The sequence below is a fragment of the Glycine max genome, chromosome 3 (assembly GCF_000004515.6).
Source record: "Glycine max cultivar Williams 82 chromosome 3, Glycine_max_v4.0, whole genome shotgun sequence".
Taxonomy (NCBI): domain Eukaryota; kingdom Viridiplantae; phylum Streptophyta; class Magnoliopsida; order Fabales; family Fabaceae; genus Glycine; species Glycine max.
In genome coordinates this window covers 24,552,353-24,624,441 of record NC_016090.4, presented here as the reverse complement: position 1 = coordinate 24,624,441, position 72,089 = coordinate 24,552,353, and the positions used below count along the sequence as shown (strand labels likewise).

General features: G+C 34.8%; 2 protein-coding genes, 1 long non-coding RNA gene and 2 pseudogenes across 3 annotated transcripts; 1 reads left to right on the top strand and 4 right to left on the bottom strand.

The window, feature by feature from the left end:
- Nucleotides 1-30,007: 30,007 nt before the first annotated feature.
- Nucleotides 30,008-32,334, bottom strand: LOC100785265 (agamous-like MADS-box protein FUL-L; annotated as a pseudogene).
- Nucleotides 32,335-32,626: 292 nt separating this feature from the next.
- On the bottom strand, nucleotides 32,627-33,573 carry LOC121172727 (uncharacterized). The gene is made up of 5 exons (XR_005890686.1): nucleotides 33,448-33,573; nucleotides 33,268-33,372; nucleotides 33,092-33,164; nucleotides 32,915-33,010; nucleotides 32,627-32,828 (listed from the first exon to the last, which is right to left on the bottom strand). It is a non-coding gene; the product is annotated as an uncharacterized lncRNA (long non-coding RNA).
- A 141-nt stretch (nucleotides 33,574-33,714) lies between these two features.
- LOC102664715 (uncharacterized) lies at nucleotides 33,715-36,057 on the bottom strand. Its single transcript, XM_014774190.2, has 5 exons — nucleotides 35,767-36,057; nucleotides 35,439-35,678; nucleotides 35,122-35,349; nucleotides 34,074-34,214; nucleotides 33,715-33,972 (listed from the first exon to the last, which is right to left on the bottom strand). Exons 1-5 carry the CDS (start codon nucleotides 36,055-36,057, stop codon nucleotides 33,715-33,717), a joined length of 1,158 nt encoding a protein of 385 aa, XP_014629676.2.
- A 101-nt stretch (nucleotides 36,058-36,158) lies between these two features.
- LOC100784728 (uncharacterized) lies at nucleotides 36,159-39,827 on the bottom strand. Its single transcript, XM_041013923.1, has 6 exons — nucleotides 38,735-39,827; nucleotides 38,532-38,625; nucleotides 38,321-38,440; nucleotides 36,897-38,053; nucleotides 36,563-36,739; nucleotides 36,159-36,331 (listed from the first exon to the last, which is right to left on the bottom strand). The coding sequence occupies exons 1-6, from the start codon at nucleotides 39,825-39,827 to the stop codon at nucleotides 36,159-36,161; spliced, it is 2,814 nt and encodes a 937-aa protein (XP_040869857.1).
- Nucleotides 39,828-50,766: 10,939 nt separating this feature from the next.
- Nucleotides 50,767-54,123, top strand: LOC100783665 (ABC transporter C family member 3-like; annotated as a pseudogene).
- Nucleotides 54,124-72,089: the final 17,966 nt, after the last annotated feature.

Below are 72,089 nucleotides of genomic sequence, written 5' to 3'. Positions count from 1 at the left end.
ACATTCAAGATCATGAATCCATGACCTAAGGAATGTATATATATATATATAGCCTTTGAATTCTTCTAATAGAACCCTGCATCCCTGAGCAATGATTTTTAAAACTATCTACTTTGTCACTCAGGATTTTCATGATATTTTATGTAGTATATTTCAATCTTGGTTTTATTATCATTTTGTATTTTGTTGTATTTTGACATCTTTTTTCTAATGTAGGACAATGTCAAGAGTATGGTTGAAAATTGTCTGGAATATACTATGAACAATTACCAATTTTGTACAAAACCAATGTCAATATTACAGGCTTTTCAACTATCTCTGGTTAGAATTTTGTTGCATTTTCTTCTTTTTCTTACTTATGTTTTTTCCCTTTTGTTTTCTTTGCCCAAGCCTTTTTTGCTTGCTGGAACAACTTGTTTAAACATTTTTATACATCACTATTGGTAAAATGAAAGTGCATCATTCTTACAACTTTAAGAAAAAAGAATAACATAGTAATCCTTAAACATCTTTCATTCTACATCATTCGGCCTTTATATTTGGTAAAGTCTAATACTTCATTGATGCCTATTGTCAGTCGATGAATACGACTAACTTTTGTGTATAAAACTTGTGTAAATTGTATCAAAACTCCTCCAATTTATAGTTATTTTGTAGTGTTGTAATCACTTTTTTGTTAAAGATAGGTAATAAATACTTAGTACTTCCATTTTGTGTGTTTTAATATCAATTCCTCTCAATTTCAGGTTAATTAGGCAAGTTTGTGAAGTGTTGCTTTTCATCCTCTCGCTAAGCCAATCTGCTGGCTTAGCGAGCCATCCGCTGAGCGTAACACTCCTCGGCTGAGTGCAAGGAAGAACCTGGAAGAAGGATGAGCTGTGCATGTTCGCTGAGTGAGGGTTCATCCCACTAAGCGCACCGCTTGAGTCCATCTGCTGAGTGAGAAGATGCGCGCTAAGCTGAAATTCACTAATGCACGCTAAGTGGTTCAGAGTTGCGCTAAGCGCGCAAGCACGAACAAAGCCACCTATTTAAGCCTGAAATCAGATTTTGGAAGAGTTTTTGGCCTTTTCTTGAAGCTTCTACATGTCTAGAGATTTCTAGAGAGAGAAAGGTCCAAGTTCCAGAGAGTTTTGAGATTTTGTTGTGCAAAGACCTGCAAAGAACCGAGCTTGAAGAGGAAGTCTTCCTGAGAGCATGAGATGAGTCTGTGAGTGATTGTGAGGTTCTAGAGGTGGAGGAGACATCCTCACCGCTTGTATTTCTTCAATCCTTCATTTTTCTCTTCTCTTTGTTGTAAAGGAAGCTTCCCAGTTATGGAGAGCTAAATGCTCTGTTGGTTCTTCCTTTAGGTAATTGATGTAAGTACCTATATATCTATTTAATGATGTTTTGTGTGTTCAGTGTGCTATCAGAACTTCATTCTAGCATGCCTTTGCCTTGATCACGTAGATGCATATGTTGTTAGGATCATTCAACAATGGAAACTGGTCTGATTCTTAGAACTTGATAGGACAGGGCTAGTTTATCATATTATCACGAGGAATCGGGGTACAGTAACCTAGTTGTTTGTATGTTTGTCTTAATTGTTGGATCGAGTGGCCTCAGAATAATTAAGAAGGGGGGGTTGAATTAATTATTCCTAAAACTTTACCAATTAAAAAATTACTCTTTTAAGGCTTTTACTTTTGTTGTTAAGAGAATATGGAGTAGAAGAGAAACTTAAGAGAAAGTAAAAGCGAAAATTAAATGCACAACGGAAAGTAAAAGAGTAGGGAAGAAGGAAACAAACACACAAGAGTTTTTATACTGGTTCGGCAACAACCCGTGCCTACCTCCAGTCCCCAAGCGACCTGCGGTCCTTGAGATTTCTTTCAACCTTGTAAAAATCCTTTTACAAGCAAAGATCCACAAGGGATGTACCCTCCCTTGTTCTCTTTGAAACCCTAGTGGATGTACCCTCCACTAGAACAGATCCACAAGAGATGTACCCTCTCTTGTTCTCAGTCAAACCCAAGTAGATGTACCCTCTACTTGTACCACAAAGGATGTACCCTCCAATGTGTTAAGACAAAGATCTCAAGCTGTTACACCTTTGATACTTTGTGAATGGGGATACAAAAGAATTCTCAGGCGATTAAACCTTTGAACGCTTTTGTATTAGGGAATGGGAAGAATCAAAAGAATTCTCAGACTGTGTCGTTTTGAATTCTTTGACAAGGGAGAAGGGAGACACAAAAGAATTCAGGCGGTTAGTCCCTTGTTCTTTTGGAAAAGAGAGAAGAGAGACACAAAAAGAATTCAGGCGGTTAGTCCTTGGCGAATTCTTTTTGGCAAAGGGAGAAGAGAATGAAAAGATGAATAGCACAAGTTTTCAAGGTTTAGAAATCCAGAAAACTTCAGAAAGCTTTTGGTACAAAAGAAGAAGAAGAAGAACTTCAAATAGATTTCAAGGCTTGTAAAGGATTGATTGGAAAAGCAAAAGTATTCAAGATTGTTGTTAGACAAGATTGATTAAGAATACAAAACAAAGCCTTGCTTTTATAGACTCTTCATGTCTATTCAAAAAGACCATTCAGAAGAGTTATAACTTTTTAGAAAAACTTAAAACCCATTTGAAAAATTCAAAACCTTTTTGAAGAGTTACATCTTTAGATTTTTCAGAAACAAACACTGGTAATCGATTACCAAATAAGTGTAATCGATTACACAAAGCTTTTGAGTGAAACAATGTGACTCTTCACTTTTAAATTTGAATTTCAACGTTCAAGGACACTGGTAATTGATTACCAAAACATTGTAATCGATTACAACCTTTTGAAAATATTTGGAACGTTGTAAATTCAGTTTGAAAAATTTTTCAAACTCATTTTACTACTGGTAATCGATTACAACAATATGGCAATCGATTACCAGAGGGTAAAAACTCTTTGGTAAAGGTTTTGTCAAAAGCTCATGTGCTATTCAAAGTTTTGAAAAAACTTTTTAATACTTATCTTGATTGAGTCTTTTCTTCATTCTTGAATCTTGAGTCTTGAATCTTGATCTTGATTCTTGAGATCTTGAGTCTTGATTCTTGATTCTAGGATTTCTTCTTGAGTCTTGAATTCTCCTTGATTCTTGAACTCTTGACTTGTTCTTGATTTACTTGAGATGTTCTTTGATTCACTTGAGCTTTTTGTTCATCACCTTTGTCATCATCTTTTGTTGTCATCATTGTTATCATCAAAACACCTTTGAATCATTGTTGATTCATCATGAAGCTTTGCTTCCACATTAATGCGGTTCTAGTTGAGTTTAGTCTAACAAGAGGAATCTGAGTACGATGCTTGATTGAGATTAGACTAAACTATCATGAGGAATCGGGGTTTAGCATTTTAGGAGACACCATAGAACACATGAGCATTGTTAGGTAGAGAATATGCTCTTAACATCAGGCACCTATTAGGAAGACCAACGTGTTGTCTACTTGTCTTTACGCATCATTACTCACGTGATTTTCCTTTTAATAGTTAGTTTACATACCTGTGCATAATCCACACATCTCTTTTCATACTAGACACCTATTCACTGAAGTAGCTTTACCAAGTAACACAAGTTCCCCGAGAGTTTGATACTCGGTTCTTACCGTTTTATATTACTTGCGCGATCTGATGCACTTGTCGCGACCGAACACCTATTATTTTTTATCCATTGATATTTGTTTGTTGCTACAACCTAGTGGGCAAACAATTTTTACTCTATACTTGATCTAATCGGTCAACTTCAAACCTATTTCTTATGTTGAATGCCATAATATTTTGTACAAGTTGAGATTCTGATCTCTAGGGAGCTCAGTTAGCTGATCAAATGAGGCTAGGTTCTAGCCTCAATATGCATGCCTGACACAATTCTCATGGTCAAATAATCTTGACTTGAAGTAACTTTGTAAAAGTTCTTTTCCTGATCTTAATTTTGTTGAATGTTTATTCTTTCCACTCATTCCATGTAATGAAATTTCAAACTTTCTGCATAAAGTGAACTTCCTTTCTTGCAGGTAACTTTGTATGGTCTTATCAACATCGATGGGGCTTAATGTGTGTATGATGTATTCAAATTCAGTCTAGTTAGCTTTTTTCCTTCTGCTTTTAAGATAGCTACCTAAGGAAAAAAATGATATGACGTGGCATAAATTTATAGTTGCCTGATAACAATTGACAAGGGAAACATGTGGCCTGTGGTTATTCAAAATCAAAATTACCTGATAACATCTAACAACGAGATGGGATGCACATTGAAGAATGCAAGACAAATTGTGGATGTCGGTTGGAGAAGTAAGCATGTAAGTAGTCGTGTGGGATTTTCATTTATGTTATGTATAAATGATGAGAAGTGGGATTGGAATAAATCACCTAGTGTGGTGATTTTTTATCTTTGGGTTAAGGAGTCGAAGGCAAGGCTTCAAGCTTGTATTTTGTTCTTGAACCACTACTAAGTACCTATGATTGAAAAATCCCATGTAGACGAATAAATACAATCCTAGTGAGAAGAGTTATTGAGGAGTCAATCCTCAAAGATTAGGTGACCACACAGAGTGGTACCTGGGGGATGGATAATTGACTTATTGTTTCTTGGGGGTATGACATCGAGCTTGTGGTCTCATTTCCAAAGTGCTGACTTGGGAACCTTGACAACAATGAGCCATAACCATGTTGGTGAGAACCTCGTCATTGTATCATGACAAAGGGTGTACTCCTTATAGTCATTCAACTTAAAAGTGTAATACTGTTGAATTCTAGAGGTTCCAGTGGCAGTAGGCCTAAGATACAATAAAATAAGAATTATTAGACATGAGTGAAGTGATGAGTGAGAACATGAGAGGACCACCTTGCGGTTGTTATTATGTATGTGTTTGTGATTGAAAGGTCATTTGTTTGTGGCATTAGAGGAGATGTGTGACTCACTTCGTACATCCTTTATTTTCAACTGATGATGGCATCACGACATTGATTAGGATACCTTCTTTGGTGATGTTACACTTTCCTTTTTTTCCTTTTGGTGCATCGCTCAACGTATCACCTATTGAAGTGCCACTATTTCTTACTCCTCACTGGTGCCCATGCTCCCGGGATATGTGTATATTACTCCTAGTTCTCCTGCACCATCTTTTGATTCCCTAACATCTTTGGATCCTATCTGTCTTGGTACCGACACTAAGGTGATGCCCTCTTATGCTGATGTCCATTAGGCGGCATTGCCCACCTTTAGTCTTGGTTGCACAACATTTGGCTTTAGCTTCCCAGAGGCAAGGAGAAAGGTCCCACATGTGATTGTGATTGATGATGACATGAATGATGCTATGGAGGAGAATCCCGAAGAGGATCCGGATGAGGGATCCTGTGTGGAATCATCTCAGGGATCTTCTTATGGGACTTCTTTGGGTAGGTTTAGTAGTGGTCTCCACTTTTGTAATCAAGTTATAGGGATAGTTAACTGCTCTATCTAGGTTTTGTTTTTCTTGAGGGTAGCTTAGATATAATATATGTATTTATGGTTATCTATTTTGCCTTTTGAAATACTTATACTTTATATCCCCAGTTTATAGGTGGTAACTTCATGATATTTCGAACACTATACTTTTAGCACCAATACTTATGGTATTGTGATGTTTAATTAGAAAACAACATGTATGGTTTTTATTATTGTAATTGATTAAACACACATTATGTTTTCTAGGATGAAGTTGTTTATGAGTAAAACAAAAAAGAGAAAGGAAAGAAAGATCACTTTCGTGTATATAGTTTCAACCTTTATTTTGAACTACGTTCTCCTTATTAAATAAATTAAATGTTTTGAAAAAATAAAGTTTATGCCAAATTGTAGTATTTGAAATCAAACTTAAATAGTATTTTTGCAAATAAAATAATTTTTTTATTTTATTACTTGAAAAACAAAGTTTAGGAGAAAGGACATTACAATTTTGTCGTAATAGACGAGCGTGAGTATTAGCTGAGCTCGGTTCGACCCCGACCTAAAAAGGAATTCTCCCACCCATGTATTCTAAAAGCCCATTCCCATTAGCCCCACAATTCCTCTAGCACTGACCTAAGGGTCCCATATGGCAACCTCTTAACCTACGTGCCTGCCTATATGTCTTTGCACCCACTATGCACCACCAGATGTCTTCGTCATCTCAATGGCTTGACTTAAAAGTCCAAATACATCTCAACAATTCACAATCATGACACAAATATCCATCCCATACATCCTAAAAGAGTCACTAAACCTCTTGGGAAGCAATTTTCAACACTTCAACACATCATTTGGAGTCAAAACATAAGGGTGACGCTTAAAAGGATATCCACCTAGGCAAGACCTTCAGATTGCTTTAGTGGATCAAAATTCTAGCATGAAACTCACCCTTCCAAGTATACCATTTTTTTCTTCAATAAAAACTTTCCCAAAGGACATAATTACTTTTAACATATAGGAATGGTTCAAACATAAAACTTACATTCACATCATCATCTCCTCAAGAACATAAACATCTCAACAAGCATACAATATTGTCATACCCTAATTTCATCTAAGGATGATCATTTGCTAATGTTTTGATTCTTGCTAGCTGAATTCAGCTGCTTGACACCAGCTGCTGCGCAATCCGAAAGGTCTTTTGACGTTTCGGAAAAGAACATGGAAAATACCCAAAAGGGAGGGCAAAAAGGTCATTTGGAAGCTTTTTCTAACCCCTGGGCCACCAAATAACTTCATAGTGAAGTAACAGCTCGCCTGGGCGAGCTACCTTCATCCCAAATGCCTTGTTTTGCTATAAATAGGCATGAAGGGAGGCTGAGGAAGAGGTTTTGAGGTCCAAAGGTGAAGGATTGGAGAGAAAGAAGAGAAAGGAAGAAGGAAGAAGAAAAAAGAAGCTAAATCGCTTTCGAATCGCATCTGTGATCGATTCCTACACCGTTTGTCGTTCATTCTTCATTCGTTCTTCGTTCTTCATCCGGTTAGTGTTTGTCTTTAAGGATTTGATCATGATTCATGGACCCTTAGGGGTCTTCTTTATTGTTTTTGTGCATCTTCATCCCCTTCTCCTATCATCGATAATCATTTTTCTTTTGTAAAATAAGTTTTAACCGATCATTAGTACCACAAGTTATCTTAAAAAAGGGATTGAAGATTAATAAGCAAAACCAAAATAAAACCAATTCATAAACTTCTTCATTTCATCAAACATCGCTTGAGATCGTTTAAAGGTCCAACGCCTTAAATGACTTTTGTTCGCAATTAAAATCAATCTTTCAAAAAACATAAAAATCAATTTAACAAACAAACTTTTAGACTTAAAGAAGTATGTAGGTCTGAATTCCTCATCGCACCTGAGGATACATAGGAGCAAGGGCAACACCCTTGTCGACTCCAAAAAAATAATAAACATAAAAAGGGAAAATACATAATTTTGAAGTCATGTTTTGCATTCTCGATTAAAGGTTGTCATCCCTTGTGGATCAGTTCTAATGGAGGGTACATCCACTAGGGTTTCAAAGAGAACAAGGGAGGGTACATCCCTTGTGGATCTTTACTTGTAAAAGGATTTTTACAATGTTGAAAGAAATCTCAAGGACCGCAGGTCGCTTAGGGACTGGATGTAGGCACGGGTTGTGGCCGAACCAGTATAAAAACTCTTGTGTGTTTGTCTCCATCTTCCCTACTCTTTTACTTTCCGCTGTGCATTTAATTTCCGCTTTTACTTTCTGTTAAGTTTCTCTTCTACTCCTCATTCTCTTAACAATTTAGTAAAAGCCTTAGAAGAGTAATTTTTAAATTATCTTTAACAAATCTGAATGTTTGATAATGCCTATGATCTATATCCTTCAATCCTTGTATAATTCTTGTTTGATATGTTTGAATTACTTGATTATTATATTGTATTTCAAATAAAATTATTTTGATATGATAAAACATTCTATGATAATAAAAACTCATCTTGGTAAGTGTTGATAGTCAATTAGCACTTAGTCTTAGAAAAAAGGTGACTGTGTTTTAAAAATTTGTAGATACTAAAAACCAACTTGCAGACATCTTTACAAAACCACTAACCAAAGACTCTTTCTACACCATTAGAAGAGAATTAGGACTTCTAGATGCAAGTAACTTAGACAAATGATTTATGTTTTGATGACTTATGACTTATTTGTTATTTATGCACATATGCTTCTATTATAATGTGAGGATAATTTATTATCTTGCTTGATTTCTATAAGCTTCTCTCTTTTATTTTTTAATTAATATATTTTGTTTTTAAGCCTTGTATTCGGCTATGTTTTTAGGACATTTGAATACTTAGTACTTCTTTTAATACTTGCTTAGTATGACTGAATATGATGATTATATTGACTTGCTCTTGGTTGTTTATGATTATGTGTTTTAAACTTAATTACTTTAATGATATATGACTAGAGGTATGCACTTTTATTTGGTTATTATGAATGAATTTATGGATTATATGACATTCTATGAAGTATTATCTTTCTAAGATTGATGAATGGTTAAGATATCTTGTTTGATTGTTTTTCTATTCATGTGTATGTCATTTATGTGGTTTTTATATATATATTTGATCTATTCATGTTTCTTGCTTCATGATTGGTTTATATTCTTCCATGATTGTCTTGTGAATGATTAGTAGTATATGTATGTTTCATACTTGTTACGCACTTTGGCTTTTTGTTGATGCTAAAGGGGGAGAGAAATAGGGATTAAATCAAGAACTCACATGAGTAATCAACTTAATTTTAAGATAAGCATAAATTCAAAATCAAAGGGGGAGAATGGAAATTTATGTGAGTGATCGACTAGGAAAAAGTGTGTGTGTGTTTCTTGATTTCAGAAGTTGTCATCATAAAAAAGGGGGAGATTGTAGAAGCAAAGCTTTATGGTGAATCAAAGGTGATTCAAAGGTATTTTGATGATAACAAAGATGATAACAAAAGATGATGACAAAGGTGATGACAAAAAGCTCAAAGGTCAATCAAAGAATGAGTTCAAGATGTTCAAGATAGAATCAAGAACACTTCAAGATTCAAGAGGAAAGTTGAATTCAAGAATCAAGAATCAAGAAAAGGCTATTCAAGAATAAAGAAAAAGCTTAATCAAGATAAGTATGAAAAGGTTTTTTCAAAAACTGAGTAGCACATGGATTTTTCTCAAAACATGTTTACCAAAGAGTTTTTACTCTCTCGTAATCGATTACCAGATTGTTATAATCGATTACGAGTAGCAAAATTGTTTTGAAAAAGTTTTCAAATTGAATTTACAACATTCCAATTATTTTCAAAAAGCTGTAATCGATTGCAATGTTTTGGTAATCGATTACCAGAGACTTTGAACGTTGAAATTCAAATTTAAATGTGAAGAGTCACATCCTTTCACATAAAAGCCTTGTGTAATCGATTACACGATTTGGTAATCGATTACTAGTGACTGTTTCTGAATAAATCAAAAGATCTAACTCTTCAAAAGGTTTTTGACTTTTTCAAATTGGTTTTAAGTTTTTCTAAAAGTTATAACTCTTCTAAAAGGTCTTCTTGACCAGACATGAAGAGTCTATAAAAGCAAGGCTTTGTTTTGCATTTTCATTCATTCATTCAATCAATCTTTTACAAGCCCTGAATCTCTTTGAACTTCTTCTTCTTCTTTGTGCCAAAGGCTTTCCAAAGTTTTCTGGTTTTCTAAACCTTGAAAACTTGTGCTATTCATCTTTTCATTCTCTTCTCCCTTTGCCAAAAAGAATTCGCCAAGGACTAACCGCCTGAATTCTTTTTGTGTCTCTCTTCTCCCTTTTCCAAAAGAACAAAGGACTAACCACCTGAATTCTTGTGTGTCTCCCTTCTCCCTTGTCAAAGAATTCAAAACGACACAGTCTAAGAATTCTTTTGATTCTTCCCTTTCCCTAATACAAAAGTGTTCAAAGGACTAACCGCCTAAGAATTCTTTTGTATCCCCATTCACAAAGTATCAAAGGTTTAACCGCCTGAGATCTTTGTCTTAACACATTGGAGGGTACATCCTTTGTGGTACAAGTAGAGGGTACATCTACTTGGGTTTGACTAAGAACAAGAAAGGGTACATCTCTTGTGGATCAGTTCTAGTGGAGGGTACATCCACTAGGGTTTCAAAGAGAACAAGGGAGGGTACATCCCTTGTGGATCTTTGCTTGCAAAAGGATTTTTACAAGGTTGAAAGAAATCTCAAGGACCGCAGGTCGCTTGAGGACTGGATGTAGGCACGGGTTGTTGTCGAACCAGTATAAAAACTCTTGTGTGTTTGTCTCCTTCTTCCCTACTCTTTTAATTTCCGCTGTGCATTTAATTTCCGCTTTTACTTTCTGTTAAGTTTCTCTTCTACTCCTCGTTCTCTTAACAATTTAATAAAAGCCTTAGAAGAGTAATTTTTAATTAGTAAAGGTTTAGGAATAATTAATTCAACCCCCCCTTCTTAATTATTCTGAGGCCACTCGATCCAACATAAACAACTCCTGAACCCTTATTTTCAAAATCCGCATACCTCTTTTTGGTTTTTCTAGTGTTTTCCTCGAATAAACGTTGGTGGCGACTCCGCTCGTTTTCTCCCTTGGAGAGAAACACCTTGGCCCATCAATTTTGGCCTTTTCGCACCCTCGTCGAAGGGTAGGTTGCAATAGTTGGCGACTCCACTGGAGAATTGTTTGAGAGTTAGGCCATTCAGTCGGTGTGCAATGTTTTTATCATGACTTCTTCTTTATTTATGTTCCCTTTTCCCTTTTATCTTTTGTTTTGTCCATATTTGTATATAAACTTTGCTATGTTGTTGTATTGGTGTGTGTTTGTTCATCAATTACATTCATAGTTAGAAATATTTTTTCTACGCACACATGGCACCTACACCTCGCACATACATTGAGATATTAGGCCCTATACCCGGGTCTATGGAGCCATAAGAAGCGGAGGTCGATTTGTTGTCATGTTGGGTCTCCGACTCATTTGATAACAATGAAGCCTCATCTAGAGTTTTCCTCTTTTCATGATGCATTGTTGCTAATAGTCCCTATTGCCATAATGTATTACCTAAGAGGATGATACCTCTAGAAGTCAGTAAAGGTACATGAAACCACCCTTGGGATTTATCACTAGAAGTGGACTTTTGGATCCTTTCCATTTGGTTCTTGAATTAGGGGGCACATAGTAAACTCACTCTGGCTTGTTCCTTGATTGCATCATGCATCTCTTCATGGCATCGTAATGGACATATCATTCATGCATTTATCATTTGTCATATCCATGTATTGCATTTGCATAAGTCATCGCATTCTCATACACCTTCATTTAGCATGCTTTTGTTCCGCCAACTGCATGCATTCTATTTCCACAGTTCACATGCATGATCCTTGCATTTTCCTCTTCAAAAAAAAAAACAAAACAAAGCAAAAAAAAAAAACAAAAAAAAGTCACACCACATTCTTAGTTACATGTGTTGGTACCATGATGATGGATATAAACCAACCATGTTGGGATTATACACTCATTTCTCTTAAAAAATGATTGAAAATCATGTGAACATGGTACCTAATATGTGGTTAACTAGGAAAATGATGGTTCTTCTGGCATCTCATGTCGATCTCATAAATACATTTTCCATGCTTAAGTATGCCCTAGTCATTCATCTCTATGATATGTTGTCGGAGTATTGGCGATCAAAATTGTTATTCCTTGGATTATGGGGTTGAACTAGAACATGTTTTTAAGGGAAGGTTCATCAAGTCAAGGTCAAGTATGGAAGTAACCAGCTTGCAAAAGTTGGGGCAGAAGATGGATCGAGTTACATCGCTTCTTTGTCCACTGCCAATACATGATTGAGCTAAATGATTTACAAAAATTAAGGACTGTTGACGTCCATGTTTTATTTCCAGATTCACTTTGACAATATGTGATGAACCATGTTATTTTATTGAAAATCTAAATTGATTCGACCCTATGTCCTGTGTAAAATTTGCAATACTTCAACAATGCACCATTCACATACATCCATGCTTATTTTTCTTTTCACATTGGTGGCATTGCTCATTGCATTCTTTCCTTGAAATTAGAACTATAATCATTTTAATCAAAAGGAAAGAACGGGCTTTACGACGCCCTTACCAAACTCGTGCCAGAGCTAGAGCAATGAGTGAAGTAGAGGAGGTGCAAGAGTAGTGAAGGCTGACTTGGAGGTCATGAAAGACCAAATGGCCGCCATGATGGAGTCCTGTTGAGCATGAAAAAAATAATGGAGGGCAACGCGGCTGCGGTCACCACTACGAATGCCGCTATTGAGGTAGACCCGACTCACCCATCGGGCCTCAATCAAGTAAATCCTCCAGTCTCAGATATGGTAGGGTAGGGAAGCAAAGCATTAGGAAGTACGGGCGACCCCCATTTTGTGCAAGTTCAAAATAAGCATTCCTTCCCACAATACAGCTTGCCTCCCAACTATACACCACCCAATGTGGCACACACTTCCGATAATAATGTCAATAACTCCACTCTCATACTCATTAAGAGCCAACAACCCCAATCTGATCATGCACATGTCTCTCAACGCATGGGGGAGACACATGAAGCGCCTCGAGACCACACTCTAGCCAACTCCAAGCCTTACCCCGGATATGCTACTGAGGGGCAAGCATTTGGTGCCATACCCATGCTAAACACTTTGGAGGGCCCTCAGTTTTGCCCACAACCTCAACCCTTGCATTTTGCAGTGGGAAGAGTCCATCTTGCCATGGTGGAAAGGGAAAAATTCAATCATATAGAGGAAAGGCTGAGGGCCATTGAAGGAGGCGAAGATCATGCTTTTGTTGACATGCCAGAACTGTGTCTAGTGCCTGACATGGTGATTCCTCTAAAGTTCAAGGTGCCGAACTTTGATAAGTACAAGGAGACTACTTGCCCTAAGAATCACCTGAAAATGTACAACAGGAAAATGGGAGCATACTCAAAATATGAAAAATTATTGATGCATTTCTTCCAGGAAAGTCTTACTGGGGCAGCCATCACCTGGTATACTAATCTGGAACCTTCCCGAGTCCATTCTTGGAAGGAACTAATGTTTGCCTTCATTAGGCAGTATTAGTACAATTCTAATGTCTCCGGATAGAATGCAACTACAGAACATATGCAAGAAGGAGCATGAATCCTTCAAAGAATACGCCCAAAGGTGGAGGGATTTGGCAGCTCAAGTAGCGCCTCCAATGACGGAGAAGGATATTATAACAATGATAGTAGACACATTACCAGTGTTCTACTATGAGAAAATGGTGGGTTACATGCCTTCAAGCTTTGCCGATTTAGTTTTCGCTGGAAAAAGGATCGAAGCGGGTCTGAGAAGAGGAAAATTTAATTATCTTGCTTTGATGAATGGGAAGCCTGGGGTAAATGGAGAGAATTAGAAGGAGGGAGGAACCCATGTTGTGACTGTCATTCCTACATGGCCAAATTTCCCACCAACTCAACAATGTCAATACTTATCCAATATCAACCCTTCTCATTACCTACCACCCTATCAACCAAGAACGCTCAATCATCCACAAAGGCCACCCCTAAATCAGCCACAAAGCCTGCCTGTCGCACATCTGATTCCAAACACCACCTTTAACACAAATCAAAACACCAACCAGGGAAGGAATTTTCCAGAAAATAAGCCTGCAGAATTCACCCCAATTCCAATGCCATATGCTGACTTACTCCCCTATCTGCTCGATAATGCAATGGCAATCATAAGCCCAGCAAAGACTCCTCAACCTCCATTTCCCAGACGATACAACCCCGACGTGACATGTGCTTATCATGGGGGAGTTCCGGGGCATTCCATCGAGCATTATAGGACCCTGAAACATAAGGTGCAAAGTCTAATTGATGAGGGCTGGCTAAAATTTTAGGAGGAGAATCGCTCATGAATTTTGATGTTGTCAAACAATACCATGCATGATGCTTGAGGCAATGCGAATGTTGTTTTTAAATGTCTCCAATGACTCATTAGGATTTTTAAGTTTATGTCATTACTATAAACAACAGTCACAATGCTAATAATATGGATAAATTTGATGTCTCTCATTCTCTCAATTACATCTTTGCTTATTTAACTTTCACTGGAATATGAATGTAAGCCGATGGTTTGTTTGCCCAAGTGACTTGCACTCCTGAGTTTGACTTCCAAGCTGTTCAATCAGAAATTGCTCGTTCTACACGTTGGTGAGGGTGCCGTAAATGACGAGTAAAAAATTCAAAAAAAATGTTTGATTGACTGTGTTTCAAATAAGAAGTACAGACATTCATGTGACCTCATTCATAAAAGTTGTCTTTTTGAGAGAAAAGTGAGTTATCACAAACGAGAGTCATTCGACTTAATCTGTCAGTTGAAAATCCTTTAAGAGGCACTGTGCATGAGCCTCAAGCAAACCTTGGGGCAACAATAGATACCTCAGAGCCCTACACTGGAGCAATAAGAGGCACTGTGCATGAGCCTCAAGCAAACCTTGGGGTAGATAAGAAGTTCTTACCCGGTAGGTCGAAAACCCAAAAGGGCAGCCTAAGCAAATATTAGGGTTGAAAAAAATGAAAATAAAAAAAGAAAAAAAAAAACAATCAGAGGTGTGATATTAAGGTTTGGTCCCAGAATCCGAACTACAAAAGGATCTAAGTCAAGATTAGAAATGACACATGGCCATGTTTCAACATCCCAAACACTTGATTATCCCTTGCTACCCCCTTCGAGCCAAAACATAGTTGTTTTCCAAAAACAACACAAAAAAAATAGAAAAGGAACCCTGAGTAGGAACCACCGCTAAACTGGCGGGAAGGGCAATGCAAATAACCCATGCATGAAGTTGGGCAACAATGAAAAGAAAAGAAAGAAAAAAAAATCCGCCAAAGGCGAGTGAAGAAAAAAAAGAGAGACAAAGATCTCCAAATTTTACAAGAAAGGCACGAAAGTGCAAAGAAAGATTAGTGTACAAGACAAAAGGAGTAAAGCCCAACCCAAGAGTTGAAAGGAACAAAAGTACGAGCAACACTCTCAAGGTTCTTACTCAATATAACCCTCAAACACTCTTTGAGCCTCTTGAATCCTTTTTTTCATAGCCCTCTTACCCCTGACCAAGTTACAAGCCCAATAAAGCCCACGTGGATCAAGGAATAACTAATTTTGCTTTTCAGTTGGGATTCTGGAATGAAACCCACACACGCTTGTGATTGTTAAAAAATATATATCTTAAACAAAAAAAGGGAGAATCCTTGAGGTTTCACACTTGCACATTTAAGAATAAAGCTCATTCGACCAGGAGCTCGTGGAAAATACCCAAAGACAATTATGATAGTGGGATACACCTGATATTAATTGTTCATGCAAAATTCCTTAGGATTCCTTTTGAATCCAAGGGTAGCCTTCGCTATATAAAATTTTTCAGGATCAGCCCATGTCATTGAGTTTCAGTGGGATCGACTAACCCTTAGCATCGCTCTATGACCTTAAATCAGGAAAGTTTCACTTGGTCATATACCAAAGTGTAAAGGTCCATTGCCATCCTTCAACGGTGCATGCGATCAGTCCCAAAGCCATATATTTTCTTGTTGTGCAGAATAATCAAAGTTTTTAAAAAGAAAGGAGAAAACCCTAGGATCAATATTTCGGTTGATTGATTAAATGTCAAACAGCTCCATTGTCGTCACTCCAAAATTGTCAAGTGACTAAATCAAACAAAACATACACTCTAAGGGAGCCCCGAAGAGATTTGCAAAAAAATAGGATGAGGTTTTATGAGTTATCACATCTTTCAAGAAAGAGACAGTCAATCTATGTTTTCCCCAAAAGGAAGAAAAAAAATCAAATCAAAATCAAAATCACAAAAATATGAAAGAATGTCATGAGAATTACATAAATGTCATGATTCAAAACCTTTTGCAAAGCCTACATTTACTGCATTTCATAGTGAAGGTTGCATGCATCTGCATCCCAAAAATCATGTTCATAAGTGCATAGACTTCTCTGTATATACCAATTTCTCAAAGAGTTAACCTTTAGGATGAAAGACACTCTCAAAGAGTCAACCTCTTACATTCTCATAAGGTTGAGCCCCCTTGGTACTAGTACCTATTGGCTTGTTTCATAGGACTCAAAGTCCTCACTTTTACCTTTCACAGGACTCAAAATCCTCCCATTTATCTTTCATAGGACTCAAAGTCCTTGCCTTTATCTTTTAGAGGACTCAAAGTCCTCGCTTTATCTTTCACAGGACTCAAAGTACTCGCCTTTATCAATCATAGGACTCAAAGTCCTCGCTTTATCTTTCATAGGACTCAAAGTCCTCACTTTTATCTTTCATTGGACTCAAAGTCCTTGCTTTTATCTTTCATAGGACTCAAAGTCCTCACCTTTATCTTTCATGGGACTCAAAGTTCTCACCTTTATCTTTCATAGGACTCAAAGTCCTCACTTTTGTCTTTCGTAAGACTCAAAGTCCTTTGTCTTTATGCTTTCTTAGGACTCAAGGTCCTCTGTCTTTATGCTATCTCCATGAAGGTGAGCCGCTTGCTTTCTGACAAGGCTCACAAGTGCTACAGATTCTCCATGCATCCTTGAAGATGATAGGCCAATAGAAACCGTAGTCAAGCACCTTCTGAGCTGTCCTTTGTATGCCAAGATGGCCACTTGGCGCGGAAGAATGAAAGAATTGTAGGACTGAGTCAATCTCATGGTCTGGAATGCATCTCCTAATAACCTGGTCACTGCACAACTTCCACAAATAGGGGTCATCCCAAATATAATGCTTAGCATCGCCCTTAATTTTATCATTTTGAGCTTTAGATGCTAAGGGAGGAAAAACAGAAGCAACCAAATAATTCACAATATTAGCAAACCAGGGAGTGGGGAAGGAATCAGAAATACTATACAAAATGTACAAATGTTCATCTGGAAAATCATCTCGAATGGGTGAGTCCTCAAATGCACGCTCAATCCTACTCAGGTGGTCAGCCACGAGGTTCTGTGCACCACTCCGATCATGGATCTCCAAATCAAACTCTTGGAGCCAAAGCATCCACCTGATCAATCTAGGCTTTGATTCAGCCTTCTTCAATAGGTACTTCAGAGCTGCATGGTCAGTATAAACAATAACACAACTACCGAGCAAATATGAACGAAATTTTTCAAGAGCAAAAACTATCGCTAATAGCTCCTTCTCTGTGGTAGTGTAATTTGCTTGAGCAGCATCCAAAGTTCTGGAAGCATAGTAGATCACCCGAGGCAGCGTATCAATCTTTTGAGCAAGGACAGCCCCCAATGCGTAATTGGATGCATCGCACATTAACTCAAATGGGGTTGTCCAATCAGGTGCCTGAATGATAGGGGTGGTAGTCACCGCACGCTTGAGGCAATCAAAAGCCTCTTTGCATCGGTCATCAAAATCAAACTCCACCTCCCTTTGCAGGAGATTGGATAGTGGAAGGGTGACTTTGCTAAAATCCTTGATAAAGCACCTATAAAACCCTGCATGACCAAGAAAAGAATGAACCTCTCGCACGCAAGAGGGGTAAGGCAATTATGAAATAACATATATTTTTGTAGGGTCTACCTCTATGCCCCTACAGGAAATGATATGCCCTAAAACTATACCTTGTTCTACCATGAAGTGACATTTTTCAAAATTCAGCACAAGGTTAGTTTCAATGCATCTACTAAGAACTCTATCCAGACTATCCATACATGTATCAAAAGAGGATCCATAAACACCTCTATGAACTCTCTAAAAAGTCACTGATAAATGCTAAGCATACACCACTGGAAGGTACCAGGGGCGTTGCATAGGCCAAAGGGCATCCTCCTATAGGCAAAAGTGCCAAAGGGACAGGTGAATGTGGTCTTTTCTTGATCCTCAAGAGCAATATGAATTTGTAAATAACCAGAAAAACCATCAAGAAAATAGTAATGAGACTTACCTGCCAAGCGCTCAAGCATTTGATCAATGAATGGCAAGGGAAAATGATCTTTTCTGGTTACCTGGTTCAGTCTCCAATAATCAATGCAGACTCGCCAGCTATTCTGCACTCTTGTGGGAATAAGCTCATCCTTTTCATTCTTAATCACTATGAGGCCTGTCTTCTTAGGAACCACTTGGACTGGACTCACCCACTGGCTGTCAGAAATGGGGTAGATGATTCCAGCTTTCAAGAGCTTGGTCACTTCCTTTTTCACCACATCTAGAATGACGGGGTTTAGTCGCCACTGTGGCTGCCTCACTGGCTTAGCTCCATCCTATAAAAGTATCCTATGCATGCAGGTAGATGGGCTAATACCAGGAATGTCTACTAAAGTCCATCCAATGGATTTCTTGAGCTTCTTGAGAATTAGCAACAACTTCTCCTCTTGCTCAACAGCAAGGGAGGCAGAGATGATCACTGAAAATTTATCCTTGTCCTCCAAGTAAGCATATTTAAGGTTTGCTGGTAAGGGCTTCAACTCTGGTGTGGGTGGTGGCTGAACAGTGGGAGGAACCATGGTACGAGAAGAAGAAGGTTCCTCAGCCTGTACCTCATAAAGCAAGTCAGAAGTATATGTACTTCCTGCAACATAGTTAGTGCATTCTGACTCTAAAAAATCAACATCAAGAGGTACAACACCAGACTTAACTTCAAATTCACTCTCAGTATAAAAGTCAGACACATGATCAAATTCAAACTCAGATTCAGGTTCAATGCATAAGGAATGACAAGTATGCAAATCAGATAAAAATGGATGTTTCCTACCATGAAGAACATAATCAAAATCAAACATATAATCATCAACAATCTGATCAATTATCTTAGCACGAAAGACAGAATGATCCTCAAATGGATGTTTCATGGCATTAAGAATGTTAAAATGAACAACAATATCACCAAATTACATAGACAATGTGCCAGCATAAACATCTATCTTGGTTCGGGTTGTTTTCATAAATGGCCCGCCTAAAATAATTGGAACTGTACCATGGGAAAATCCCTCTTCCATATTAAGAACATAAAAATCAACAGGAATAATAAGTTCACCAACTTAAACCAGCACATCTTCTATGAAACCTGCGGGGTAAGAAACACTTCTATTTGCCAAATGAATCACCACATCTGTAGATTGCAAAGGTCCAAGAGATAAGGAATTGAAAATGGACAGAGGCATGACACTAACTGATGCTCCTAGATCTTGCATGGTATTCTCAAATTTATTGTTCCCAATAATGCAAGATATACAGAAAGTACTTGGGTCCTTACATTTCTCAGGAATGTGAGGAACATATTTACCTATCAATGCTGACACATTTCTGCCCATGCTAATCCTTTCATTGCCTTTGAGCTTCCTTTTATGGGTGCACAGCTCCTTTAGAAACTTGGCATATCTTGGAATCTGCTTGATGGCATCTAGCAGAGGTATGTTCACCTCTACTTTCCTGAAGGTCTCGAAGATCTCCTTTTCTACTTCTTCCATCTTTTTGTTTGGAATTGCTCTAGGTGGGAATGGAAGAGGGATAGGAGGCTGCTGTAAGTCAGAATTACTAGAAGAAGGTCCACCTGCATGAAAATTTTTGTTAGGAATCTTTCTCTTTTGTGCAACTATCTCATCCTCTTTTTCAGGTGTAAAATGAAGCTTGACGGGTTCATGTGCAGGTGCTGCTACTGTTGGAGGCACTTGAATTTGGTTGCCAAACCTTAAGGTGATGGCACTCACATTTTTCAGATTCTGCACAGCCTGTGAAGGCAATTTGTTAGAATTTTGTGACTGAGCTTGGTTCAACTGAGTAGCCATCTGCCCCATCTGATTTGTCAAACTCTGAATGAAGGCTCTTGTCTCTTGCTGAAATTGCATATTCTGGATGGTCATTTGCCTTACTAACTCCTCTAAGGAAGGTTGAGGAGGAGCCTCAGTTGCTTGTTGTCTTTGTTGTTGTTGGTGTTGTTGTTGCTGCATTGGAGGATGAACATATGGCTTGCTTGGGCCAGCAGTATTCTGGAAAGTAGGGACAGACTGTTGTTGTTGTGGAGGACTTGCCCATCTCAGATTTGGATGATTCCTCCAACCTGGATTGTATCTGTTGCTTGAAAGATCAAAATTATTTTGTTGGTTTTGCTGCTGAGGGGGTCTATTATAAATGTTTGCAGCATAAGCTTCATGTTGCTCATTGACTCCAGATTGCTGCAAAGAAGGACATAGATTTGTATGGTGATCTGCAGAAGAACATAGACCACAGACTCTTGCAACAGGTGCAGATGCACCCTTTTAAGGTCATCCCAGCTGAAAATAGACCTGGGAGCAAGGTAGCATAGCCAATCTTTTGCCACTCCCTCCAGAGAATGAGGAAAAGCCTTTAGAAAGATATGATCTTCTTGGACATCAGGGGGCTTCATGGTGGAACAAACAATATGGAACTCCTTAAGATGCTTATGAGGATCTTCACCTGCAAGACCATGAAACTTGGGCAGCAAATGTATTAGTTCAGTCTTGAGAACATATGGAACACCCTCATCAGGATATTGAATGCACAATGCTCAAAATCAGAATATTCAGAATCACCCTCAACAAAATGCTATGAATGCTCAAAATGCACAGAATGACCAGGATGCTCACTATGCCTAACTAATCTTTGAAAGGTTCTATCTATTTCAGGATCAAAGGGTTGTAAATCATCTGGATTGCCCCTAGTCATGCACTATATGCAGCAACTAATGTGTTTCTCCACAAGCACCTAACAAGGGGGTAAAACTACAGCTATACTCAAACGATATCAAAATGAGCTGAAATTTTGTGAGGAACACCCTAATATAATAAAAAGATAGCACAAAAATTTTCAAACAAAAATTCAAAGTCTAACTATGAAAACTACCTAAGAAAAGTTTAGAAAAATAGGACAATAATACTTGAAAAAAAAAGCTTAGTAAACGGCTGATTTTGGGAGTTTGGGAGACCCCAACCGGCTTCAGCAAGTTGCCAAGGTATGGGAAATTTTTTTCTACCCCAAATGCATATATAATAATAGTTATTATGATACCCGGAGCAAAAGTTATGGCCGTTTTAAGTTTTGCTAAAAACAAGTTCCCAAAATTTTTGTCTCTCTCAAATACTGCCACACCAAGTGCTCCTGGTATTTTTCACACAAAATATGGATCAAAAGAAGCTACTACACAAGAAATCAGCCAAAAATAACAACTCTAACTATCAAAACAAAAATCTCTAATTAAATTGCAAAATCAATCGCTAATCATTGTTCATCACTGTTGATAGCAAAACACAAGACTGAATCAGTTGCTGAAACAGCCACTAAAAATAGTCGCTAAACAAGGGACGCAACTGAATTGAAAAACATAACGCTACACAAAATAAGATAACTAAACACTTGATGCAATCCTCCCTAGGAAGGGACCAGTCACAAGAGCCATGAGCAAGATGCTCCAAGAGGATTGGGCTAGAGCTGCTGAAGAAGGCTCTAGGGTTCTCATGAACCTCAGGGTAGATTTCCGAGCCCATGGGCAAACATTGGGTCCAATTATCTTTGTACATATTAGACTAGGATGCCATTATATTTGGTCCTTATATTTAGGGCTCTATAATGTAGGTAGGGTACCCTAGAAATATAGGATTTTTCAGCCATTGTATTTTAGGGCACCTAGACTAGTTTTTGTATTAGGGGTAGTTTTGTAATTTCACATGCACTAAGTGAATATTTCATGTGTGTCGTTGGAAATAAATTTAATTGAATTGGTTGAAGCCCAATCCAATTAAATTTTAGAGGGGGAGGTGAGCATTTGCTTAGTACACCCCATTGCCACATCATATAGTCACACTTTGTGCATGTCCTTTTCATGCTTTACATGCCTCATGAAACTTAAGCACACTTAGTGGAGAATCTTGGAATTGATCCTGGATTAGTGGGCTGAACCATAACTAAAATTCACAAATCATAATTAGTGAAACTTTGGCTCCACAAATTCAATTTCAAATTCAAGTGAAATTTGAATTGAAATTTAAATTTTCCTCCAATTTTGTGTGACACTAAGACTATAAATAGAGGTCATGTGTGTGCATTTTTTTCAAATTTGATCATTTGAATATTAAAATTCAGATTTCTGAGCTCATTTAGAGCACAAAATTTCGTGCTCTTCTCTCCTTCTCCCTTCATTCATCTCCTTCTACAATTGTGTGATTGCACAGTTCATAGTTCACAACTTAATACACATGTATTTCATCATCCGTCATATGTTCAATTTATCGCATACTCACAGTTTGAATCATCATTTCATAACCTCAACATAACAATTTATACAAAAGATTTTATCACAACATGGAATGTAAAACCTCTGAAATAGTTTCTCACAATTGTATCAAAATCAATTAATCAAAATCATGGGTTAACACAAAGACATCAAGAGCACTCAAGTTTATCAATCAATTCTCATCATGACATCAATTGGTACATAGAACACAATAATATTGTATTCATAATCATAAAGAAAAATTATAATTCAATAAACATCCCAAAATAAACCCAAATTTAGTTCTCGAAGGATCCCTACACATGTTCTTTCTAACCCCAATTGCGATAAACTCATCCCTTATCTCTGAGCGGACTCACGTGTCTTCAGCCAGCGATAGTAACATCTCTAGCGGTTTCCTGAGATTCCTTCAATTATTCCTCCGACTGCTCCGATAGAATTCTCAATCGTCAGAGAGACGAAGAAGAGATTGAAACCTCCACTTGTACTATCTTCATGTGATTGCTTTTTCTACCTCAAAGAATATTATCTCGAAAATCCCAACGGTGAAAGTGTGCACAACTGAATTTCGAACAACATATCCAAATTTCATGAAAATCCAACGGTTAACGAAACTGGGATCGTAGTTTTACCGATATTGTTTTGGGTTTCTGCGGGAAATTAAAATGCTACAATGCGAAGGGTTTTCCTCTAAACTCAGATATGATTTTAAAATTCCCAACGGTGAGAATGTTCAAAATTGGGTTGCGAAAGTGGTACTCAAATTTCACAATGATCCAACGGTGAACGAGTCCGAGATTGTTGTTTTTCTGAGACAGGTTTGATGTGTTGCGGGAAAAAGAAAGAGTTTTGAGAGGAGAAGGGAAAAAACGAAAATGAGGTCAAAAAAAGGCACCTGACTTAACATAACTATTTACATCTAGGGTACTCAGCCTATTATTTACTCTATATTTATTTATTTATTTATTTTATAAAAACAAACTCTATTTTATTTTCTATCAAACAAATAAATGAAATACCCTTTTTATTTTCTCTCAAATCATTATTTTAATTAATAATTATATCTCCTTATTTATTTATTTATAAAATCTCATCATTTTTCTAAAATTCTATTTATTTATAAATAACAATCATTTTTAATCTAGTTTATGAAAATTGGGATGTTACAAAGACAACTAAGCAAATCAAGCTCGAGTACTACAAGAGAGAAGACCAAGTTCCAGACACTTTTACGAAGGCAGTACCAAGAATCAAGTTGAACCTATCTTTGGAGTTACCAAAATTTGTATCAAGAAAGAGTGTTAAAATATGATACAAATTTCTATAATAGAAAAGAAGGTCCTAGAAGCTCATGATTTATCTAGAAGTTAAATATACTAGAAAAGTATAAGAGTATTATTTATAACAATATAAAAAGATTTAGGACCTAAATAGATGATAATATTCTAGACTATTGTATAAAGTCTAGAAAAATCTATCTCTAGAAGTATGATGCCACCAACCTTATTTTCCTATAAATAGGCTTACAACTCCTCAATATAATGAATTTTGAGAAATCAATGTAAACTCTTCCTTCCATTGTCTTAAGAGTTAGACGGCCACTAAATCATCTACTACTTCTAATTAATATTTCTAACTACACCTCCATCCTAACCCAACTATCAATCACCATCCAACAACTAACTATCTTTCTATTCGCCTAAAATACTAACAGTCACCGTTACCAACATGGGGCCTTAGAGAATTTTTAAACCAACCATCCTGAACATCTAGTTGCCAAATGTCCCGTTCCATGAGTATGAATTTCTATGTCAAGACAAGTCAAAGGAGGTAGGGTCAATCTTTTTGCCATATCTGTAAAAGAAAACCTCATACCAGATTGCTTTGGCTATTATTTAAAAAATGCCAGCGTCACTTTGACAAAAGATTCATGTTGAAAGCTTCACGTCTAAGCCACCTTTATTCTTAGGCAAACAAAATTGTAGAGCAGTTGGTCTATCGAATTTGGTCAGAATCCCCTGTCGCATTCCATAAAATCTCCTCTGTAGCTTTGTCAATTCACACACATGCACACGCATGTGTGTGAAATGGCATTAAATAAAAAACAAAGTTATAGTTTAGTTTTTATATGGCGTGGGAACCTTCTTTCATTTAACAGTTTGGGATTTCTGATCAAATTCCATATTTTTTTTATTTATCACTTCAACTACACGTGATTTTACTAATATTATCTTTTTTTTAATGCAATTTTACTAATATTAGTTGGAGATAGAAATTATAAAAAAAAACTTAAAAAATGATAAAGCATTGAGTATGTATTAGGAAATTGAAAGCATTTTTCATCATTCAAGGTCATCCCAAAAAGTATAAGATAATATAAGTTGATCATTTTAGGTTTTTATGTTTATTATAAATATATTTTAAAAGTAAAAAGTCAGTAATTATTTAATCAATGACATTAATTTATTAAGCTTAAATAAATACATTTATCTTAAAAATATCTTTCATCTTATTATGATTTTTTCTCTCTTCATAAAATTATAAGGGTAGTTTGGAAGTTTTTCAAAGAAATCTAGACAAATACAAAAGAAAATACCCAAATATATATATATTTAATATTGTATCTTATATTCTAAGTATAAAATAAAGGTTCTACGATTTTTCACAATTCTATTTTTCTTGAAAATAGAATCTTTGTTAGTTTGATGATATTAGGGACATTTTGGTAATCTTTTAGGCTCTACTCTAGAAAAATATTTTAAAATCATACTTGGATAGTACTAGATAATAGGAAGCCAATAATGTATTTCAGAACTATTGAAGGCTCTTTAGATTTTTAATTTTTAATTTTTGAATAATTTCAAAATAAAGATTGACGAAAATCAAGAAGTACACTTGATGCTTGAGAAGTTTTACTTTTTAGCAATAATTCAAAGTAGCTGAGTGACTAGTTTTTCTTGTATGCAATATTATGTTCTAAATAATTTAGTTTCTTAAACTTTTAATAAATTATAATACTCAATTACAAGTATTTAATTAAGTAACTTATTTTATCTAAAAAATAGTTTTGTTCAATAAAACATGATCTATCAAGTCATATAGTTTTCTGATTCATTACTTTGAAATTTGACAATCTATAGTTCGTTACTGTGGAGGAAATAATTGAAGTGGCATTCACACACACCTGTAATGCTATGAAGTGTTAATTGTGTTTAAATTTGAATTTTAGTCCTCCTTGGATAAAAGTTTAATTTTAAAAGGTCAAAATCTTTAATTTTTCTTTCATCACAACTTATAATCTCTGTTGATGGATTGTGCCACTAAGTGATATGATGTTTAATTCTAATATCCCGTTTTTCCGGACAAAATTATTAAAAGGGTTTTTTATTAAAATAAAAGAGTTTTTATTTAAATAAAAATAGAGGTTTGAAATAAATAATGAATATGAGTTTTTAGAAAATAAAAAGAAAGTTTTAGAAAATGAGAGACATGTTTGTTTATCTATTTTTTATTTATTTAATATAGATAAAAGAGTGTTTTTATAATTAATAAAATAAACTAGAAAAATTAGGAATGAGAATTAAGTCATCAGATTCCTCACTATATAAAAGAGCTTTTAACCCTTAGATCAGTCTTACAATTATAAATCATTTTCTACATTCTGTGTTTCTTTTTCTTTGACACTCAAGAATTCTAATAGAGTAACAGGAGGAGGAGCTCCAGCGAGTTTCGAAAATGCCACCATTGCTAGCAGAAAATGCTTGAGTGACTAGATCGAGGTAAGAGGTGAGTTACTCACGCTTAGACATTAGAATGAACATATGTAAGGATTCTTAGAAGATTAATTTTGGACTGTTTTATGAAATTCAATTATGTTCTTTTGCTTTTATTCCCGAATTGATTGTGTTTGATTGATCAATTGATGTCCCAATGTGAAATTATTGTCAAATTAATATGTTTTTGTATTGAGTGTAAGTCCTAGAAATTGAGACTTTTTCTAATTAGTGTGAATTGATGAAAGTAAGTAAGGGAAAAAGGGGTTTTCTCTTTCCTTATCTTATATTTAAATTGAATCAAATAAATTATTAAATTATTTTTTTACGCGCATATGTGTTGCTGTTATTGATATTGAATTTCAATTCATGAACCCCTTTCTATTTGAAAATTCCTTACGTTAATTTGAGTTTATTATCTACCACCGTAAACATTTTGTATTGGTAATCGTATTATGTTTTCATGGCTTGTAATCTGAATTTTAGGTACAGCTGATATATATATATATATATATATTAAAAATATTACAAATAATAAAAGTAATAAAAAATAACAAATTAAATAAAGTTATATAGAAATTATTGCTTAATAATTAATTTTGTTATACTTCAATTTAATTGTTGTAGAGACTTTTTTTAATTGAAAACAATATAGTTTGATTTAATATGTATGTGTTTTGTTCCATGTAAATATTACTACTGTGTGGTGTGTATATGATTCATGAGACGTGATAAATTGTTACATTGAAATCATGAAATTGTGATTGAGATTGTGTATAAATGATAAATTGAATATGTGATGAATTTTGAAATATGTGTATTAAGATGTTGTATGTATTGAGTTATGAGCTATGAATGGTGCAATCACACAACTGTAAGACCCTTTAAGGGTAACGAGTTAATGCGCGATAAGTTTGTGATGGGCTCTACTCCGAGAACCTAACGAGTTTAATCACTTAAGGAACGACGAGTTGAAATGATTTTGAAAATAATTGATATTTTGAAAATAATTGAGTAGTTGTGTGTATTGCATAATTCATAGGTAGAGTTTATGTGTTAAAATGTTTTCTGGGTTGAATGCAACACCAAAACAAAATGATATTAAGCATTGCCTTAACAAACACAGATTATACAATATACAATCAATCCGAATTATTTTAACACAATTTATACAATCTTAAAATTAGAGTAATGAAGTGTCTAACTATACTAGTTAGGTAACAAAACTTACCTTAAACATAATAACACTAGCCACAATGGTAAATGCTGTGAACATAACATAATATATGGGAGATACCACTGCCGTATTAAAAGTATCCAGTGCCTGATTGCAGAAATAAAAAAAATATTATCACATGAAGTATAAAGCAGAAAATACTATTCATCAAGGTTGAACTTTGTTTTCTCCCAATAAGAAATCATAAATATCACACCATAACAAGGTAGATTCTCCCAATAAAGAACTCATTTTAATATATTTGGGGGGTAGATGTTACCCGAAGCCATAGATGGATACAAATGCTTGTTTTATATCTCTACATCAGATCTAACGAGGGGCTGAATCTACCTTAAAAATGGTAGCATGTGGCAACTTTGATTTCTTACAAGGTTGAACACTTGTGCACAAATTACATCTTTGCAAGGGCTTCTCAATGATTTACAGATTAAAAGGTAATAAGAAAATGTGAAGTCATATAGGTACTAGATAGCATTGTTTAACCAAATTTGAAGCTTTGGCATAAATGCATTTGTGAAAATGACCTGTGTTGGAGTACAAATGATATCCACTGGTACATCATGGATTAACAGCTTTTCAACTAGAATATCGTCCACCAATTGGCAGTCATGCACTGCAAGGGTAGTTCTCAATATGTTATATACCAACAGAAGACAAATTGCAAATTTTACACATGGCAAGAATAAGCAGATAATGAATATGACTGCACATTACAAAATGGTATGGAGGGACTGCCTAGGGCATATACTACATTAAATACAGTTAGCATATCAATAATAGTGCACGGAAATTATTTTACTTTCAGGTGCTTACCCTGCCCCGCTATCACTTTCTAAAACCAACCAAAGGATCATTTTGCAACTGAGATAATGTTCAACCCAATTAAACCTTTATATAATAATATAGAGGCTAGATAATCATGTGAAAAAAGAAATAATATCAGGCATCCAGTATTTTTTTTAAAGAATTATTTTTTTAATAAATAAAAAACGAGGTTCCATCAACAAGTTGTGTCATACCAATGTTTGAAAATTGAAACATGAAATAAGTATGTATATACATGAACTTACTCTAGCTGTTGGAATTGTGTTTCCAAAATGTTCAAGAGAAACTTTTAAAGGAATGTTTGTAAAAAAATTGGTAAAGGCAGGTTAGGAACCAAAACTACCAGAGGTAACAACCTCAGCATTCCATATTCAAGTTCTGCAATTCCCTACACTTCAATCCTCTTAGTTGAAGGAAAATTCAAGTTCAAAGTCCATTTATAGATTTAAAATTCAAGAAAAAATTAAACTAATGCAACCAGTGTGAATAATTAATTGCCTTTCCATATAAAGGCTAAACTTGCAAGCCAAAGTCACTACCCACATCACATTAAAAAGTGCAAATATTGTAAAGCAGAATTACTCCACTACCCATATGAAATCACAGACCTTCCTCTAACTTGATCGACAATTTCTGCTGCTTTAGCACCATAACCATTCTCGGCACCATCCTGCAGACAGATACGCCAATACAAATTTATTGGAGAATGCAACAAGGACAAAATTTACAGCATCAAATGCATTAAAAAAGAAATGGTGAAAAACTAAAAATTTATCACACCTTTGTCTAATAAGAGTTATCCTGAAGCCTCTCATCAACAAATTGTATCTTGTCAACTTGTACTCACTGAAATGCTGCATTACCTGATTTTTTCTGCAATTACATTTGTCACAAACATGAATTCCACTATGAATCTTAGCTTCATTAGTGACATAGGAATTTTAGATTCATATCACCATAAAACCAACATTGTAGAATAATAATCACAGATAAAGAATGAGAAAAGACATAAAATTAAGCAGCAGTCCAAACATCCAAAAAAGGACAAACCAATGGTAGATATGGGAGAAGTAACAAACTATGGACATTGGGCCAAACATTAGGAATGTATGATGTTAAACTTTCATTAAAAGGTACACCCGAAACACTATAACCTGGAACAATACCATTGTTTTAGACTCAAATCAAGTATTTGTAGCATTGGCTGATGCTATAGTTCATTATTAACAACATATATATACTCAAAAGTAATGATAAAGGCTAACAAACTCAAACCAATACAATGGCAGGGACCAGTGTGCAAAAAAAAATTTTATTGAGAAAAATAAGCATGAAACACATCTAGCTCCCTCATCTGCCAAAACCCACATAAAACAATTCAACTAACCTGTTTCAAATCCAGAGTGAATATATTGTTACTTTTTTTTTTTTACTTCATGCGCTTCCTTAGCACTGCTAAATTCTATCTCATTCATTTCCTGTTACACTATTTTAAACAATCTCTTTATAATAACAACATACGGTAAAAGTTACATTTCATTTCAATCTTTTTCATTCATCTTTATCCAAACTAGGTTTAATAAATGAAGCCTAACCCGGAGGAAAAAAAGTGTGAGCTTTGTAGGGAAAAACTCTTTTGGTAGGGGTGGTACACATCACGTAGTGTCTTTTTTGTGGGCTAAATGTTTTCTTTGATGACTTCCAATTTAACTAGCACCATCCATCACGTGCCATTTGTCAAATAACTGCTTAATACCATTGATTTCAAAGTGAAGGGCACAGTTCATGCGAGAAGTTTGAGTAGTTATTAAGCTCGGCATATAATTGGCTATTCTAAGTTATAACATATATATATAAAGTTGAGCCTTGCTCATAATATCACATGTCACATACTTGGCAGAATCATGCCAGCCTAACTAGTCAGATATGAAGCATCCATGGTGGGATGAGAGAATTGCCACTAGGGACTGTTTGAGCCTTTCCCGTTTCTTCCACCAATGCTCTTCCTTGGAATGTCTCACTGCATCATTTAGACACTTTTATCATCTCAAACAATAATGTACTTAATGAAATCAATTTGGCTAATATTTTTTCAAGAAAAACTTGTTCGGGATACGATCAGAAACCAAATATACTTAATGAATCAAATTAACTAATATGATATATTGTATGCATTTTTTTCCATGATAATTTATTAAATTTGTTACTGAAAAACCATTTTCGAAGCTTATGACAACATGGAAGATATTTAGGTATTAGAAAATTAGGAATCTATAATTGACATTTGGACCATAAAATATCATAAAATAAAACTTGTTTATTATATTGTCATTTTAACTTGGTACTTGTATAAAGTTTAAACTTACATGCATACTTGCAATACTAATATTTGCCCAAAGGTATTATGCCTGTGAAAAAAAATAAAAAAAAGTTCCCCTGCCAATAAACTGCAGTTTTAAACGGTTTTTATTGTTTAGTTTGGTATTCCTACCCTTGTAGCTAGAATATAAAACATAAGGTTTGACAATGAAAGATGCTCCTTCGCTATAGTATCTTCTTAGAAGAGAGAGGCAAGAAAAGTACCAGAGAGTTAGAGAAGGAACCAGTCTTTGTGGTGGTGGTGGTAGCTGTGGAGAAGTTAAGTTAAGGGTCGATGAATTTGGGCCTAGAGTTTCTGGGCTAGTATGTGGACCTTCAGTCACTGTTTTCGCTTTCTCCTTCATCTAGTCATAAAATGTAATGAAAAAATTAATTACTTTTTCTTTGTACTTTTTGTCTAGAAGCTTTAGATTGAAATGTTACAAGAGTAATATATGGCTTCTAGCAACCTTTGCTAGCTTGCTGTTTTGCTCTTGTAATGTCCTTGCCTATCATGTCATATGCACAACAAAAACTTATCTTTATAAATCCCAAATGTTTTTATGTACAAACCTTCTAGTAGTCGGTAGAAAACTAATTAATTTCCCTTCAGAAGCAGAAAATTAATTTAACACAATCTACCAATCATAAAGTCAAAGAAGAAACCAAGTAAAAACATTTACATTACTTTCGGTAATGTCATTTAATAAGAGAAATATAATTTCAAAAAAATCTACTAACAATTATATCTAAGATTACTTCGGGTAGCTTCATACTAGCCATATGCTTCCTTCTTGGGGCACAATTCAAATTATAGTAAATTGTTTATGAATTTTCTTTATCATGTCCTTGTTTCTGCTCATGAAATTCAGTTACAAACATGTAAATCATTAGACATTCTGTTATTAGAGATTTTTTCTTTGATATATTCAATGTCCCTAAGAACATATCATTTTACAAGCCATGCAGTCTAGCCAATATTCAATATATCACCCTTAAGGCCTTAACCAACACAGACATCTTACCTTTTTATGCAGGTCTGAGATGGATTCATTCATAACTTGATTATGCAAAAATCAAATTGATCAGTCAGTTCAAAATTGGAAGAAAAAAAACAAGAGTGATCATATGTTTTTGGGTTAATTCTTTAATTTTAAGATTAAATTTATTCTCTTCTGTTGTTTCAATCTTCTTAATTATTTCTTGTAAACTAATGAAGAAGCTAGCACACTTCACCTTTCTTGTTCGGATGCGCTTCAGAGCTGTGTCAAACTGTTGCTCCAAACTCTAAAGGTATTTCAAACTCAAGGGATCCAGATCATTTCCCAAGAAATTCCTATATTGAAGATTATATAAACTACATCATTCTTTTCCAGTATATTGTTAATTTTGAAGCATATAATCACGTAACGTTACTAGGCTTGTCAAGTGTCTGACCCAACAGTTTATGAAATCTCTATTTAGTAAATAGATCTGGGCTTTGAGAGAAGTGATATGTACACACTATTTTTACTTCATGCGCTTCCTTAGCACTGCTAAATCAAATCAAATTCTATCTCATTCATTTCATTGAATGAAAAAGATTGAAATAAAATTAGTTATTATAAAGAGTATAAAGTCTATGTTGTGTACCTCAGAGGCTGAAATGGCTACTACACTCTTTGCATGTGACCCTGCAGAACATGATTACATTGACATGGAAGTCAACTCAGCTGACTGCAAACATTCCAAAGAGTTAAAATAATTTGTTAACATACCTATTGGGATATTGCTTTTTCTCCGGCTTCAGTTGCCATAGCCTTTGCAACCATTGTTTTTCCTGTGCTAGACGGTCAAACAACAACATTCGCTTGCAAGGCTATACCCAAAGTAGAAATTATGTGCTACACGCAGGGCATTATCTACTTACCACTTCAGGCCTTACGGTAATGGGAAGAAAAATAATACAAGTGCTATCACAAGTAACTACGTGTTGTTAAGTTGATGGAAGGTGCAACTGTGCAGTACATACATAGTAGGAGAACAATTTCTAAGAAAATTGCACTCATCCTATCAAAATATATATTTTCTAATACGAGACTACAACAAACCAAAACAATTTCAGAATACATAAACTCCTTACTAAACCATTACGTAGGTTTTTAAAAAACATTAATGTGACATGAAACAATTCATTAAAATATACCACTAAAGGGTGTCATTAAAGGAAAATGTAGTCATTCATAATAATGTACATCATATTTAGCATATGTTATTTCTAGTAGCTAAAAAGTAAGTTGTCCAATTCTTTCGAATTATTGTCATGGCCTCCACGTCTAATGCTGATCCATCCGAGAACCACTACAAAATTAACAACGGAAGACATTATTAATAATTAAACAAATATCAACTAACGTGAAAATTGAAATTAGACTTTGTATATATACCCTGTTCCAGTCATCCTTCAAACGACCACTAACGATGCACCACATCCAATGCATCACATAGTATCCACACTCGTACCCTCCACTTTGAACATGACTCTATATTTATTAGTGAAAATAACTATTATACCTTGTACCCTTTAAAAATTACATAGGGGTTCATCTAAACGACCATCTAACCTTGGGTTCAATCCACCGAGGTGGACCTTGCTGAGACATGCCTTCCAAAGAACTACTTATTGTCTTCATTGCACTAGTAAACGAAATTATATACGATGTTACTTATAACAAACATTTACGCTGCATATTCAACAACAATGACAGCTCGACTATCTTTAAGTACATTACACTCGTACCTATTTATTACGGCTTTTATGTTAACATCAGGCTTCTTTCGCTACGAACAAAACCAAACAACCATGTTTTCCCTAGGACAGAGAACAAATAGTTGCCAATGTGACCTGAAGTTGACAATTATAATTAGCAAGTTTAGAAATCATAACATTTGTTAAATGCCACAAAAAAATTTAACTTACTGATGCAAGTATGCTCCTAAGTACAAGCATCGTTGTGATTCCTTCACCCATGTCTCAATATAAAGTTGACATTGTTGACAGTCCTCCTTACCAATGTGTATTGATTGAGGCTCAAGGAAGCCATACACTGAGCCATCACCTCTGCTTGTAGCACACTCATCCAAATACCTATTTGAAAGACAATACAATCATTATACCACAAATGTATTACATTTACAATTTGTTGCTTATGATAACATTTAGGGTTAAAGGTTGTAATTAAATGACTTACATCATCCATAGTTGTAGTATAGAAATTTTTAAACACTTGTGACCTGATATTATTTCAGCCATATCAGCATGTGTGATGTAAAATTTGGCATCTATATTTGGAATTCCAAATCGGCTAGCCTCCCAAGGGAGTTCCACTGGATTCATATACACTTCATAAAGTATTTTCATGATTTCTCCAAGTGGATCCTTTGCAACACCTGCATTTGACCGATCAATATGTCCTTTTGGATTCCTTACATCTTGATTGGAATCCTATATAGTTTTATAAAATAAATATTAAATTTAATTGAGCAACCATTATTGGAATATGCCATTTAATTTAGGGGAACCACAAGGAAAATCATTTTACTTACAGCGGAGAAAGGTTTGACAAGATTAGTTGGCCAGCCAATGAATGTGTTCATGGCCTCCCTGACATATTCAATCTCAGGTGTGGGAATTGGGACCCTTGCATCACCATCATAAACAGTAACCACAGAAACCCTTGATGGAAGCTTGCTTGTGGGGCTTCTATGGAGGCTGGATCTTTGAGCTTCAATGGGGTCCTTTAATGGTGATTTTCCACCATGGAGATGCAGCGGAAGACAAAGGAAAAGAGGTGAGAGGAGGCGCCATCCATTATGGAATAAGCCATGGAGGAAGGAGCTTCACCACCAAGATGAGCCTTGGATAAGAAGCTTGGAAGGATGCTTCAATGAAGGAAAAGAAAGAGGGAGGGAAAGAAAGAGGGGGGAGCACGAAATTGAAGGAATAAAAGAGGGAGAGAAGTGGAACTTTGAAGTATGTCTCACAAGACTCTCATTCATCAAAGTTACAACAAGTGTTACACATGCTTCTATTTATAGACTAGGTAGCTTCCTTGAGAAGCTTTCTTGAGAAAACTTCCTTGAGAAGCTTCTTTGAGAAAACTTCCTTGAGAAGCTAGAGCTTAGCTACACACACCCCTCTCATAACTAAGCTCACCTCCTTGAGAAGCTTCCTTAAGAAGATTCCTTAAGAAGCTAGAGCTTAGCTACACATACCTCTATAATAGCTAAGCTCACCTCCTTGAGATGAGAAGCTAGAGCTTAGCTACACACCCCCTATAATAGCTAAGCTCACCCCCATGACAAAAAACATGAAAATAACAAAAAAAAGTCCTTATTACAAAGACAACTCAAAATGCCCCGAAATACAAGGCTAAAACCCTATACTACTAGAATGGCCAAAATACAAGGCCTAGACGAAGGAATAACCTATTCTAATATTTACAAAGATAAGCGGGCTCATACTTAGCCCATGGGCTCGAAATCTACCCTAAGGCTCATGAGAACCCTAGGGCCTTTCCTTGGATCTCTAGCCCAATCTACTTGGAGTCTTCTAGCCAATGCCCTTGCGGGGTAGGATTGCGTCAACCCTCACGACTTCATCTGCGTAAGGAACATTGTGTATCATGCCGCCAACATGATACACCTTTCCTAAGGCCACCAATTGTTTACTGTCGCCACAAACAACATACAACCCCATGGTATTCTCCTCAACCGCAGATGGGTCCCCAGCAACAACATTTGCAACAACTTCTGCACAACTTTCTTTGGTGCTAACACGTGCAAGCAACACATTAGGGTTAGCCGGTTGTACAAGGGCTGACTGTTGAGTTTGCATTTGGGACAACTCAGTCTTGATTGCATCCAACTCCTTTTGCAGCATGTCCATTTTATTTTGCTTGCATCTTCTACCTCTTTTGTCCACTCTTGCTTGAGATTACCTATGATTTGAACCAACTGATCCGGGTTTATCATAGCCGCAGAACTATTAGAGGCACTTGAACGTTGTCCAAAGTAACTACTAATGGTGACACCATGTCCAGCAGCAAGGACACGACCAGGATGCTCTTCACGGCCAAGCGCAGTGTTCAATATGTCGTTCCGGCCATGCGGCACAAACGTACCTTGTGTGCTTTGTTCTTCTAATTCATCCTGTCATAAATAGCCAAAAATCAGTGAAAAGTTGAATGATATACCATCTACCTATTAAAATTGCCACGAAGGCTTTAATTGCACTTACAATTTTGTTAGAGATTTGTTGAGCTGCTGCAGATGTCATTTTGCCATATTTGTTTGTTCTAGCCATCTTCCACTTAACATGTCTTGCAATTGGGGATGGAGGGTCTACGACCATCGGTGTATTTTCTGTACACTCAGCTTGCCTTTGTCTTGTCTTCATTTTCTCTTCCATCAATTTTTTTTCCATAAGTTCATATCCTCCACGAGACAATAAATGGGGGGAGTCATTGAATTTTTGGATCTCCTGTGCTTTTTTCCGAATTCCATATTCGAAGTAACGAAAACAATGCATTGTGTTATAATGTTAACAAAATTTAAGTAACAAAACTTGTGAAATATCAATTCAATTCAAACCTGCCAAGTTGGGGTCTGTCGACTCTTTGCAAATTGCTCTCATATTTGTTGCTCCATACCATACTTAGAAGCTGCATCAGGGTTATTTTCACCATGTTTCTCAGCATATATATATCTACTAGTTAGGGAGGACTTAAATTGCCTCCATCTAATCGCAACAGTAGACATGACCTTCTTCTTGGCAGCAGTTCCTTCCGGGATGTCAAATTTTCCTTGAAATAACAAATAGTTTGTCATACACTAATGATAAAAATGACAATTTGGCCTAAAGGAGACACAAATGAAATCAAAGTTTTAATTTAAGTGTGCTTACCAAAATGTCATTCCATACAATATTTTTAAGTGATTATGGGACAACTTTCCAAGATGAATGCACAATAGGGATTTTCTCCCGTGCCACTACCCCAAGTAACTGTGAAATTTATCTTTTTCCGGACCAGAACCTCGACCAGTAATGGGGTTGACATTGACAATTGGTCGTGGTTGATCCAAGGTTCTTGCAGTCAATTTCCTCAACCTGGTTGCTTGTCGAGTCTTCGATTTTGAGATTGCGCTTGGTGAATCAGCAGGTGGAGAGGATGTAGGAGGTGGAGGGGATGTCGGGGGTGTTGCCATGGGTCCTGCAATAATATTAAGAAACCAAATGTTAGATTATAACAACATGTAAGTATGAAAGTGTAATGAAAGAGAAGAAACATTAAATAGAAAATGACTATTGACAAGTTTTACATTATTGTCTTATTTACCGCATTTAAGTTGCCATATTTTCCCATAAACCTTCATCATGATCGATGCGATTTGCATACACATCATCGTCGTCGTTTTCAGCATTTATCGAAGGCATTTGTTGTGCAAACGTAGGGATTTCGTTAACATCAAGGGTTGCCTGGTCAGTATCGGCAGGGATACCACTTGTTTTCCCTTGAAGTACAACTGACCATGTTGAGTCACTAGGATCTTCAACATAAAACACTTGTCTTGCTTGTACTGCCATGATGAAAGGCTCGTCCTTGTAACCAATCCTTTGAAGGTCAACCAAAGTAAAACCCAATTTGTCTTGACGGACTCCGACATTTCCATTAACCCATTGGCACTTGAAAACAGGCACTCTAAATTCACCATAGTCTAGCTCCCAGATATCGGTTATGACTCCATAATAAGCCATGGAAGCTCGAATAGGATTGTTATCCGATGCACGACTAAAGTGGTCTGAATGAGCATCAATCATGAGCCCACTATTTCGCACGGTACTTTTATCATCTTGTGACTTTGTGTAGAAGGAATAATTGTTGATGTCATAACCCTTCCAAGTAAGGACATTAAGATTCAGCCCAATAGCTAGTAATGATAATGTCTTAGAAGCACTGTCGCTAGCAAATATTGTATTTCTAAACCAATTAATGAAACTTCTATTGTGTTCCTGCAACACCCTCATCATATTCATGTTTGGGTGAGAAGCTGCCACATATTCTTTGTGAGCATCTATGTATGGTATTACCTCAGCTGTGTTGTTTAGTACATACAAATGCGCTTGTGATAGTTTCTGGAGATCCATGGTTACAACATTGAATCCTTGCGTGCCCCTACCTTGTCGTGTAGCTTCATGACGACTTTCAGGAATACCAACAGGTGATGCATCTTCGACGTAAGCAGAGCAAAACTCAATAGCTTCTTCTGCCACGTACCTTTCAACAATGCTTGCTTCTGGCCTATATTGATTCTTCGTGTAACTTTTCAACACCTTCATGTATCGCTCAACCGGATACATCCACCGTAAATATACAGGCCCGCACAAACGTATTTCTCGAACAAGATGAACAAGTAAGTGAATCATTATGTCAAAAAAAGTTGGGGGAAAGTACATCTCCAATTGACAAATGATAATGGCAGCCTCATTTTCCAAATCATCCAACTGTTTAGGGTCAATCACTTTGCTACAGATTGCATTAAAGAAAAAACACAATCGAGTTATTGCAACCCTAACTTTGTCAGACAATATTCCACGAATGGCAACAGACAATAATTGTTGCATCAAAACGTGACACTCATGGGACTTCAACCCCACCAATTTCATTTCATCCACTGATACAAGGCTCTTGATATTTGAAGAGTATCCTTGTGGGACTTTGACATTTTTCAAACAATGACAAAAACTTTTTTTCTCATGCGTTGACATCGTATGACATGCGGGCGGCAAATACGTTCGAAGACCTTTTGACACAGGATGCAACTGGTGTCGTACTCCCATTTCCACTAAATCTTGACGACATTTCAAACCATCTTTTGTCTTCCCTTTAATGTTAAGCAGTGTGCCAACCAAACTGTCACAGACATTTTTTTTCAACATGCATCACATCTAAACAATGTCTCACATCTAAGTTGCACCAGTATGGAAGATCAAAGAAGATGGACCTTTTCTTCCAAATGTTTTTGGGAGCGCCATCTTTCTTTTGTGTCTTCCCATATATATTGCAAATGTTCTTCACACGATCAAAAACTTCAACACCTGACAAAGGAATTGGTGCACTGTCAATCTCAGATGTCCCATCAAACGCTTTCTTCAGTCACCAGTATGGGTGAAAAGGTTGTAAAAATCTACGGTGTCTTGTATATACAGTTTTTTTTGCCATGCTTTAATTGGATGTAAGTTGTGTCTTTCTCACAAATGGGACAAGCAAGGTGGCCTTTCACACTATATCCACGCAAATTCCCATATGCTGGAAAGTCATTAATGGTGCAGAAAATCATAGCTCGCAACCTGAAGGACTCATGAGCATTCCCATCATACACATCAACCCCTTCTACCCACAATTTTGTCAGGTCTTCAATCAAGGGAGCAAGATACACATCAATGTCATTTCCTGGTTGTCTTGGACTGGCTATCATCATAGACATCATTATGTACTTCCGCTTGATGCACAACCAAGGAGGCAGGATGTAAATGATCAGCAAAACAGGCCACGAACTATGATTGCAACTTAAGCTTCGAAATGGATTCATTCCATCCGATGCGAGACCAACCCTTAGGTTTTTGGGATCTTCGACAAACACTGGATACAACTGATCAACTTTCTTCCACTGAGGAGAATCAGCAGGATGACGGAGCAATCCATCTTTGGTCCTACCATCAGCATGCCATGTTAGGTTCTTCGCATCTTCTGCATTAGCAAACAATCGCTTAAACCTTGGTATTACTGGAAGATACCAACACACTTTTGCTGGCCGATCAATGTATGTGGATCCAGCTTCACTGGAAGCGCCAGAACCCACTTTGTAGCGTGACACCCCACATGTAGGGCAGTTGCGCAATTCAGCAAACTCATGTCTATACAAAATGCAATCATTACGGCAAGCATGTATTTTTTGGTATTCCATTCCAACAAGACATAATATCTTCTTTGCCTCGTAATGAGTCTTTGGTAACGTGTTATCTCCTGGAAGCATATTCTTCAATAACAATAGTAATTCATTGAAGCTTTTGTCACTCCACCCAAATCTTGCTTTCAAATTGACCAGAGCTAACACCCCTAATAACCGTGTGTACTTAGTGCATCCAATAAACAATGGAATCTTTGAATCATTATCTAAGGTGTCATAATACGGTGCATTTGCTTGCCTAAAACCCTCTTGTCCAAGATCACGTAGCATGTCTTCTATTTGATCACCGACTTGTTCATCAGTTGGAGCAGTTGGAGGGGTTGATGACATTTCTGGTAACTCACCGTGCCATATCCATTTTGTATAAGTAGGACAGATACCATCACAGATAAGGTGTGTTCTAATGTCATCCAAACAATGTCGTCGCCCATTCAAACATTTAACACAAGGACAAAAGTATAGTCCACCATTGTCGGATGCATTATCTTTAGCAAATTTTAAGAAACCTTCAACCCCATTTTCGTACTCTTTAGTTATGCGTGATGTTTTCATCCAACGCCGATCCATCTTTGTTGTACTGTCAGGCGACATACATTATTCGATATGCATGTGAACCTCTCTTTTATTAAACCAAAGGTGTGACCCTACCCCATTCAGGAAAACATTTTTTTACTTCATTTTCACTTAAAAGTTAACTATGTTGTGTTATTTTTAACTAAATTTCGGCAGCATTTCGCTTTGGTCTCCAAGTACATGACATGAAAGCGGTGACAACGATTCACCCCGATCATGTATGCACCCGGAGAACAAAGCAAGATGCAGTGTCCGAAATCTAGTTAAAAATAACACAACGTAGTTAAATTTTAAGTGAAAATGAAGTAAAAAAAGTTTGTCTTCCCAAACTGTCCAAACGGACAATTCATGATTTAATACAACAATTAATCCAAACTATCTGTATTAATCGTTGTATTGAACCTCAAACGGGGAACTATGGCTCGCTCAATGAAGTAGAATGTAGTACTACACAATAGTTTCATGTGAACCAACAATATAATAAATAACGACATAAATGTGAGAATGGCATACAAATAAAGTATTCATTGTTAAATGAAGGAAATTAACAACAATCAAAATTGAAAAACATAGCAGATACTATTGTTGTATTAAAACACTGCCAAAAAGGGAGTGTGAGTGGCAAATATCACCTAATATCACACTTGGGAAATTTGTATGTACTCATATAAGTTTGTGCTATATTCATATTTATTGATATAATATCATGCAATTCCACTCTTTCGAATTATTCTAAATGTGAACTGATTGAACCTGAGTTTCCATATAACACACAAACCCCCATACAACTTGGTAACCTCTAAAAGCCATTAAATAAATAAATACGAGTGGACTATGTAATGGAAGTCAAATGCAAAACTCAAGAATGACTCCAGCATTTTGTTAGGTTGAAGAGGTCTTTAGTGATATGAACATGGTTGGAATTTAACCTAATGTTCATAGTTACTTAAGTTACATTAGTTCACAAAATGAACCCGTGCGTATTCCCTGCTATCATATTCTATGAGCCAATGACCTAAGTAACAAAACACGAAATAGAGAAAAAGAGAACTCACAGCACATTGGCAAGTTGGATGTCAGGCTCAAGTGCCTTGAGGGAGTCTAGGAAAGAGGGTGCTGAATAAAGCATTTGGTAACACAACATTGCTGAAACTTGCAAGCAGAGGTGAAAAGAGACAAAGGAAGGTGGCAAAACACAGAAAATGGCATGGAAGTTTGTTGGGAGTTGAGTGAGTTGACCAAGATTATATTAAGAAGAGGCAGAGAAAAGGTCCTTTGAGCATTGGAAACGTCAGTGTGGCGCTTTGTTGACCTGCACTTACTGCCGTTGCTGACAGAACACATTTATCATTGACTAATAGTGCACATATGCAAAGGGATTCAACATTTGAACATTGACGTTTCATTTGAAAATTTTCCTTCTGTTTGTTTAACTAGAAATTTTTTAATACACCTTTAAACCATTAAATTGGTCGTAACATGATTTAGCCTTCAATATACACTTTTAATCTTTAATGATTTTTATTATACTTATTTTTTGTGTTTTAAAGTTTTATTTAGCTCATTTAAATTTAAAGCGAGTCATTTTTTTTCATCAATTTATAATTAACATCATTAATAATTTTATGTATCAATGAACTTTTTTAGATGATTTTTAACCATCACAAAACAATATTTTTTTTTTCTGAAATACTTATTTTTAACTCTCTTTGAGTTTGATGTTTACAATGTGTTGTGATGACTGGTTAGACTTGACAAAGTTTTCACCCTCTTAAAGCATTACAGAACTGATTAGAGTTGACAAAAATGGTCTTGTCTTCTCTTCTTCAAACACCTACTTGATGAACTTCTAGTAAGTCTGTTAATTATTACAAGCTGCAAGTCTCTTAATGTGAACTACATTGTTTTGTCTGTTAAAAAGTCGAGCAAAGAGCATACTATTTTGGTGCCCTGAATCGGACTTCGACTCTTTGAGACATGTCACTCTAAATTGAAGGACAAAGAATCCAAAACTGAATCCATTATTGAGAATTTGCAGGTACAACTCTGAAAAAGCGAGTTTGAACATGAAGCCTACTTGGCAGCAAAATCTAAAGCTACAGGAGCATCAGAGGAAATAATCTTCACATTGAAACAGTTGTTTTCTTTACTAAAAATGCAAGGAAGGAAATAGAACATATGAAGAATGACACTGCAGAATTGAAGATGGAAGCTGAAGTCACTAAAGTTGTGTTACAAGATGCAGAAACAACGCTTAGAGTAGCGGTGGAAGAAGTGGAAGCAGCTAATGCAGCAGAGGCAAGTGCTGTTGATAAGATTAAGGTCTTATGTATGAGAACTAGTCCTTCTCATTCATCACCTTCTGAACCTGGTGCAAGAATTACAATTTCAAGGGAGGAGTTTGAATCCTTAGTTTATAAGGTTAAGGAGTCTGATAAATTAGCAGATATCAAAGTGGCTGCTGCCACAACCACTTTGAAGTTGCAAAGACTACCCAAAACAAAGTTGTAATGTACATGGTCTCTTTCTATTAAGGCTCCATGTTGAGGGGAAGTGTTCTTATGCACTACGTTAACCTTGTTTCTATTATGAGGATCACTACACATTGAAGGGTGTCCGATTACAATTTTGTAACATGTCTCTTTCTTTCTCTCTACTCACTCTCTTTTATATCTATGCGAAGCTTATCCATGAACTACACTAGTGCTAGTAAAAAACCACCGTGGCTAGTAAAATATACAATTTAAAAATAAGAATTGCTTAAAAAGTGGAGTTTTTGTCAACAAAGAGTCACCACAGGCAAAGCAATTGCACAAATTCAATAAATATGTACATTACCTTCTATTGGAGGTATATTCACCCTTTCCTTTAGCAATAAAAACTCCAACACAATGTCCCAAATATACTTTATTATTCAATTCAACAACCGTTCAATATTCACATCATGTTGGATAGGAATTATGCATGTATGCCATGCCATATTTCGATCAAACTGCATCAGTACCTTCTTACTTAGGATACTTTTGGAATGGTTGAGTGATTTATATCACTTGTGTATGAACTTGGAGGTAGAAGCTTAGCAGGGGTTGTAAAGGACTCAGATGTGGTATTAATTTGTAATGCATGACACTGTAGGATTTCATTGGACGGCGAAACCATTAAATTTAAGTTTTTATGTTGAAAGGTGTTTTCTTATTTCTCTTTTAGTGTCATTAAACTCTAGGTAATAAATCGGGCATAACCAAATTTACATAGGTAGTGTATGTTATGATGGAGCCGTTGATCCACTATACAATCATTCCATCAATATTGAGATCTTAAAAATAAATTACATACTTTACTTTCTAACGTGTGTTTTTTTCTGGGATTAAGAAATAGGTCCATCAAAAAAATAGGAAGGGACGAGTAGTCCTCTGCAAGTTGTTAGCGATCTCCCTCAACAATTGTATAAGGCCTAACGTTAGGGGTGTTTTTTCTCTTGAGTTTAGTCTTCGCTTTGTTTTTCTTTTCTCTACAAGTTCTTTCTTTGTTATTTTTGTCTTTTTTCATTAAATCATTTCCCCATTTTGTTAAGAAAAATGACAGCACGTTAACTCACTAAACCATTTTAAAACATGGTAGGGTTTTTTTTTCAACTTATTTATGAAAGAAAAATATTTGACAGACACCATACTAGATAGAAAGAGAAAAATACAAGTATAAACATGATAGAAATTAAGATGTGATAGAAAGAAAAAGATATTAGTGAATGTTTAAAATTATGTTTATATATCATTATGTTTCTAAGAATGTGGCAAGTTGATTAGACTAATATTTTGACACTCAAGGATAAGATTACATAAGCACTTGAAAATGATCAATGTAGCTATTGAATATAATCATAATACACACATTAAAATACTAATATATATATATATAATGTTCTACAATTTAAATTTTCTGAACTTATTAGTGCACACATGCAGCTACATACATCCACTCATTAAAATATAGGATTTGCATCAAAACTCATCTAGAAGCACCCAAAAAGTTTAATTAATTAATATTGATATATATCACCCCTTTTTACAGACAACCACAACCTAGAAGAACACTGGAGATGTAGGCGGAGATGGGATCGGACCAAGAGGGGGGGCATGGCAGCGGCGGATCATACTATTTTTTATAATAAAAATACTAGACAGTCTCCTTGTTAAAATTCAAAATCATATCGTATCATAACTCCTAAGGCACTAGAGACAAGTATTCAATAGAAAGAACTAGACTATCAATAAATTTTAAACCAAAAACCATAACAAAGAAAACTATCAGTTCCTACATTTAGTCCCTGGTTGGCAACTATTTTGGTCATGCTTTGGATTTGAGTAAACCCAGGCTTTTTAAAATGCTTTGTAATAGCATGTGTTGGAACAAGGACATTATAATAATGAAACCATACACATGAATCAATTAAAACAAATTATTTAATTTAACTAAAGATTAATTTCACGTTTAAATTGTCAGCATACAGTTATTAGAAAAATTGTCACCTATAATAATTTTATATATTTGAAGATTATTTTTAATGAAAAATACAAGTAGTGGAGGGTTGGGGGCGAAGAAAAAGGGTGAAAACCCATTATTTTTAATTTAACAACTGTATTGTTTTGTTCCATTATTTTTTTCTTATCATAATACTTATTTATTAATTTTAAAAAAATTTACGCTATAGATATTTATTTAATTTTAAGAAATTAACAAAAAGAAAAGAAAATGAAGATTTAGGGAGGGAGGATGTTTTCTAATAGATCCCATGTCATGAAAATAACTCCTTTCCTTTTTTTCCAAACAAATGGTAAAAATTTAATATTTTTATCCTATCTTTCTGCTTCTTATTTCTTTCCACTTCATTTCTATATAAACAAACAATCAACAAATTAGGTCATTATCAAGAAATAATTAGGTTTCAACTTTTCAGGAATCCTCACCAAGTTAAATTAGTTGGGTGTTGAATCATAATTTTAATAAACTGTTAAATATCAGGTCAGCAATCAATGATATCAACCCCATGGTTTTAATATATTAAATCAAAAACTATTGTGAGGCAACTAGTTAAAAAAAAAAACTCAAATGACTAAAATCATATACAATCTATGAATCTAAGTTAAGTGAACAAAATTAAGTAAAAATAAATAAATAGAAAACCACTGCGATATGCAAAAGCCCGAAAACATGACGCACAAAACTGACAAAAGTGAAAAAGTTTTGTAGTGGATGAAAAAGTTTGAAACAAGTCATTCTTTTATTTATTCATAAAGCCAGAAAAATCCAATGTTGAACAAAATAATTAATCAGACTTTAAAGAATTTTGTTAGGCAACTTTAAAGAATTGGTAAAGCTTAATACATGTATTCTATCTATTAAATAAATATTTTTATAAATATATCTATAATTATAGACACAATTCACCTTAAACCTATACCTACCTATAACTTAAAATAAATCTATCATATTCAATTGTTTTTTGATGATGGGGTTTCTTGTTGTCAAATAACATTTGTAGAGAGGAAGAGGATTGTGAAGATGCCAAACTAAATAGAAATTCTATCATAAATTATTTTCTCTATTGTTTGTCGAAACAAAGGAAAATATAAATTCTTAAAATAACTTATTATGCCATCATTTTCTAACAAGTTCTTCTATGTCATTTCTATGATACTAAAAAAATTGATAACTATCTCACTAAACCACTTGTTTTCAAAGTGTTGAGAGTCAACTTACTATCATGGAAGTCAATAAGATTTACTCTTCGGTATATGAGCTCGGCCCACATGTTCTTATTGTTAAGAAAAAGTATTTGTTATCTGTTGTAAAGTTTATATATATATATCGCCTATTTACAACCAAGCCACTACACCCTTTTCTAACAAAGCTGAATCCCGCTCCCTACTTAACCTCCTATTTAAGCTATACCCGTCTTTCCATACTCTCTAACTAGTAACTAACTGCTAATATTTAGGAATCTCTAGGCTACATATCAAGCAACAACGTAATAAATGAGGACATAAGTTTCAGAATCACATACATACCTCGAAATAGGCTACTAACTAAACCTTTGCTTACGGTGACACTGCAGATGAATGGATGAGTGTAACTTCAGTCCAGCAACTACCTGTCTACTTCTATCCTCAACAGACTATGCAACGTTTGACAGTACAAACTAAAAACATAAAAATAATTTACAACCACACTAGGAGTACAGTTTTGTAACAAATAAAAATGAAACACAAAGCCACATTATGAGATGAGTTAACAATACAAAGCCAGAATTTTAAGTTCAGATCCAAATTTCCTCAAGCCTCAATTTAGCAAGCAACGTTGGCAGTGCCTATCAACTCAAATTCAGTAGGTGTGGTGTGAAATTAATAACGGGTCCTCTCATCATTGTGACTCCCAAACCACCCCTGATTCCCAAACATTGTCACCTCTTTCATCAACTTTGGATTTTTAAATCCATCTGAAATCTGAATAACTAAATTTCATTTACAAGTGCTATACTTGTTTGTTCTGTTAGGTATGGGAAAAAAATTAAATGGTTGGTGTAATAAAAAAATTTAGGTAAAAAAATTACTATTTGTAGTGGAGTTATGAGTTTTGAACTTAATTCATGGGTTTTGTTATATTAATTTCATGATTGGCCTGCTCTTAATTTTTTTACTGCCAAAGACAGGTTCAATGGTTGTCAACAAAAACCAGAATTTGTTTTGGGGGTCTAGGTCTTAGGATTTTAGAAGAGACACTTAGTAGTGATGGCTCACTTGAATCAATCGTGGACTTGAAGTCAAAAAAGTGTGGTTGGTTAATTTTGTGTCTTTTTTCTACAGTCTGCTCACATATACAGGCGTTTTGTGTTTTCTCTATATTCCTAACTGAAAAACATACAGCAAAATTGCTACACTTTTTGTTTTCTTCAGATTAGACTCTGTGGGATGGCGTAAATTGCAGAAGATGGTGTAAATTGCAGTGATTATGAGCATGACATAGAAAATGATTTGTGGGATGGGAATGAAGAAAGTGGAGGGTACTGGTCAGGGATATATGACAGAAACAAGGCTCATACAAAGCCACTTCTTATGAAGGGGACTAACACCACTCTGCCCTATTGAAAGCCTTGACTATGAGTAAGCAACTTGCTTTCTTTTTAATTTTGAGCTTAAACACACTATTATGTTTTAAGGAACATGGCTGGCATACTCTTTTTTTATTAGGTTAAATATGTTTATGGTTCTTATAAAATTTTAAATTTTTAGTTTTAGTCTCTATAAAATATATTTAAGCTGCTTCAGAATTCAGCAAGAATTGTTTCTATAAACTGCATATAGAGGAACTTTTATCACTTCTGTCACTTTATTTTTTGGGTTTTCCTGTCTGCCACCTGCTTTTTGTTTCTTTATTTCAATCATACATAGTTCAACATAAATATCATCTCCTTCCAGCTACTTTCTCACATGATGATTCCTTTTAGTAACTATATGTTTAATTGCAATTTTGCATTGGTGTCTTTGCATCATGTGCTTCCACTGTTTGATCACTCTTAAATTTTGTTAATAATTAAACTAGTATATTAGGTGGTATAATATATAGAATAAATGTTTTTTATATAATTAAAATTTATAATAATTTTTTTAATATATAAATTATATTATAATTAAAAAAGTTAAAAATAAATATCATCCACCATGTAGATTATATGTTAAATTTAAAAGAAATAATTTATTTAGTGATAAAATGTTATTTTTAAATATTTGATAATTTCTTTTAAAAATTATTAAAATTTAATTTATAAATAAAGATGAAAAAGAATAAATTGAAAGAAATAAGCGGTTAAGAAAATCAAACATATAAACAAAGATAAATTTAAAGGAGAGTGATTTGAGACAATTGAGAAAGGATTTTTTTAACTAGTTGTTAAATCAAATTAAATTTCAAATTCAAATTAAAAAGCATGTTTGAAAAAAAAAACTAAATTAAATGCTTAACATATAAACTTAGGATAAAACATGTCTTATTGAGAGTAATAGCAACTCATAAAAATAAAAATAAAAATAATTAAAAAAAACTCCTAAAAACTCTCTTGTTGGAAAATAATTAAGAATAAATTTAAAGGAGAGTGATTTGAGACAATTGAGAAAGGATTTTTTTAACTAGTTGTTAAATCAAATTAAATTTGAAATTAAAATTAAAAAGCATATTTGAAAAGAAAAACTAAATTAAATGCTTAATATATAAAATTAGGATAAGAAATGTCTTATTGAGAGTAATAACAACTCATAAAAATAAAAAATTAAAAAACTCCTAAAAACTCTTTTGTTGGAAAATAAGTCCTAAAAACACTTTCATTCAATGCAGATATTTTAATGTAGAGAAAGGATGCTCTTAAACAAATATGGCAGATTGGTAGTTTTGTAATTTATTTTCATCAAACAGTCAAAATTTTAGCGTGTGTGGGATAAATCACTAAAATTTGTGCTCAGTGTCGTTTGTTAACTTAAACCTTGTTTGCAGTTTTGCTTCCTCATGATGTCAGAGTCCAGTTGTTTCAAATTGGAGTTTATGCTACCTAGAATGTCTTTGTTTATAAACCATATATATTGCCAAACAAAACCTTCTATCTTGTAGCTTAGCAAATTAGTTCTACAAATGTCTTGAGTTTGAGTCCTAGTATGCAATTGCGTTAAACACTCAGGGAGAGATCTTTGTCGCCTATAATATTCCTACTAATCTAAGCACGACTGTCTCCGGTGTAGGCCTACTATGCAACTACGTATAAGACGATTAGTCCAATTATCCTCAGAATAAAGGAACATTGAGGCTCATATGATTAGTGCTGTGTTAACTAATTTAAACAGTAAAGGAACATTGTCCATTACTGACAACAGCGGAATATTTGAAATCTGTCAATGGAATCCAGTGAACTAGAGACCATTTAAATTTATCCTTGTTTCTAATACATTAAATTGCAAAACACAAGGAAGTCAGCATCACAATATAATTATACAGCTGTAAAACAGAACATACCTTCCAAGTGAAAGCAAATTACCAAGAGTGAATGCTATCGCAAACTTGATTAGTTTGAAGAAAACAAGCATAGACTGTATCATAGGAGAGGAAATGCCATTTATTAGTGCTTATTCTTGTCTGCCAATATTCTATACAAATTGGAATCGGTCATCATCAACATTTGGAGTCTTATTTTTGTGATAAGTGGAGCTAAAGCCCCAAAAGCAACAAACTAAAAATCATGAGGAAAAGCAGTTGAAGAAGCATATGCCAACACGACATGAAAAATAAAATAAGGAACAAAATAAAAAATTCTCTAACCACTTTCCAAAGACTGAACAAAGTTTGCAAGAAGATCTACAACCTAATTGGCTTCTCGCAGTGTATGAAACCTCTCTAAATTTCCTTCAATCCAGCAAAATCTCAAAATCCGATTCACCAAACCAAAGCAAGAATGAGAACCAGGACATGACTTGGTAAAGAAATTAATCACAACCTGAGAATCATATTCAGCTGTAAAACTTCTAAAGCCATGCTTCCACGCAATATCAATATTCGGAGTCTAGAGACTATAGTTGAAAAAAAGTTGTATAATTTTTAAAACATAAATTTGTAAAACATCAATAGTTTTGAAAAAAAAACACTATATAATTTAGGAACAGAGGGAATAACATTTCTACTAAACTCAACTCGGTCAAAACATTAAGTTTTAAAACCAAGTTAACTCTTCCTAATAATTAAGTGCTTAAGAGTTGAAGTATGGGATGAGATAGTATATATTCAAACTTCAATGCCACAAATGTACCCTGAAAAAAAAAACTCAACCCAGTAATTCTATTTTCTTTCAATTCCAACCCGGTAGAGGGATTGGGTGGTATATTTAAGATTGTAAGGATCAAATCCTGCCCATTGTTCCCCTAGTTCATACTATTTGAGTAGTGCAACAATGGCACATGAAATACAGCCACTTGGCAATCTTTTATTTATTTATATATTAGTCTTGGGTGGTAACAGTCATTTGGAAGGTAGCATAGAATGTAGCATGCCATGAAACCAAACAAATAAATATCGAAAACTTGGGTAAGCATCATTTGGAAGCCTGAATCTGCATTTCGGATTTAGAAAGTATTAACTTATATACATTCCTATTCTATTTGCATGATATGGTGATTTGTCAAGGAAAGGGAAAATGCCCCTCAATTAACAAGCAACAATTTTCACAAAAATTAATAATATTTCCTTTTCTTTTTCCTTGATTCAGAAAAATGATGTAGCATATCAAATTGAAAAAAACCTTGATAACTTGTAAGGGCATGTTTGTATATATTGAAAATGTAATTGTGGTAGTGTGAATTCCAATGTCCTTTGAAAATGTATATTGGAGGGAACTAGTTACTTGAATGATTGCTAGCATATCCCATTAAAACATTGTCCTTGTTTATGTGGTTTCAATCCCACTTCATGTGATGCAACGGCAGACGTGTTACGTGTATGTTGTGTTTGTATGTTAGGGACTGCCAACAAATTAGATTCTCAAATGCGAATCAGGAATTAGAAGAGTATTCTGTTTTCTCTTTTTGTTGGATAGGTAGACATAGTGTGTCTTAATTGAGATTAGTGTTCCACTATCATGTTAACCAGACTGTTTAAGCGGTGAATTCTGTATAGAAGTGTAGGGGTTGGTTCGATAGTTGCTCTTGCTGCCACTGTAGTTGTGATGTTGCTAAACCTTCCTATGGCATCATTGCAAGAAAAATTCCAAGGAAAGATAATGGAGTTCAAAGATAAAAGAATGAAGGCAACGTCTGAGATTCTGAATAGTATGAGAATTCTAAAACTGCAAGCATGGGAGATGAAGTTCCTATCAAAGATTATTCAGCTTAGGAAGACTGAGGAGACATGGCTAAAGAAATTTCTAGTTGGTACAGCAATTGTTAGATTTCTCTTCTATAACACCCCAACTTTTATTGCTGTGGTTACATTTGGTGAATGTGCTCTTATCGGAATCCCACTTGAATCAGGAAAGGTCTTATCAGCACTTGCAACATTCAGAATTCTTCAAATGCCCATATATAGTCTTCCTGACACCATTTCAATGATTGCACAAACTAAGGTTTCCCTTGAAAGGATTGCATCATTTCTTCGTCTAGATGAGTGGAAGACTGATGTAGTAGAGAAGCTTCCACGGGATAGTTCTGATAAGGCAATTGAATTAGTAGATGGAAATTTCTCTTGGGATTTATCTTCCCCTAATCCAACATTGAAAAACGTAAATCTCACAGTTTTTCATGGTATGAGGGTTGTTGTATGTAGTAATGTTGGGTCAGGCAAGTCCAGTTTACTTGTATAATAGGGGAAGTACCAAAGATATCTGGGACCCTAAAGATATGTGGTACAAAGGCTTATGTTTCTCAATCACCATGGATACAGAGTGGCAAGATAGAAGACAACATATTATTTGGTAAAGAGATGGATAGGGAAAAGTATGATGAGGTGCTAGAAGCATGTTCCTTGACAAAAGACCTTGAGGTTCTACCATTTGGTGATCAGACCACTATCGGAGAGAAGGGAATCAATTTGAGTGGTGGACAGAAGCAAAGAGTGCAAAGAGCCCGTGCTCTATACCAAGATTCTGATATATATCTGTTTGATGATCCCTTCAGTGCATTGGATGCTCATACAAGATCCCATCTCTTTAAGGTACTATCTTACCTAAACTCTACTGTTTTGCTACAGAATATTGTTTACAGCTATAGCTTCCCAGAAATGGATTCTACTTTCTTTTGTAATAGGCGATATACTTCAAACAGAATTACACTAGTTTTGTTATGTATATGGATGTACAGGATGCTATCTAATTTTCCATTTACACTACATTGTTTCAGGAGTGCTTGCTTGGCCTTTTAAAATCAAAAACTGTTAATTATATAACTCATCAAGTAGAGTTCTTATCTGATGCTGATCTAATATTGGTGAGTGAATCATAGACTTCTCACTAAAGAATTCAAAAATCAGCATTTAGTCAATTTACTATTTTCTCAGTATTTTTCTCTTGCTTACCATTTATTTAGGTCATGAGAGAAGGAAGAATAACTCAATCAGGAAAATACAATGACATTCTCAGGTCAGGCACTGATTTTATGGAACTTGTAGGTGCACACAAAGCAGCTTTGTCTTCAATCAAGTCCTTGGAGAGAAGGCCAACATTTAAAACATCAACTACCACCAAGGAGGACACAAGTTCAGTAAGTTGTTTTGAACTTGACAAAAATGTGGTATATGATCAAAATGATACGTCAGATGACATAGTTGAACCCAAAGGACAACTAGTTCAAGAAGAAGAACGGGAAAAGGGTAGAGTAGGGTTTAATGTCTACTAGAAATACATCACAACAGCTTATGGAGGAGCTCTTGTACCCTTCATATTACTTTCAACGATACTCACTGTGGCTTTTCAAATTGCTAGCAATTATTGGATGATTTTGGCTACTCTTATGTCTACAACTGCAGAACCTGATATTGGAAGCTTTAAACTTATGGTTGTCTATGTTGCTTTGGCAATTGGAAGTTCCATTTTCACCTTTGCCAGAGCATTTCTTGCTGTGATAGCTGGATACAAGACAGCCACTGTGATCTTCAATAAAATGCATTTGTGCATTTTTCGAGCACCAATATCATATTTTGATGCCACCCCGAGTGGGCAAATCCTTAATAGAGTATGTCATACTATGTTGAAAATTTTCATGGTTTAATTTTAAAAGACACCTTATTTACCTGATATACAGGTTATTGCATTGTTTTGAAAGTTTGATTCCTCTATTTTTTATTTTTTTTTACAAATGACCTTATTGCAGGCTTCCACAGACCAAAATGCACTAGATATGAACATTTCAAATCTAGTATGGGCAATTGTCTTCAATCTGGTTCAAATATTGGGAAATATTGTTGCGATGTCTCAAGCTGCATGGCAGGTGTTTATAGTATTGTTTCCAGTCACGACAGCATGCATATGGTACCAGGTAGCTTTTTGGATAATGTCACCAAATGAATCTAATTTTGACTTTCATTCCTCCTATTTTATTTTCCAAGGCACGTGTTTAATGTGTATTTAAATTTTGTTACATAAGTTTTGAGAGGAATAAAATTTTAGGAACTGGATTAGGGGCAGTTATGACAGTTAGTTCTATACTAGAAATTGTAGGATGACCATTATGTGTAGAAAATAGTTACAGGTAGTTATGTATTAAGGATATATTATCTAATAGTAGGTGTGTAATTAGGAAGTGTGAAATTATTTTCTATTTGTGGACAAAGAATACTCTCCGTAGAAGACTATTGTCTCTGGAACAACAACTGTATTGTTGTATTTGTGTAATAGGAGACTTTTGCCTCTGGGACAACAAGTGTATTGCTGCATTGTCTGCGATTTAAGTGTTTGATATTATATTTTATTACTTTATCAACTGGTGTTCTATCAGCAAAATGAAACTCATTGATATTATTATGCCAATAATATCACTATATATGCTAACAGAGTGCTTCAATAAATGCAGCGATACTATTCTGCACCAGCAAGGGAGTTGGCACGATTAGTAGGTACATGCCAAGCTCCAGTAATACAACATTTTTCTGAAACAATTTCTGGATCAACAACCATAAGAAGCTTTGAGCAAGAATCAAGATTTAATGACATAAATATGAAATTGATAGACAGATATTCCCAGCCCAAATTATACAGTGCTATTGCAATTGAATGGCTGAATTTCAGATTGGATATTTTATCCACTCTCACATTTGCCTCCTGTTTGGTTTTCTTGATATCTTTTCCAAATTCAATGACTGATCCTGGTGAGTACTTCAAACTACATACATTCACTAGTCATACTTGACTCCTTATGAAACTAAGCACAAAACTTGATTCCTTTTTTACTTCAAATGTGCTTTTTTTTAAGGTATCGCGGGATTGGCTGTGACATATGGACTTAATCTAAAAACTCATCATTCTCAAAGATGACACAGATACAACTAATAAGAAAATAGGTAATAACACTCCCAAGTCAAAAGAAAATTTGAATTACTTGATACAAACACACACAACAATCTAAATAGGAAGAAATAAGGCACATGACCACAAGCCTCAAGTTTTTGTATTAGATAAAAAAAAGTAAAATCACTAGCAACACGAAGAAAGGGTTCAGGGATCAGGATAAACTCACCTTTCAAATTTTGAAGCCACAAGCAAGCTGCCCTTCGTCCGTGTGTTGCTAATCGAGAAAGGCAAAATAAAAGCCCCTACCTACCAGCGAAACAAAAACCGTGTCTTGACAATGCCATTCATTACACATTTTCAAGCAAGCAACACTAGGGCATGGGTACTTACCAGTTCATACAATCGGACTGCGGCACGACACACCTTGAACAGGGCTTAGTGATGGGTCACAGACTTCTCTTCGACAGGGCTTAGTGATGATGGGTCACAAACTTCTCTTTCAACACTTGGTGAAGACAGGGGATGCTGGTGAAGGCCAAAGGGGACGCTGGGTGAAGAGTCGAAAGGGATGGCTGTAAAATCCCTAATTTGAGGGAAATAAAACAAAGGCGGCTTTGGTGCCTGACCCGTCGTTGAAGTTTTTTCTATATTTACAAAAATACCACCCAGCGAGTTACTAAGACAGTTATTTATAACCGCCTTAGAATTTACGTTGTAAAAAATTATTCTCAGCTTTGATAATTACAAGTTTGCCACCGCGCCACTATCTAAGGCGGTTGTGGATAACCGACTTAGATACTACGTTGTAAAAAAGCATTATTCTAGTAGTGTGACATTTTTGTAAATAAATTGATGTTGTTAACATTGATTTTTGAAAAAATCGATGTTAACATTATTTTTTGAAAAATCCATGTTAATGTGGCGATGTTAACATCGATTTTTGAAAAAACTGATGTTAAAAACGCGACGTTGTTGAGTTCTTGCTAGCAGCATCGATTTTCAATCTTTTATAAAAATTGCTCCCTAAACCCTCGAGTTCCCTTACTTTGCAACCTTTCTCATGATGCCGAGTAGGCCATAAAGAAGGACATGCAATTCTACGAGTCATTCTCCTTCGATGGCGTCGAGTATGCCATAAACAACGCCATATGCTTTCTTTTAGTTATTTACATGAATGAGTATGCATTGGAAGCCACTAGATAATGGAATCGGAGCTTTCGTTTTGAGTTATTTGGTTTGTTTAAGTAACTAAGAAACCTAAGAGAGTTACAATTCGAAGTCTCGCGTGCACGGTCATTTCCTCTTGAGAAATACTAGTCAACCATCAATAGGTGCTTTCAACTGGAAATCGACGCAGGAAGAGTGTACAAGTTTTTGCATCTGTGCTGAATGGACAAGAACTTGTTCTGTAGTTAATCTTGTAAAATCTGTTAACATGGTTCAGTATAATTGACCTTGGCAGTTGCCACTATAGGCATGATCCTGTGATTGAAGAATGGGAAGAAAACCAATTATTGAAACTCGGATAACCGGAATGAGGATTTGTTTTACCTTTCGGATAGGATCTAGTTGAGGTTTTGTTCATTCTATAATCAGTTTGTGCTATATATATTTGGATCGAGGGGTATGTGGAAGGGAGGTTAAATAATTTAAATTTTCAATTAAGAGAGTTCTATATATATATATATATATATATATATATATATATATATATATATATATATATATATATATATATAAAGATGAGCAAAGAATGACTGCAAAGATTACATGGTAATATCTCATTTTCTTCCTTTCATTTCGAAAAGTATTTGAAACGTAAAATATTAATTCAAATTGAAAATTTAACCAATCCAAATTCAAAGGTCACCAGAAGGAACAAAATGCTAGAACCTGGTCAGGTTATTTTTGTGTGAATTAATAATACTGGATGTTCGGGAAGTTCAAACCAATTCATAGGCGCAAGTTCAATTATGAGGTATTATATAGTTTATACTTCATTCTTGCTGTCTGGTCTGTTTCTGGCAGTTTATCAAAGCCTATTTTTGAGGATAAGAGATGATATTGAACCTTGAAAATTATGATCAACTTGCCTTTCATTATCTGTTACCAGTTTAATTGGTAAAATACATGTATTATACTTATTTTAGTGTATTCTTGTTGTATTGAGCCCATTGACCCATTAGTATATGTTGTATTTATATAAACATATCCTTGTACTCTTATTTTTCATTTAAGTTTATTAATATTTTTTTTATTACTATATTTGTTGAGTAAGAGTGACTTACAATTTCCATGCATTGAAACCTGATTTGTCTTTTAAAAATAGATAGAATGTTGCTTTTAAACTACATCCACTCCAATGTAAGTTTTAAGGATTCACCCTATATATGTGTTCATTTCCTTCAATAGAATATCTTTAATTTTCATACAAAAGTATCTATAAGGACATAAATAAATAATGTCACGTTACTGTCATAAATATTTTGCTGTTGGAAGTGTTGATTCCCTTGTAAGTCTATGGGATATCTTAGAAATGCTCTGCATGCCTACCTTAACAAAGCTGGAGTAAGTTTTCCTCAGCTTCATGTTTGATTTGTTTTCCTCCTGCAAGTGCTTAGGGAGAAGATTATGTAAATAGAGATTAAAAGTGATTTTACTCAAGGTGTGAAATGTGATTTTTTGGATTCATAGAATTTATGTAAATAGAGCTTATAAGTACCTATAATATAGACTCTAGAATAATTTAACCTTCTTTTTTTTTTTATGTAAATACAGCTTTTTCAATATGTAGTGAATAAGTACTTGTTTAGTTGTTTCGGAATGATTAAATTTTGGGAAATTATCGGTTTTTTTTCCTAGAATTTTCTCAAGAAGCTGCAAAAACTAAGTGACTATTTCCGCAAAATTACAGGTACTGCTTCTACCATTAGACTTTAGACTATCTTTTAACACTTAAAATTTGCTGATAATCTGACTGCCAATTCTGGATCTTTTGATTAAAATGGGGCCACTATCAAGCTTTGTGAATGAAATCATTATATGAATCATTCTAAATACTGATTCTGGAACTAGAGCTCACTTACATCCCCATGATTCAAGTAATATAAGATTTATTTTACTTGACTTTATTAATGTCTTTATGCCCTCACTTGGACATAAATATACTGCAGAAAAATGCCATGACGGGTGTAGTTACTTGACTCAATATTGAGAAAAAAAATAATTAAACATGTAATGATTGATTAATGAGATTGCAGTTTCAATTTTAAAAATTAACAATTTGTTAACTTTTTTAGAAGGAACAATTTGTTAGTTAAAACTGTTTTTTAATTAAATTTTAAAAATTAAAAATTCTGTATAATTAAGTAAGAAAAAACCCTCTACTTGTTTACTTGGAAAGATATAAGAGAAACAGAAATTAAATTTGAACAAGAAAAAAAAGGTAAGAACAAAATAATTCCCAAGTTTTATTTTTGAAAATCAAAATTTTTCTCTTATATGTTTTAGCTTTTTTACTCCTCGACCAATCAGTGCATTTAAGTATTAAGAAAACAACAACTAATGGTGGGCCACGTGGGTCCATACTCATCAACTAGTATATTACTTCTGGATAGAGTTATAGATAGAGATAATACTTTGTTTGGTTATGAGCTTATTAGTTTATTAGCCATGTTCAACCAGTATAATAGTTGACTTTTTTTATTCCATTTTCTTGAGGGAAATTGTAATAATTAATACATAATTTACTAAATGTTGACCCTACTTATGATAGTATTACTACATGCATGATTATATACTGACCAAGATTATCCGTCTTATATTCTATATCATTGCCTGACTCAGTTAATGTTATATAGTTGCTAGTTTGTATTATCCTTGAATAATATTATTCTTTAGAATTAACCAATTATAGAATGAGGAGTTTTTTTCTTCAAAATATGATGCAACTTACCCTCTTATATTTATGATGATTTTTTGTGGTTGTAGGATTCGTGAAAGGAAAGAGTCTGGGACTGTGTTATTGTGAGGCACTAGCTTGACAAAGAGAAAAAAATATTTATTTTTCAAATGCAAAAATTCTAGTTTTTACTTATTTTGTAGTAGGATATATATCTGACTAAGTAGAAAATGAGTAATATTTATAGTTTACAGTTTGATAACTATCATTTAAATTTGTTTCTAGATTAATAGTATGAGATTGTAAGTAATGTGATATTATAATGAAAATAATGTTTTTAAATATTTTAATTTAAAACTAATATATTTTTAATTAATTGCTAGTTGGTTCATTCTAAAAACAAATAAAATATTTTAAAAAATTCATAAAACAACATTGGTTGGTCTAAAACCGTTGTAAAAAGTTAAAGGATATTTTCAACACGGTTTTGGTCAAAACCGATGTCGTAAGTACATTCAACATCAATTTTGCCAAAAAATGATGTTATAAAGGCATTTTTTACATCGTTCTTTTAGAATCAATGTAGAAAGCACTTCAAAATACATAATTCAATATCGATTTTTTCATAACCGATGTTGTTATGCACCTTATAATATTGGTTTTGACCAAAATCGATGTTGTTTTTGTAGTTTTTTCTTTTTTGTATATTTATTACCATATGATATTAGTTTTTGTAAAGATTGATGTCATGTAGTGTATGTTAACATTATTTTTCTGAAAACCGATGTTAACATTGATAATATTAACGTCGGTGGTTTCAACATCGATTAAAACTGATGTTGAAAGTCTAAAACAACCAATGTTAAAAATATATTTTCTAGTAGTGGTTGCATCTTAGTCTCTACCTTTTATATGTACATAATGCATTATCATGTAGAGATAGGAAGATTGTTCCTAAAGTTAAAAACTTCTTCAATACATAAAACTCTCTGTTTTAATCGATTATAAGGCTGATCATAATCAATTACACATGTGTTTGTAGCTTGCAGAGATATTATAGTTTCGGTTCAATCGATTACCAGTTAATCATAATTGATTACATAGTTCAAGTGAGACCATGTCTGATTTTTCATGAGTCTATACTTTAATCGATTACCATGCCAGATGATCGTAATCGATTACTTTGTTCATAAAGGTGTTCCCAAAAGTGATCAAGAACACTTTACTCTATTACATCAAGAATCTAATCGATTACACTGTTCTTGAAAGTTTTTCAAACGTTGGGAAGAACACTTTAATGGATTAAAATGTTAATATAATCGATTACTTCCTCGAAATAATCAATTACATTGGATATTTAATCAATTACAGATGGTTATAATTGTTTTCTCTATAAATAACCACCTTGTATTCTTACTTTTATGAAGGAAGAAGAGAGAATAAAAAATACTTAGAATAAGTGTGTGACTCAACTCCTAGACTTTGTTTTTTCTGAAGCTTTCATGGTAAAAAGTGACTTGTGAATTACTTGTGAGATCAAGAAGAGACTCATTCACTCAAGCAAAAAGGTTATTGTGTGTGATTGATCAGGTTGTGTCTTTCTTTGACTCAAGTTTTAATTTTTGTGTGTTTTACATGTTGTTAGCATATGCATGAATTTCTGAAGGCATGCTAGAATAGGTTTTCTAGTTTGGGCTAAGGATAGATTTCTCTTAGGCTCTTAATCACAAAGGGCCTTAGGGTTGGGAGGAGTTGAGATTGATTGTGATTGCTTGTAAGAATTATATATACATAGTGAAAATCTAATTCGGTTTAGATTAGATTATTGAAGTAACTTCTTTAGAGATAAAGAGTGAACCAATACAAAAATTGATGTACATTTTCTCTTGATCTTATCTTTCTTATTGCATTCTTGATCAATTTACTGAAGGTTAAAGAAAATATCTTTTTGAATAAGAACTTTAAAAAGATATTGTGTTAAGGGTAATTGATTAAATATTGGTTTGAACAAAAGTTTGTTATACGATCCTTGAAAAAGAAAGTTTTTTTCAAAACATTGTTTTATTTTATTTGATTTAGAACCAATTCACCCCCCTCTTGATTTGTGAGTCCTATCATCTTTTTTCAAAGAGGCTTGTCATCAACAAAGAGGATGGTGGTGTATTTGACATTGTCATCAACAACCATTGTTTCAGGTTGGAGAAGATGTTTATGACGTGCTAATAATGCGTTTATAACTTCAAAAGGTGTAAGGAACCCTAGAACAATGTTTTTTGAGGTTGCCCAAACTAGAAAGCAAGAAATTTATTTTTTATTAAAAAGACATTTGTTAGGCTAATATTAATTAAAAAAGTGCTAATAATTTGGGCTCAATATAAATTACTTTGACAATAAGAAGCTCCAAATAGAAATAGATAAAATAACCATTGTGGGCTTAGTGATGAACCGACCAGTTTAACATTTAAAACCCTAAATGCAAATATTTGCAATTGAAAAGCGTATATGAAACGCAGTCGTCACTATGAGAAGTTGCTCCATTGTGAAACAAAGTGATGGTCGTTGTAGCAAAAAAATTCTTCTTCTTTCTATTTAATCTCTTCATCATCTCTTTTTTTTTGTCCCTCACAAAGTCACGATGGTCACCTATCTTTGTTTCATACTATCTATATTTCAACGAATAATTAAAAGCTTTGTATTTAATCACATTTTTTTTCAATCAGTTGTCACAAGCTTTTCGACTCTTTTCTCTCAATGAACTGATGGGTCACCTATTTTGTGTAAAATCAGCCAAGTCAACCCAAGTCCATTGCATTTTCAATCTAGTATGTTGCTCAGTTTGGCCATATGTAGGGTTCCTAGGCCAACTGGTTCGATTGACTGATCTGAGCTAGTTCTAATAACATTAAGCGCCCCGGAGGCAACAATTTGGGGGTAAGAACTAAACATATATAAGTATTTTGTTTAATAAAATTTTATTAAATTATTATTATTATGAATTAAAAGGTATTTTAAATATTAAATTAAACAAAATGCAAACTTGTCAACTAAATTGTGTCATGTCACAACATCCTTAACAAGTGGCAACTGCAAAGTAGACAAGTGTACATACATGCCATTAGTTAATGACCTAGGCAACAAGGACTCAAAAATTTTTTGATAGAGAAAAGTGTAGGGACTTTAATTGGTCAAATTATTTGTTCAGAGTTTATGAACTCTGAAAAAGTTTGCGAAATAAAAATATTATTAATTCTTTTGTGAAATTGGCTTTGAAAGTATAGCAATTTATTGTCAATTGTACATATGCTATGTGATTTGATATGTTTTAGAAAATGCATTTATTTTAGTAGAGCTGAAAAAAAAACTTTATACATAAATTATGATCATAAATTATGTATAAAGTCATTTTTATATCAAATTTCACCTTAACTAATGTGAAAAAGTTGATACTTTTTCTACATCAAGTATCCTCACCAACTGATGTAGAAAGTGATTTTTACATCATTTATTGGATAGATATAAAAATTCAAAAGCAACAAATGTAAATTTTATATATATATATATATATGCATCCCTAATGATATGTATATATGTCATGTGATTACTGTTATTTTTGTAATAAAAAATTTAAGTGAATTGAGTTCCAATGAGAAGGCTCACTAGGACCACATAACATAGATCGAAGAACACTTATAAAGATACATATAACAAATTGTCTACTAGCAAGATTCTAACATTGGCTACGAGATTCAAATCCATCTTATAAAATATGGATTGGATCCTTATTAATTAATGAATCAACTTTGTTGCCATCATCACAAAATTTACAAGTTTTTTTCTTCAATATGTGTAGCTACATTTCACGTGCATCTGTTATGTTCACTTAGTCTTATATCTAGCTAATTTAAAAAACGTCACATACGTTCACGATTATTTTATAAGCACTATGATAAATTCATGCATTTATGCATTCATTGTATATATTAGAATTCGTGAATGGTCATACGATCAATATATCATACAATAAAAAAAATTCTAATTTTTTTTTCTTAAAATGGTCATACAATCAATATATCATTTAGTAGTCTACTGTAAATATATGATATGAAGAGTCTTACTCAAATGACAATTGTTAAAATGCAATTAAATATTATTAAAGCTTACCTATTCAAACATGAAATTAATTGATGTTTCACGTATGGAAGTTTACATAATGAAATTTTAAAAGTTACATACCATTCCTGTAAAAAAAAAAAGTTAAATATCATTATAGTGCCGGATTTTGTACACTTCCATGCATGAAGAGACATTTCAATGTATAAATCCAGTTGCCATTTTTTCCTTTCTTGACAAGTGATCTCGTTGTCATTTATGATGACAATCTTAAAATACTATTAAAACTTGGACTTATTTATGTTTTCAATCCTTAAATAAGGATGAATTTAATTTTGGTCCCTCAAATTCCAAAAGAAAATTCTCTTAAATATTTAAAAAAACTTACTTCCACAAATTTAATTAGTGTTTTGGGACTTAGATCAGTTTTGAAAAATATAATTTTATTCTCTCAAATTTTGTACTTAGGGACTAAAACTGTATTTTTTAGAATTTAAGAAACCAAAATATATTTTTAAAAATTTGGGGGACTAAAATCAAATTCACATAAAATTTCACATACTAAAAAATAATGAAATCTAAAAGTTATAATCTATGTATGCATGAATTAAATGAGCAAAATCAATTTTTTAGATAAATATTACCATTCTCGTGCCAACTCACTACTACAAAAGCAGAATTCAACGTCGGTTAAAATGGGTATACTACGTCGGTTGAAGACCGTCGTTGTCTGCTACGGTTATAGAAAACCGTCGTAGATATTACAGAATTCTAAGACGGGCTGTCGGTCAGCCCCGTCTTTAGAACTTACTAGAGACTACGACGGTCATAAGGACAGCACCGTCGTAGACATAATCTTGTTCTACGACGGTTATTTCCAAAGGACCGTCGTAGTAAGGTCCACAATTCAAACACGGCTGTCAACAGCCCCGTCGTAGAAGTAACAACAGACTACGACGGGCATGGGGACACCACCGTCGTAGAAATAACAACAGACTACGACGGTTGTTTTCCCAGAACCGTCGTAGAAGGGTCCTATCACTACAACGATGTTTTGTTGCGGACAACCGTCGTAAGAGACGGTGTTAATACTACTACGGTCACGTAACAACACCGTCGTTGAGATAAACGTGTTCTATGACGGTTGTATAGCATGGACCGTCGTAGACTTGTATTCATACTACTACGATCTTCTGTTGCCGACGACCGTCGTAAAATAGGGAATTAATACTACTACGGTTTGCTTTGTAGGTCCATCTTAGAAACATCACGTTTCTACGACGATCGTTTCCTTAGAACCGTCGTGGAATATTTATTTTTTTTAACAGCAAATTGTGCAGTAATAATGTGCTGGTTCCACGGTTTTATTTTTAACCCAAGCCTTGTGGATGACTGTTCAGGTTATAGTACGTGCACAATTGTCCTATAATTTGAACCTGATCATAATAATCGGGAGAAATATACATTTAATTAGTCAAATTTAATCATAAGAGCAGAGGTCACATTTTGTCAGTACCTATTACTGGTACAAGATGAGATGATAGAAGATCTTCTAAGAAACCCAAAGACAGAGGTCACGTTTTGTCGGTACCTATTACTGTTATAGAGCTCAAAATGCTTCCAGGTGATGGAGAATCGATAGAAGACATAAGGTCTTAGGAAGGAGGAAGACAAAAGGTCACGTGGAGGGATTTAGTTGTTTAATCTAATTCATTAATCTACCATTTTTTAAACTTAGTCCCTCGAATAAGTGGATCCGCTCTCTCCCTCTATATATTCAACTGGTTGCATAAAAAGTCACCAGTCATGTATGAAGGTTATAAATTGTGGTCCACATACAATTAAAATCTCACAACAATATCATAATACTGGAAATATTTAAAACTGAATTAATTAACTTCATCAATTTCTGGTATATCTTTTTGTGATTAAATTTTGATAACTGTGACGCAGGCAGAACTGCGACTTGAATTCGAAAAAACAACCTTATTATATACTATAACTTGTGAAATACTTAGAATAGAATATAATAGAGAATGAAACAAAGAACTTTTAATAAGGGTATTACAACATGAGGTAACCGCACACCAAAGGACTACTAACTTCTTCAACTAAAAATTACATTTTATAAAAACGAAACACAAACCATAATGATCAACCAACTTCTGGCAAAAGAAATAAACATAGGAAGCCAATAATGCTACATGATGACTATTTGAATGACTGAATATAAAATGTGAAGACTAGACAGTAATTAATGACTTACCGTTTTGTCTTAACATTTACACACAATGATAGTAAAAAACCAAGCTAATGAAAATTGAACAAAAGACATGATGAGCCCAATTTAAAGACTTATTACAAGCAAATGCTTTTTTTAAAGGTAACAACAGGTATAAGGCGAAAAGCCACGTTTAGAGTTGTGGATTAGCATCATCTCCAAATGGAGGCATAATCATCTCATCATCCCCATTAGCATTCATATTGGACCCATCATCACCATCATTCAGCAGTGTCGTTTCTTCTGGTACTATCGCTGGTGCGGGTGTTTGCGTCTGGGGTTGGTATGGTGTCTTTTCATTAGCTTTCATCGCTTCCTACCTTCTATTAATGTCTCTCAGGTTCTTTTCAATCAAAGACTACAAAAGAACATCCCAATCAGTCGCGGTCATGTTATCATTAGGCTCAAGCCTCCTGGCACGAAGGCACTGATGCAGGAACAAGGTCATTTCCCTCTTCTTGTTGTCTTCCTTAAGTTTCTTCAATTCTAGTTTCATAGTTTCCAAGGCTATGATGGTGATCAACAAAAGAAGGGAGAAATAAAAGAGAAGTGGAAAGAGTTGTTTCTGGTTTCTACTGCCACAAGCAATCTCTTTATATTGACTAATTTGATACATACCTGGTTTGATTTTCCGTAAGTTTTTTATGCTGGAATTCTGTTTTGCGTGAAAGTGCTAACTGGTTTTGCCCATTGAAATGCCACAATAAAATCTCATTCCATACATGAAGGATATAGAGAATCTGGAACTTTAATGACACTACCTCTCAATTATTTTATAGTTATAATATAAAATACATCTAATTTGTAAACTCTACATTATGTATAAATTACTTCATTGAGTATTAGTTGTAATTCAGAATATTAGTTGTAAAGTTTGATAGTTTGTTTAGTTAGTTGAGTGTGATAAAGTAGTGATTGAGGTTGAACTTGAGTTGTATAAATAGCCTCTGTGTAATTCAATTCATAATGCAATTCATCTCATTTTAGTATATGTTTTTTCCTGGCTTTCTCTCTTTCTCCCCAACAGATTTGGTATCAAGAGCACTAATTCTTGGGACTAGGTGGGATAAGAGAGGTGTGAACTGAGAAAGAGTGGTGAGAGATTCAAACAGTGTGGATCCTTCGAGTGTGAAATAGCTGAGAGTTGTGAGATTGTGAGTGAAGCAATCTGTGAGGCATTGAGAATCAAGATTTGGCAGATCTTGCTGGATCTTGCAAAAGAATCTTGGTGATTGCTGGAAAAGCTTGAGTGTGGATAGATCAAGATAGCATCATGAATGGCCATGTACCTGGAAATTTACTAGTTCTTGATGGGAAAATCTGGTCCAAATGGAGTGTGCAGATGAGAGCCCTCTTTGGTTTTTAGGATGTCTATGAGGTGGTTTAGAATGGGATTGAAGAGCCTACAGCCAGCACACCAGATGCTCAAAGACAAGTTTGGAAGGATTTGAAGAAGAAATACCGTAAGGCACTCTTTTTCTTGCATCAATATGTGGACTCTGCACATTTTGAAAAAATTGCACCTGCCACAACGTCGAAGGAGGCATGGGATATCCTAGCAAAAGCATGTTCTGGTGATGACAGGTTGAAAAAAGTGAAGCTAAACGCTTTGAAGAGACAATATGAGTTGCTCCACGTGGAAGACAATGAGAGGATCTGTGATTATTTCACAAGATTGCTCAGAATTGTGAATCAAATGCAAGAACGTGGTGAGAGATTCAAGGATCAAGATTTGGTAGAAAAGGTGATGAGAACTCTAACCCCTCGATTTGATGGGAGAGTTGCTGCTGTCGAAGAGGCAAGGGACCTGTCTGAGATGAAAATCGAGCATCTGCAAGCCTCTCTAGAAGCACATGAGCTGAAGATGAATGAGAGGAGCCCAGCAAGATTGCAAGATCAAGCCTTGTATGCTTCAAAACAGAAGCAAGGTTGGAAGAACAAGAAGTGGAGAGGAAATGCTAAGAGATATAGCAACAAGCATGAAGGAAAGAATCCTTCATTTCAAGGCAAGAATGATCAAACTGACTTTGCTCTGGATCACTCAATGCCATATGGAAGAAAAGGAGAATCTGGTTCAAGTAATAAGGCTGGAAAAGGAAGGTTTGACAAGAGCAAGATCAGATGCTACAATTGTCAAGGCTGGGGTCATTTTGCAAATGAATGTGGAAGTGCAGATGTAAGAGAAAAGAAGAAGAAATACAACAAAAATGAGGCTCATATGGCACAAGCAAAGCAACAGAATGAAAGTGAAAGTGGTTCAGATGTGGAAGCAGTTGTGTTGATGACAACCATATGCAATTTCAGCAGCAATGTGGATGCGGAAAATGGTATTTGGACACTGGATGTTCAAATCACATGACATGCAATCTGAATTGGCTTGTGAATCTTGATAACAGCAGGAGGTGCACCATAAAATTTGCAGACATGGGAGTTGGAAATGTTGCTTTCAGAAGGAGTGATGGAAGTCTAGCAATAATAGAAGAAGTGATGTATGTGCCAGATATGAGGTGTAATATGATGAGTTTGGGTCAGCTTCTTGAAAAGGGTTTCTTAGCATCCTTGAAGAACAAGTTTCTGGATTTACTAGACCCAGGTGATGTAAGAGTGTTCAAAGTTCCATTGTCTAGAAACAGAACCTTTCAAGTGAATATGAATAATGCTGATGTGCAGTGTCTAGCATCAACTGCCAATGAAGATGAGAGTTGGCTTTGGCATTCTAGACTTGGGCATTTGAATTTCAAGGGCCTGCATCAACTCCAGTCACAAAAGCTAGTTGATGGCCTGCCTAGAATCAGAATTCCTCACAGAATCTGTGAAAGATGCTTGACAAGTAAGCAACCTAGGGACTCCTTCAAATCTGAATCACCTACTAGAGCAATTGAAGTGCTAGGAGCTGTATACTCTGATGTATGTGGCCCACTGGAAGTGTGTTCAATGGGAGGTAACAAATATTTTGTGACCTTCATTGATGAGTTTAGTAGGATGATGTGGTTGTACCTGATAAAAGCCAAGAATGAAGTGCTTTCTATATTCAAGGAGTTTAAAGTGTTGAGTGAAAAACAAAGTGGAAAAGCAATCAAGGTTATTAGAACAGATGATGGAGGGGAGTATACATCAAAGGATTTCAAATTTTTTTGTATCCAACATGGCATAATTCATAAAGTTACTGCTCCATATACTCCTCAGCATAATGGACTGGCTGAAAGGAGGAATAGGGCTGTAATGAACATGGCTAGATGTATGCTGAAGGAGAAACACCTGCCATCAGAATTTTGGGGAGAAGCTGTGTCCACTATAGTCTATATACTGAATAAGAGTCCAACTAAGAAGCTAAAGAATAAAGTGCCTGAAGAAGTGTGGACACAAAGGAAGCCAACAGTGAAGCATGTGAGGGTGTTTGGGTCTTTATGCTTCAAACATGTACCTGATGAGAAGAGAAAGAAGCTTCAAGACAAGAGTGTACCTATGATACTGGTTGGATATCACCCAACTGGTGCCTACAAGCTGCTTGAACCATTTTCTAAGAAAATCTTCATAAGTAGAGATGTGGTAATTGATGAAGATGGCTCTTGGGATTAGAAGAAGAAATCCACAATCAGTACCCTAGTTGAAGAGGAGAATACTGAGGCAGAAATCATTGAAGAAACTGGAATTGAAGTTGAAAATGATAGGTCTGCAGCTGTGCATCTCAGACCACAAAGGGATAGGCACTTGCCTTTGAAGTTTAAAGACTATCATGTGGAGTTGTCTAACATTCTTGGCCAAGCAGCAGTAACTAAAGATAAAGAAAAAGTAGAAGCAAAGAGGAATGCAAGTGAGTTTGTACATTTTTCTTTCCTGGCAGATGTTGAACCAATTGATTTCAGAGATGCACTGCAACAAGATCAGTGGAAGGCTGCAATGGAAGAGGAATTGAGGGCAATTGAAAGAAATCAAATCTGGGATCTTGTTGACCTACCTTCAAATCAGTCTCCTATTGATGTGAAGTGGGTATTCAAGCTAAAACTAAAGCCATACGGATCTGTAGCCAAGCATAAAGCAAGGTTAGTTGCAAGAGGTTTCCTCCAAAGAGCTGGTTTGGATTATTCTGAAGTATTTGCTCCAGTAGCTAGGCTGGAAACCATAAGGTTAGTAATAGCACTAGCCCACAATAGAGATTGGTCCTTATACCAGCTTGATGTAAAGTTAGCTTTCCTGAATGGTACCTTGGAAGAGGAGGTGTTTGTTAAACAACCTCCTGGTTTTGAGATCAAAGGCAAGGAAGATAAAGTGTTCAGATTGCATAAGGCATTGTATGGCCTAAAGCAAGCTCCAAGGGCCTGGAACAAGAGAATAGACTCTTTTCTGATAAAAGAAAGCTTCCATAAGTGTGAAAAGGAACATGGAATATATGTAAGGAATAATGACAAAGAAGACATGATAATTCTGTGCCTGTATGTTGATGATCTGCTGATCACAGGAAGCAATCCATTGGCTATAGAGAAATTTAAGGAGAAATTGAAGCTTGAATTCGAAATGACAGATCTGGGATTGTTGTCATATTTTCTAGGAATGGAATTCAAGAAAGCAAAGGAGTTGATGATCATGCACCAGCAAAAGTATACAACTGATCTGCTCAAAAGATTCCAGATGATGAGCTGCAATCCAGCATCCACTCCAGTTGAACCAGGCTTGAAGTTAGTGAAGGATGAGTCAAAAAAATCAGTGGATAGCACCCTATTCAAGCAAGTTGTAGGGTCATTGAGATATCTCTGTAATACAAGACCAGATATCTCATTTGCAGTGGGTCTAATTAGCAGATTTTCAAATGATCCTAAGGCCTCTCATTGGGCTGCTGCCAAGAGGATTCTGAGATACCTCAGAGGCACACTCAGCTATGGTATTTTGTTTACTAAGGAAGCTGATTAAGATGGTTTCACGGACCAGGTGGAAATTTCAGAATTAATTGGCTTCTCAGATTCTGATTGGTGCGGAGACAAGGTGGAAAGGAAAAGCACTACAAGCTATCTTTTCAAGTTTCTGGGTACATCAATAAGTTGGTGTTCCAAGAAACAGCAAGTGGTGGCTTTATCCTCATGTGAGGCAGAGTACATAGCAGCTTGCTATGCTGCATGTCAAGCCTTGTGGTTGGACTCCTTGCTTGAAGAATTGAAGGTGGAAATTCAGAGACTAGTTAGATTGTATGTAGACAACAAATCTACTATCAATTTGGCCATGAATCCAGTAGCACATGGAAGATCAAAACATATTGAGACTAGATTTCATTTTCTGAGGGAAAAGGTGAGCAAGAAATAGCTGGATTTGAGGTATTGCAGCACTGAAATGCAGCTGGCAGATATTTTTACAAAAGGATTAAAGGTGAATAGCTTTGTAGTGTTGAGAGACAAGCTTGGTGTTTCACCTATGGAGATTTTGAATTAAGGGGGTGTGTTAGTTATAATTCAGAATATTAGTTGTAAAGTTTGGTAGTTTGTTTAGTTAGTTGAGTGTGATAAGACAGTGATTGAGGCTGAACTTGAGTTGTATAAATAGCCTCTGTGTAATTTAGTTCATAATGCAATTCATCTCATTTTAGTATATGCTTTTTCCTGGCTTTCTCTCTTTCTCCCCAACATAGATTAGGTACTTATTACAATCATTAGATCTTAAAAAAATATATGATAAAAATGATGAGTAACTTTAAAATCCTCCATCTATTACTCTGTGTTGGCTAGAAGGAAGAGAGAATGAAGTTAGAAGTTACAAAAAATTGAACAAGGTGGGATCCAAGAACAAGATTTTTTAGGGTCATGTAACTCTTTAACCAAATAAACCCCGCCTTCATATTTGAGTAAAAATAAGTCACACTCATTGGTAAGAAAAAGTATTCCCTAAATTATGTTAGTGTCATTATATATTTATAAAAGTGTGTGTAATCATCACTTAAGTCACTTAACTTTGTGGATATTTTTTAAATGAAAATTATTTTTATGACATTATTAATTAAAATTAATCAACTTTACTATTTTTACTAATATCTTGATAAATTAGTTATTTGTTTGTTATACAAAGGGTTAGACTGAGTACTTTTTGTGTGAACTAGAGTATTTTTTGACCAAAATTCTATAACTAATCTCTAAAGGTACTGAGATTTATTTACGAATTGACTCTTTCTAACATATATTTTTTCATATGCACGAGCTACAAGTCGAACCCTCTATGTGTTTAAGGGACAATATTATTTACCAATCATGCTAATGAGAAAGTAAGTATTCAAATAGTTTTATCTTTTTTTAATGGGTCCACATGACTCAACTCGAATCAATTAATAATTGAATATAGTTTATTAATATCAAATATTTTATTCCAAAATTAAAATGTGTGTTATCCTCTCCAAATCTTAAATCATGTAAACAATATTTTATTGTAAAATCCGACTAATTATTCATTGTACATGGATTTATTATGAATTTGAGTGCTAAGACAATGCACAATAACAAAATATTGTAATGGAAAATCTTCAACGAAAACTTCTAGCAGACTTTCCCTAAATTAATTCTAGTTACGTCTTGAATATATATATATATATATATATATATATATATATATATATATATATATATATATATATATATATATATATATTCAAGACTCATTTTCCCCTTCTCTTCTCAAAACCCTTTCTTTTTCTCACATCCCACCAAATCTGTCTCAGAAAAATAACGATCTCGGACTCATTTACCGTTGGATCGTCGTGAAATTTTAGCAGCACGTTCGCAACCCAATTCCGAGCATTCTCACCGTTGGGAATTGTAAAAACATGTCGGAGCCAAGAGAAATACCCTTCGCACCGTAGCTTTCTCTTTTCCCGCAGAAACCCAAAACAGTCTCAGTAAAATTGCGATCTCAGTTTCTTTAACCGTTGGATTTTCATAAAATTTGGATATGTTGTTTGGAATTAAATTTCGCAAACTTTCACCGTTGGGATTTGCGAGATAATATTCGTGGAGGGAGAAAAAGGAATCACATAAAGATAGTATAAGTGGAGGCTTCGATCTCTTCTCAGTCTCTCTGACGTTTGAGAATTCTATCGGGACAGTCGGAAGAATAACTGGAGGAATCTCAGGGAACCGCTAGAGATGCTGCTATTGCTGGCTGAAGACATGTGAGACCGCTCAGAGATAAGGGATGAGTTATTCACAATTGGGGATTAGTGAGAACATGTATAGGGATCCTTAGAGATATCAATTGGAATGAGTTGAGGTGTTTTTGCAATTTTCATTTTATCCTTATAATTATTACAGTGAATTATATATGTTTGACAGACCAATTGTTGGGAAATTGATATGCTATTGTGTTGAGCGTGAACCCTATAAATCGAGCATTTTTCTAATTAATATAAATTGATGAAATAAAGTAAGGAAAAATTTAGAGAGAGATATTGATTTTGTATTTTCTCTTTTTCTTGCTTTTTAGGTTTTTATATATAATTTAAAAAAATTAATATCATAATTGAAATTGACCAAAGTGTTCATATAATTATTTTAGAATTTGTGCATTGAAAGCTTACTTTGAAATTTGTGATTCAATATGATGTATGTTAGTTTATATATAGAGAGGTAGTTATTTATATTAATAATTTATGTAAATAATATTGTAGAGTGTTATAGTATGATTCCAAAAATTATTAAGTGTTGGAGTTTGAGAATATTATGGTTA

Bases quoted from the DNA above. Each gene is read 5' to 3' on its own strand.
- LOC102664715 (XM_014774190.2), bottom strand. From the start codon at position 36,057: ATGCATTGTTTTCGTTACTTCGAATATGGAATTCGGAAAAAAGCACAG. The intron at 35,679-35,766 runs GTAAGTGCAATT...TATTTATGACAG, and splicing joins AACAAATCTCTAACAAAATT to GATGAATTAGAAGAACAAAG. The intron at 34,215-35,121 runs GTGAGGGTTGAC...CCCACAAGCAAG, and splicing joins TTCCTTACGCAGATGAAGTC to CTTCCATCAAGGGTTTCTGT.
- LOC100784728 (XM_041013923.1), bottom strand. From the start codon at position 39,827: ATGTCATCAACCCCTCCAACTGCTCCAACTGATGAACAAGTCGGTGAT. The intron at 38,441-38,531 runs GTCCATCTTCTT...TGTCTGTGACAG, and splicing joins AAAAACATTTGGAAGAAAAG to TTTGGTTGGCACACTGCTTA. The intron at 36,740-36,896 runs GTTTATGGGAAA...ATATTATTGCAG, and splicing joins TCGCATCGATCATGATGAAG to GACCCATGGCAACACCCCCG.